Here is a 72,089-nt window from a genome sequence, read left to right on the forward strand (position 1 = left end):
CGGTCCGATAGGACACATTCCGACGGATTCTCCGATCGTGTGTACAAGGCTTTAGATGTGATGGCTGCACTCATTTTCTTTTTTAGGCTAACTTTCTTTCATTTTCACCAATGATCTAGACAGTATGTCTTCTAGATTGTAAGCTCTAACGAGCAGGGCCCTCTAGTCCCTCCTGTTTTGATTTGTATTGTAAGTGTACTGCCTGCCCTCATGTTGTAAAGCGCAGCGCAACTGTTTAGCGCTATATAAATCCTGTATAATAATAATAATAGTAGTTGTTTTATATGCTTACGTGCTTACAATGATCAGTTTTATTTATTTGTTTAAACATTTATCCCAAAAAGAAAACTCTTTGTTGTAACTGCTTATAAAATTTTAGCTGGAGTTTGGTTTCAATTTGTTAGTGTATTTTACCACTTGCCGACCGCTCACAGTAAACATACTGCAAATGAGTGGTAGGTACAGGCACGGTCACATACATGTACGTGATCGGCCTTCTTCCAGGTTTGAAGCGCGCATGCTCATGCCCCCTGCAGACCCCATTCTGTGATTGAACACACCGGTTTGACAACTGGTTTCAGCTGAAATCAGCTTCGTCCAATCACACACAGAGTTCTGTGTACAGGGAACAGTGACTTGGTTGTTTCTTCTACCTGCAAAGCAGGGAGAAAAAAACAGCCAGGTAGAAACCTAAAAGCAGCACACATTACACATTGTTAGACACACAATTAACACCTTGACTGCCCCTAGATGTTAACCCCTTCCCAGCCAGTGCCATTAGTACAGTCACAGTGTGTAGTATTATCACTGATCACTCTATTAGCGTCACTAGCATAATCAGTGTCAGTTAGTGACCCTCCCAGATTTTTATTTCTTATTGGCTATGAAGGTAACACATTTTTTTTTTTCAAAAATGTTTGGTCTTTTTTTCTTTTTTATAATAATAATTTTTTTTTTTAATAAATGTAATTTGCGGTAAAGCCTTTTGATGGTCAAGTGGTTAAATGTGCTAGTATACACTCTCTCCCCCTAAAAATGACAATGCTGATGTCCAAATGTGAGTCCCCCCCCCTGCTCCTTCATTCAGAGTGGGGACACTCTATACAGGAGGTGTGTAACTGGACAGATCAGCAGGGGAAAAAAAGAGAAAACTAATGCAGGGACCGCAGCTAATGACTGGTAGGCTGCAATATATTACAGTTTTGATTTTGGGTTTAATACCACTTTAAGAAAGCCAAGCCAAAAGCAGAAGCATAGTACACTACACAGAAGACCTTTGTGACTTTAGTACAATTACCATGTGTTCTAGAAAGCAATACTAGGTCACTACACAGCAATGCCTAGCATTGCTCATTATTAAATCTTAAATATTTGTATTAGTATAATATAACCTTAAATAAAAAGCTGTAATATAATAGACTTTATGAATGTGTATATGTATTTTTAGGTGATTGCTGTGACACTGTCCACTTTAAAGTATATATCGCATTACCCCCTATGTGTTCTGTATATGGTTCATTTGCTGAATGTTACTTTGAAAATGTCATTTCATAACATTGTACTGTTAACGATAAGACCTCCTGCATCTCCGAGTTCAGAATGGCTTTTTTTGTAGAAGAATGTTGTATTTTATGTGAAGAACAATGTCTTCTCTACCAGTATTCGTTAGTTCCAGGAATCAGCATTCCATTCTACTTTAATAGACCTGCATGGTGTTTCAACATCACCCTCACCATGAGAAACTCAAGCATTTTCAACATCTAAACTCTTTAAAAGAGATGTCAGAGCTTGTCAGACCTTAAATCAGTAACCAATCAGTCAATAAAAATATTCATCTTTTACAGTCCATGGCTCTTTTCAAACAATGACAATGTAGTATTGAGATTGTCAAAAATGTATCACAAAGGTCAAAAGGGACCTTACTCAGAGTGCACCTTATCATACACACAGAAACGTCCCCTCCTTCCTCCTCCTTCCTCCTCCTTCCTCCTCCTTCCTCCTCCTCCTCCTCCTCCTCCTCCTCCTCCATTGAGAAACGTTCCTTTATTGATTACGGTGCTTGTTAGACATGTGCAAGACAAAAAACTTTGTTTTGTTTCGATTTGTTATTTGCATAAATTCATTCAGTTTAATTTGTTTAATTTTTTTTTGATTTAAAATTCATTTCATTAATTTGAATTTGAATTGATTCAAATTTTGTGAATTGAAATCAATTTTGCCAAATTCAGAAAATTCCATTTGAATTTAATTATAAACTGAATTTATTCTATTTGAAATTTGAATTTGGTAAGATGGTTATATTCTTTCTATTCCATTCTATTCTATTGTTTTTTTTTCTATTCTTTTCTTTTCTATTCTATTGTTTTCCATTCTATTCAAATTCAAACTTATTCTATTTGACATTGCAAGCCAGCCAAGTTCCTGGTGTGCAGTCATGTTGGAAGAAAAAGGGGCCACCCACAAACTGTCGCCACAAAGTTGGGAGCATGAAATTATCCAAAATGTCTTGGTATGCTGACACCTTAAGAGTTCCCTTCACTGGAACTAAGGAGCCAAGCCCATCCCTGAAAAGCAACCGCACATTATAATTCCCCCTCCACCAAATGAGTTGGTTAGGTCTATATTGACATGGATGAGTGAGTTTGAGGTGGAGGAACTTGACTGGCCTGCCCTCAACCCGATAGAACACCTTTGGAATGAATTATAAAGAAGACTGCGAGCCAGGCCTTCTCATCCACATCAGTGCCTGACCTCGCAAATGTGCTTCTGGAAGAATGGCCAAACATTCCCATAGACACACTCTCAAACCTTGTGGACAGCCTTCCCAGAAGAGTTGAAGCTGTTATAGCTGCAAAGGGTGAGCCAACGCAATATTGAACCTATGGACTAAGACTGAAATGCCAATAAATTTCATGTGCATGTAAAGACAGGCGCCCCAATACTTTTGACAAGATAGTGTATGTAAATCAACATTTTTTTTTTTTAAACGAAAACAAGTTTAGATCATTAATCACTTGCCGCCCGCCCACCGTCAAATGGCGACTGGGCGGTGCAGCTCTTGTTCTGGGTGGCCCTGGCCCTGGTCATCAGTGCCCTGATTACAATTAAGTGCCCAGCAGTGCCAGCAATGATTGCCCACCGCTGCCAGCAATCAGTGCCAACCAGAGTGCACAATTTCCACCAATCTGTGCCCACAAGAGCCAGCAATCAGTGCCCACAAGTGCCAGAAATCAGTGGCCATTAGTGATGCCAATCAGTGCTGGCTATCAGTGATGCCCATCGATGCCCATCACTGCTGCTCATCGATGCTCATCCCTGCTCCATATCAGTGCCACCTATCAGTGCTCATCAGTGTCACATATCAGTGCCACCTATCTGTGCCCACCAGTGCTGCCTATCGGTGCCCACCAGTGCCACAAATCAGTGCCACTATCAGTGCTCATCAGTGCCACCTATCAGTGCCCATAATGCTGCATATTCGTGCCTTCCCATCAGTGCCACCTCATCAGTGCCCATAAGTGGCGTCTCATCAGTGCCCATCAGTGAAGGAGAAAAATAACTCATTTACAAAATTTACTGACAGAAACTAAGAAAAAAAAAAAAAAATTCTATATTTTTGGTATTATTTTTTTTCTTTTTTTTAGGAAAAAATCAAAAACCCAGCAGTGATTAAATGCCACCAAAAGAAATTTCTATTTGTGTGAAGAAAATGATAATGAAAAATGATAATAAAAATGAATTTCACATGGTTACAATTAGGGATGAGCTTCGTGTTCGAGTCGAACGCATGTTCGACTCGAACATCGGTCGTTCGTGCGTTCGCCGAATTCCGAACGTTTGGGCCGTTCGCGGCAAAATTCGTGTGGCCCACAATGCACTGCGATGGCGCAATGCATTGCTGTCTCACGATTGGCCAAGCATGCACTGTGACCCCGCATGCTTGGCCAATCGCAGCGCCAGTAGCGGGAAGAGCAATGGTTGGTCACAGGCATCCTGCCTGTGGCCAATCATAGCTCAGACAGTGTAGTGCACGCCCCACACTATATAAAGCTGCCTTTCAGGCGGCCTCGTGTAGTGTTTGTTAGCATCTGAAGCAGTGGGTGTTCTGTGTACCTTCAACACAGTTACACACCAATCGTTTTTGGCTGATTTACTATTTTGCTCTTGTGTAGTGGTTACTGTCTGTGCCCTGACCGCAGTATACACCACTATATTCACCTCACCTATATAGCTAGTGATCTAGCTTTAATAATAGAGCTTGCAGTCAGTAGTGTTAGTGCGTGCTGTCTGCGTGCTCTGTACCCAGTACATACCACTATATACACCTACATAGCTGTTCTCTATTTGAGCCCGATTGTCATTTGCTGGAGTTATTGGAAGTTGTGTGTGCCTCCAGCACAGCACAGTATACAGCTGTATATACCCCTTTAACTCTGCTGTTTTCTTGTTATTGTCTGCGTGCCCTGACCGCAGTATACACCGTGATATTCACCTCACCTATATAGCTAGTGGTCCATCTTTAACAATAGAGCTTGCAGTCAGCAGTGTCACTCAGGAGATAGTGCGTGCTGTGTGCCTGCTCTGTACCCAGTACATACCGCTATTATCCACCTACATAGCTGTTCTGTATTTGGGCCCAATTGACATCTGCTGGAGTTATTGGAAGTTGTGTGTGCCTCCAGCACAGCACAGTATACAGCTGTATATACCCCTTTAACTCTGCTGTTTTCTTGTTATTTTCTGCGTGCCCTGACCGCAGTATACACCGTGATATTCACCTCACCTATATAGCTAGTGGTCCATCTTTAACAATAGAGCTTGCAGTCAGCAGTGTCACTCAGGAGATAGTGCGTGCTGTGTGCCTGCTCTGTACCCAGTACATACCGCTATTATCCACCTACATAGCTGTTCTGTATTTGGGCCCGATTGGCATCTGCTGGAGTTATTGGAAGTTGTGTGTGCTTCCAGCACAGCACAGTATACATCTGTATATACCCCTTTAACTCTGCTGTTCTATAAAAAAGGCATCTGCAGGAGTTAGTGGGTGTTGTGTGCCTCCAGCACAATATAAACTACCCAACTACTGTTTTACCCAACTCCCTTCAGGCCATTACCATGTCTGGAAGGCCAGCAAGGAGAGGCAGACAGGCGCGAGCCGATAAAAGAGGGCAAGCAGGCTCTGTGTCTAGAGACAACAGTGCTGGTCGGGGACGCGGTGCATTGTCATCAGCACGTGGCCATGGGACATGCTTGTCCTTCTTTTCTGCAGCTGGACATGTTGAACCGCAACATGCCAACGACTTGGTAGAGTGGATGACCAAGCCCTCTTCATCCTCCTCATCCTCTCTCACCCAGTCTCAGGGTAGTAGAAAAGCAGCTGCCAACATATCGCCGTCCCTCCTCTCAATGTCATCATCAGTGACTCCTTCCCTAGACCCACCACGTCCTCCTGAGGAGTCTCCTGAACTCTTTGAGCACAGTGTTGGGTACATGCTCCAGGAGGATGCCCAGTGTTTGGTGGGCTCTGATGATGACACTCAGCTAGAGGAAGGCAGTAGCGTGAGCACAGAGAGAGGGGATGCTCAAGAAGGACAGCAATCTGGCAGTAATGTTCCACAAGCTGCAGCATACTGCCAGGTTTGCTACAGCGATGAAGAGGGAGGGGATGATGAGGGCACTGACTCCACGTGGGTGCCTGGAAGGAGGGAGGAGGAGGAGGAGGAGGAGGAGGAGGCACATGTCCAACGAGGCAGGATGCCCTCCGGGGGCCAGCTTAGGGGCAGCACACCGACTGAATCACACCGCAGAGCTCCGCCTGCGCAGAGCGCTTCCTCTGCGCAGAGCGCTTCCTCTGCGCGTTATTCTAAAAGTTCTTTGGTGTGGGCCTTTTTTGAGACGAGTGCATCAGATCGCACCGCTGCTATTTGCAACATATGTCTCAAGCGTATCTCACGTGGCCAAAACATCAGCCGCTTGGGCACCACATGCTTGACCAGACATATGTTGACCTGCCATGCAGCTCGTTGGCAAGCATACCTCAAAGACCCACACCAAAGAACAAAGCGGACCTCTCCTTGCTCCTCATCAGCTGGCATCTCCAACCCCACTAGACCTTCAGTCCTCTCTGAAACCTGCTCTGAGAGGAATGAAGGTGTAGAATTAGGTGTGTCACAGCCAAGTGCTTCCGGGAACTCTGCTAGTGGTACATCCACGTCCGATTATAGCAGACAAATGTCCCTGCCCCAGCTGCTGGACCGGCGGAAGAAATTTACTCCCAGCCATCCACATGCCCAGCGGTTGAATGCTAGCTTGGCTAAATTGCTAGCACTTCAACTGCTGCCTTTTCAGTTGGTAGATTCGGCCCCCTTCCGTGAGTTTGTACAATGTGCGGTTCCTCAGTGGCAGGTCCCCAAACGCCACTTTTTCTCACGGAAGGCAATTCCGGCTCTCTACCGGCATGTGGAAGGCAATGTCCTTGCCTCGCTGGACAGGGCGGTCAGCGGTAAGGTGCATATTACCGCTGACTCATGGTCCAGCAGGCATGGACAGGGACGTTACCTGTCTTTCACGGCCCATTGGGTCACTCTTCTGGCTGCTGGGAAGGATGCAGGACAAGGTGCAGTAGTATTGGAGGTTGTTCCGCCACCACGCCTCCAAAATGCTACTATTGGTTGTGACACACCTCTCTCCTCCACCCCCTCCTCTTCTTCTTCCTCCACGGCCTCTTCCAGTGCTCTGTCCTCAGAACCAGCGGTGCTCCGTAGGCGTTGCAGGGGCTACGCAAGTACGCAGGCAAAACGATGCCATGCCGTGCTTGCGCTGGTTTGTTTGGGGGACAGGAGCCACACTGGGGCGGATGTTTTGTCAGCTCTGCAGGGGCAGGCCAAGAGGTGGTTGACGCCACGCCAGCTTAAGCCAGGAATGGTGGTTTGCGACAATGGCACCAACCTCCTCTCCGCCCTCCGACAGGGACAACTGACCCATGTGCCCTGTGTAGCTCACGTCCTTAACCTGGTGGTGCAGCGGTTCTTGGGCAGGTACCCCGGCTTACAGGATGTCCTGAAACAGGCCAGGAGAGTCTGTGTGCATTTCCGCCGATCATTTAATGCCTGTGCTCGGCTGGCTGAGCTCCAAAAGGAGTTGAACCTGCCCAAGAACCGCCTTATATGTGACATGCCCACCAGATGGAACTCAACATTGGCCATGCTGCAGCGGCTGCACACGCAGCAGAGGGCCATCAATGAGTACCTGTGCGACTACGGCACCAGGACAGGGTCAGGAGAGCTTGGTTTTTTCTCACCACGCCAGTGGGGCATGATCAGGGATGCATGCACTGTCCTGTCACCGTTTGAGGAGGCCACAAGGATGGTGAGCAGTGACAGTGCATGCATCAGTGACACTATACCTCTTGTCCACCTCTTGGAGCATACGCTGCGTGGAATAATGGACAGGGCACTTGAGGCAGAACAGAGGCAGGAAGAGGAGGACTTCCTTGCCTCTCAAGGCCCCCTTTATCCAGACAGTGTTCCTGCTGTGCCACCCATCACACAGGAAGAGGGTGAGGAGGAGGAAGAGGAGGAGGAGGATGATTGTGTCAGCATGGAGGTGGAGGCTGGCACTCAGCATCAGCAGCAGCAGTCTTATAGGGATGATTTACAGTCCCAAGAAACACGTGGACTTGTACGTGGCTGGGAGGAGGTAGCTGCGGATCATGTTGTCCTTAGTGACCCAGAGGACTCCGGACCGAATGCCTCAGCTAACCTACGCTGCATGGCCTCCCTGATCCTGCAAAGCCTGCGGAAGGATCCTCGTATTCTTCGGATCAAGGAGAGGGACCATTACTGGCTGGCCACTCTCCTTGATCCACGGTACAAGGGTAAGGTTGCCGACCTTATCTTGCCATCGCAGAGGGAGCAGAGGATGAGACATCTCCGGGAGGCCTTGCAGAAAGCTCTGTGCAACGCGTTCCCAGAGACTGGGAGGTCACAAACTCCTGGTCCTGGACAACGTGTTGCTGAGGCATCAGTCAGAAGGAGCGGTGGAGAAGGTGGCCGTCTGACTGATGCGTTCAGACAATTTTTTAGTCCGCAGCCCCAAGGTATGATTGGTTCCAGCACCCATCGCCAGCGTCTAATTTACATGGTGCAGGAATACCTAGGGGCAAGGTCAGACTTGGACACCTTTCTCACTGAAAATCCTCTGGCTTACTGGGTCTTGAGGATGGATCACTGGCCAGAGCTTGCACAGTATGCAATTGAGCTCCTGGCCTGTCCTGCATCCAGCGTTCTTTCGGAACGCACCTTCAGTGCTGCTGGTGGCTTCGTTACCGATCACAGGGTGCGCCTGTCCACCGAATCAGTTGATCGACTGACCTTCATCAAGATGAATCAGTCTTGGATCACCCACAGCTACCAAGCACCTGAAGCTGATGTAACCGAATAATTTTTTTTGAAATACCACATCCCTTCAAGACTGCCTATGCTGATGCTGAGTGACTGTCCTGTTATGTTGATTGTCTATCCTCTTCCTCCTCCGCTGATATGTTGGAAGAACATTTTTGGTTCTGGGTGATGCCAGCAGCCCAATTTTTCTGCCCCTGTTTAACAGGGGTGTTTAAGTACAATTTTTGATGCAATGCTTTGCAGCAGGGCTAATTCCTGCAAAAAAACTAGAGTGTATGGCAGAGGTTGCAGTGTGATGGCACCAGTGCCTAAGGCCCAATTTTTCTGCCCCTGTTTAACAGGGGCGTTTAAGTACAATTTTTGATGCAATGCTTTGCAGCAGGGCTAATTCCTGCAAAAAAACTAGAGTGTATGGCAGAGGTTGCAGTGTGATGGCACCAGTGCCTAAGGCCCAATTTTTCTGCCCCTGTTTAACAGGGGCGTTTAAGTACAATTTTTGATGCAATGCTTTGCAGCAGGGCTAATTCCTGCAAAAAAACTAGAGTGTATGGCAGAGGTTGCAGTGTGATGGCACCAGTGCCTAAGGCCCAATTTTTCTGCCCCTGTTTAACAGGGGCGTTTAAGTACAATTTTTGATGCAATGCTTTGCAGCAGGGCTAATTCCTGCAATAAAACTAGAGTGTATGGCAGAGGTTGCAGTGTGATGGCACCAGTGCCTAAGGCCCAATTTTTCTGCCCCTGTTTAACAGGGGCGTTTAAGTACAATTTTTGATGCAATGCTTTGCAGCAGGGCTAATTCCTGCAATAAAACTAGAGTGTATGGCAGAGGTTGCAGTGTGATGGCACCAGTGCCTAAGGCCCAATTTTTCTGCCCCTGTTTAACAGGGGCGTTTAAGTACAATTTTTGATGCAATGCTTTGCAGCAGGGCTAATTCCTGCAATAAAACTAGAGTGTATGGCAGAGGTTGCAGTGTGATGGCACCAGTGCCTAAGGCCCAATTTTTCTGCCCCTGTTTAACAGGGGCGTTTAAGTACAATTTTTGATGCAATGCTTTGCAGCAGGGCTAATTCCTGCAAAAAAACTAGAGTGTATGGCAGAGGTTGCAGTGTGATGGCACCAGTGCCTAAGGCCCAATTTTTCTGCCCCTGTTTAACAGGGGCGTTTAAGTACAATTTTTGATGCAATGCTTTGCAGCAGGGCTAATTCCTGCAAAAAAACTAGAGTGTATGGCAGAGGTTGCAGTGTGATGGCACCAGTGCCTAAGGCCCAATTTTTCTGCCCCTGTTTAACAGGGGCGTTTAAGTACAATTTTTGATGCAATGCTTTGCAGCAGGGCTAATTCCTGCAATAAAACTAGAGTGTATGGCAGAGGTTGCAGTGTGATGGCACCAGTGCCTAAGGCCCAATTTTTCTGCCCCTGTTTAACAGGGGCGTTTAAGTACAATTTTTGATGCAATGCTTTGCAGCAGGGCTAATTCCTGCAATAAAACTAGAGTGTATGGCAGAGGTTGCAGTGTGATGGCACCAGTGCCTAAGGCCCAATTTTTCTGCCCCTGTTTAACAGGGGCGTTTAAGTACAATTTTTGATGCAATGCTTTGCAGCAGGGCTAATTCCTGCAATAAAACTAGAGTGTATGGCAGAGGTTGCAGTGTGATGGCACCAGTGCCTAAGGCCCAATTTTTCTGCCCCTGTTTAACCAGTTGCCGACCGCCGCACGCCGATGTACGTCGGTACAATGGCACGGGCAGGCATAAGGACATACATGTACGTCCCTTGCCTCCCGCGGGTCGGGGGCCCGATCGGGCCCCCGCCCGGTGCCTGCGGCGGTCGGTATTCGTTCGGGAGCGATCCCGGACGAGGGGACGGCCATTCATTCATGGCCACCCCCTCGCGATCGCTCCCGACGAATAGAAATCCCCGGTGACATCACTTCCTCTCCTGTAATGTAAACACAGGAGAGGAAGTGATGTATTCTCTCCTCCGTGTCGGTATTTTTCGTTCCGACACGGAGGAGAGCGGATCAGTAAGTTGCACCAACACTCACACACACAGTAGAACATGCCAGGCACACTCACACCCCCCCTTTACCCCCCGATCACCCCCCCAATTACCCCTGCCCCCCAGTCACAGTGACACCAATGTCATTTTTTTTTTTTTTTTTTTTTTTTTGCATTGGTGTCATTTGTGACTGTAATAACTGTTAGGGCAGTTAGAGTTAGCCCCCTTTAGTTCTAATGTACCCCCCTAACCCCCCCAATAAAGGTTTAACCCCGTGATCACCCCCCGTCGCCAGTGTCACTAAGGCTGGGTTCACATTGCAGCGGTTTATGAGAACGAATGTGATTCGCACCGCACTGCAGTGCAAATCACATCCGATCTCTGTGCGATTCGAGTTCTGCCATTCGCCGCACCCGCCGCACCCGCCACACCCGCCGCACACGCCGCAAATTCGCACGGGACCCTTTTTTTGGCCCGCAGCAGAATCGGATCGCATGGGTGTTCACACCATGCGATCCGAGTTTGCAGATCGCACTGCGATATGCGAACTGATCTGGGGGTGTCAGTAACATTTCACTGACACTCCCAGCAGTTCGCATAGGGCAGTGTGAACTGCCGCCGGGAGGCATGCGATGCGGGAACCCGCCGCGGATTCGCGGCGTTTCCGCATCGCTCCAGTGTGAACCCAGCCTAATAAGCGATCATTTTTCTGATCGCTGTATTAGTGTCACAGGTGACGCTAGTTAGGCAGGTAGGTATTTAGGTTCGCCGCAGCTTTTTATAGCGCCAGGGACCCCCATATACTACCGCATAAAGCCCCCTGATTGCCCCCTAGTTAACCCTTTCACCAGTGATCACCATATAACTGTTACAGGTGACGCTGGTTGGTTAGTTATTTTTTTATAGTTTCAGGGCACCCGCCATTTATTACCTAATAAAGGTTTAACCCCCTGATCACCCGGCGGGTGTCATTTGTGACTAATAACTGTTAGGGCAGTTAGGGTTAGCCCCCTTTAGTTCTAAGGTACCCCCCTAACCCCCCCAATAAAGGTTTAACCCCGTGATCACCCCCCGTCGCCAGTGTCACTAAGGCTGGGTTCACATTGCAGCGGTTTATGAGAACGGATGTGATTCGCACCGCACTGCAGTGCAAATCACATCCGATCTCTGTGCGATTCGAGTTCAGCCATTCGCCGCACCCGCCGCACCCGCCGCAAATTCGCACGGGACCCTTTTTTTGGCCCGCAGCAGAATCGGATCGCATGGGTGTTCACACCATGCGATCCGAGTTTGCAGATCGCACTGCGATATGCGAACTGATCTGGGGGTGTCAGTAACATTTCACTGACACTCCCAGCAGTTCGCATAGGGCAGTGTGAACTGCCGCCGGGAGGCATGCGATGCGGGAACCCGCCGCGCATTCGTGGCGTTCCCGCATCGCTCCAGTGTGAACCCAGCCTAATAAGCGATCGTTTTTCTGATCGCTGTATTAGTGTCACAGGTGACGCTAGTTAGGCAGGTAGGTATTTAGGTTCGCTGCAGCTTTTTATAGCGCCAGGGACCCCCATATACTACCGCATAAAGCCCCCTAATTGCCCCCTAGTTAACCCTTTCACCAGTGATCACCATATAACTGTTACAGGTGACGCTGGTTGGTTAGTTATTTTTTTATAGTTTCAGGGCACCCGCCATTTATTACCTAGTCTCACTAGTGTACCCCTAAATTTAGGGGTGTCTACTTTCCAAAATGGGGTCATTTGGGGGGGGTTTGTGCCATCTTGGCATTTTATGGCCTTCAAAACTGTAACGCCCTTAGAAAGCCTGAAGGCGGTGCTTGGTTTTCGGGGCCCCGTACGCGGCTAGGCTCCCAAAAAGTCCCACATATGTGGTATCCCCATACTCAGGAGAAGCAGCAGAATTTATTTTGGGGTGTCATTTCACATATGCCCATGGCATGCGTGAGCAATATATCATTTAGTGACAACTTTGTGAAAAAAAAAATAAAAAAAAAAAAGTTTGTAATTTTCCCGCAACTTGTGGAAAAATATAAAATATTCCATGGACTCAACATGCCTCTCAGCAAATAGCTTGGGGTGTCTACTTTCTAAAATGGGGTCATTTGTGGGGGTTTTGTGCCATCTTGGCATTTTATGGCCTTCAAAACTGTAATAGGTAGTGAGGAGTGAAATCAAAAAATTACGCCCTTAGAAAGCCTGAAGGCGGTGCTTGGTTTTCGGGGCCCCGTACGCGGCTAGGCTCCCAAAAAGTCCCACATATGTGGTATCCCCGTACTCAGGAGAAGCAGCAGAATTTATTTTGGGGTGTCATTTCACATATGCCCATGGCATGCATGAGCAATATATCATTTAGTGACAACTTTGTTAAAAAAAAAATAAAAAAAAAAAAGTTTGTAATTTTCCCGCAACTTGTGGCAAAATATAAAATATTCCATGAACTCAACATGCCTCTCAGCAAATAGCTTGGGGTGTCTACTTTCTAAAATGGGGTCATTTGTGGGGGTTTTGTGCCATCTTGGCACTTTATGGCCTTCAAAACTGTAATAGGTAGTGAGAAGTGAACTCAAAAATTTACGCCCTTAGAAAGCCTGAAGGCGGTGCTTGGTTTTCGGGGCCCCGTACGCGGCTAGGCTCCCAAAAAGTCCCACATATGTGGTATCCCCATACTCAGGAGAAGCAGCAGAATTTATTTTGGGGTGTCATTTCACATACGCCCATAGCATGTGTGAGCAATATATCATTTAGTGACAACTTTGTGTAAAAAAAAAAAAAAATTTTTTTTTTTGTCATTATTCAATCGCTTGAGGCAAAAAAATAAAATATTCAATGGGCTCAACATGCCTCTTATCAATTTCCTTAGGGGGTCTACTTTCCAAAATGGGGTCATTTGGGGGGGTTTTGTACTGCCCTGCCATTTTAGCACCTCAAGAAATGAGATAGGCAGTCGTAAACTAAAAGCTGCGTAAATTCCAGAAAACGTACCTTAGTTTGTAGATGTGACAACTTTTGCGCAAACCAATAAATATACAATTATTGACTTTTTTTTTACCAAAGACATGTGGCTGAATACATTTTGGCCTAAATGTATGACTAAAATTGAGTTTATTGGATTTTTCTAATAACAAAAAGTAGAAAATATCATTTTTTTTCAAAATTTGCGGTCTTTTTACGTTTATATCGCAAAAAATAAAAATCGCAGAGGCAATCAAATACCATCAAAAGAAAGCTCTATTTGTGGGAAGAAAAGGACGCAAATTTTGTTTGGGTACAACATTGCATGACCGCGCAATTACCAGTTAAAGCAGCGCAGTGCCAAAGTGTAAAAAGACCTCTGGTCATTTACCAGCAAAATGGTCCGGTCTGAAAGTGGTTAACAGGGACATGTAATTACAATTCTTGATATAATATTTCACAGGAGGGCCCCTTCCTGTGCCCACCCAGAGTAACTGTGAGGACTTATAGTGTTGTGGCACCAGCACCACAACCACCAAAGGTCAATTTTTCTACCACTGTTCAACAATGGCATGTAATTACAATTCTTGATATAATCGTTCACAGCAGGGCGCTCCAGCGGCCACCAAGAGTCACTTTGAGGGCTTACAATGTTGTTGCAAAACCAACACCTTGTTCCGCCATTTCTGCAGAGCATATAGGGCAGGCCCCTACTTTCAAACATCCAATTTACAAACATCTCCTACTTGCAAACGGAAGGAGACAACAGCAAGTGAGATGAAAAAAGATGGACGACAAAACAAATTATACAGGGGTGATAACCCTTCCCTATGTTTTCCAAAAAGCTTAAAGATATTTTTTTTGACTGGAGCTACACTTTAAAAATGTACCGCTTGAAAATGACAAACAGATTCAAGTTAACACAACAAACCTACACAGTCCCTGTCTTGTTTGCACCGCCTGTATACTGCTGTTCTGAGTATATAGGGCCTGGGGGCCACACGCATTTCCTTTTTTTAATATGGGTACGGGGTTCCCCTTAATATGCGTACAAGACCCAAATAGGCTGGTAATGGGCAGGGAGGGCTACCCATGCCATTTTTCTGAATGATTTTCAACCATATTACAGGAACCAGATATAACATTAAAACCGCAAGCAGTTTTAAATGGTGTTATTTCCGTTTAATGTCATTTTGTGCAGGGACTGTTCTAAACACGGGAAACACGTGGCACTTCACAGGCATACTATAGACACCCCCCAGGCACCATATTTAAAGGAATATTTCACTTTTTTTTTTTCACTTTAATCGTCATTAAAATCAGTGCTCCCGCCAAAACGGTAGTTTTTAAAACTTTTTTTTGCAGTGACCCATGTCCCCTGAGGCAGGAGGCAGATCGCCAAACCCTTTTTAGCACACTATCTTGCATATTAGCCGTTAAAATTAGCACTTTCCAATTCGAACGTTCGAGTCCCATAGACTTCAATGGGGTTCTAACGTTCGTGCCGAACGCGGGGGTCGTTCGCAAGTTCTGGTGCGAACCGAACCGGGGGGTGTTCGGCTCATCCCTAGTTACAATGTTGTATGACCGCGCAATTTTCATTCAAAGTGTGACAGTGCTGAAAGCTGAAAAATGGCCTGGGCAGTAAGGGGGTGAAAGTGCCCGGTATTGATGTGGTTAAAGCCCTATTATTAATTAATATGAATATCTACCTAATCATTATTTATCACTTAATTAATTATAAATATTGAAATCATTACTAAAGCATTACACTAAGGTTTATTCTGAAATCCTTGCTTGCATTACCTTTTTTTTGCACCGTGGTTGGCAAGGATCGATCTCTCAGCCTGAGAAATCATCAAAATGCCAAATTAGGTCAAACATCTCTGTGATGCCTCCTATTAGATGTCACGTCGGCTTCTTTTTTTGGGATGGGAAGGAATATACTATACATACAACTGAAGTATGCCGATGTAGACCCATCCATCACAATGCAGCATATAAGAAAAATGCTGTCAGTTCAAGCTTTTTTTGGCTTTGTGTGTGTTTGTGTTTCTCTGCCACACTGCAAAAAACGAAAAAAGGAATCCTTGGACTGTGTATGTTCTTTGATCTGCACACATCTAATGTTGCTCAAGCACTTGTAGTTTTATGGCCTGTGCATGTCTAAGTGACAAGATGACTTACCATAACAAATCAGCTCCTGAACGTGTACAGTGACAGTGACATGAGGAGACAACACTTCAAGCAGTAAATCACAATACTGCAGTGTCAGTGACAGACACCGAGATATGAGCAGAAAATAAAACTTTTTTTTTTTTTTTTTTTTTTTTTTAGATATTTTTTATTGAGAAGACAAGCAATACAATATACAGTTTAAAACAACCATAACAAGTATCAATGCACTAAGCAATATAATCATGTTGTGGCAAAACCAACAATAGGATTAGTTAAAATTGAGTTGTCAAAAAGAACTACAAAATAAAAGTGCCTGACCTCTCTCAGATAATTTTTGTATATAGAGATTATTCAATTCAGGTTGAGAAACCAAAAGATTGAGAAACAAATACAAGAGTCAGAATAACACAACTTAAACAATATTCCTGGTGCTGACCCAAGGTGCCCACTGAGAGTACAGTCTGTGGGATTTACATTCCGTGGAAGCAAGAATTTGTTCATATTTAAAAGTCTCATCTATTTTTTTAATAAGCTCGCTAATATTTGGAGAAGAAGGGTTTTTCCAGTGACATGCGATTAGGAGCCTAGCTGTTGCTAGAATCTGTATCGTTATCAATCTAAGAGGCGGAGGGTATAGGTCAATATTCAAATTCAGAATTGCCAGTTCTGGAGTGGCCTCTCTAATAACACCCGTGATTTTGGCAATCAGAGAAAACACACCCCTCCAAAAACTCCTTAGATGAGGGCATTCCCATATCATATGAATTAAAGTGCCCATCCCCCCACATCCTCTCCAACAATCAGGAGAGGAGTCCTTTTTGAATTTCGCCAAAATGTAGGGGGTATAGTGCCATCTAAGCAGCATTTTTTGGGTAGTCTCCCAATGGGAAATGGATCTAATGTAACGACTATTGCTATGTATCGCTACTTTCCATTGATTCGTAGAGAAAGATTGTTCCAGATCCCTTTCCCATTTCAGAATGGGGGATATTTTGCTAAAATGACCTTTTTGCTGTATAAGACTATAAAAGAGTGAAATCCCCCCCTTCTCATTCGTCCCAGTGGACCAAAATGACCATGCCTGATGAGGTATTTTAATGGAAAAACCCCTATGATGGGATAGAAAGGAGGATATTCTCAAATATGAGAAATAGGCTGAAGATGGTAACAAGAATTTGTCCACCAGAGTTTTGAAGGGAATTAATCTATCCTTTTCCCATAAGTCCGAAACCCGCGAAATTCCCACCTGTTCCCATATTTCTATGTTTAAATCTTCCAGTACTACACATAGAGAAGATATGGGAGCATGTATCTCTGTTAAGTTCTGGTGATCCTGTACGCTGCGTAAGAAATTGTTCCAAACTTCTAAAACTATTTGGATCGTTGGACATTTCGATGTTATTTTAATATCTGTAAAAGAGGAGGCCAGCAATGTATCATACAGGGAGTTGGTATTTACCCAAGATTGCTCAATCGCTACCCATTTTTTCTCTACTTTATTGGGGAACCAGAACTGCAATTGATCTAGTAAAGATGCCATGTAGTAATCTCTCAGCACAGGTAAACCCATTCCACCCACCTCCTTCTTCTTACAAAGAATATTTTTAGGACATCTGGGCTTTCTCCCTTGCCATACAAAATTTGACAGTTGGGTTTGGGCTGCATTAAAGAAAGATACAGGGATTTTTATAGGTAAGGCTCTGAACATGTATAAGAATTTTGGAAGAATTATCATTTTATATATTGCTAGTCTACCCATCCATGAGAGGTAATATTTCTTTAACCTTTCCAAATCCTGATGTATGGAAGACAATAACGGCAATAAATTTACCTTAAATAACCCAGAACTAGGAGACATAATTTTCACTCCTAAATATTGTATTGGTTGGGTAGTCCACGGGTACGGAAAATGTGAAGCTAAGTATTTACTATCAGATTCCTTGATATTGATCCCAAGAACGTTAGACTTAGATGCATTAACTTTGTAATAAGAGATACTGTTAAACTGTTCTAAAATGTCATGCACTGCTGGAAGCGAGGTATTCGGATGAGATAGGGATAGAATTACATCGTCTGCAAATAAAGTAACAGGGTGGGATTGCGTCATAATCGGAATACCTGATATTGTAGGATGGGTGCGGATTGCCTCGGCCAAGGGTTCCATTACAAGCGCAAATATTAGTGGGGACAATGGGCACCCCTGCCTGGTCCCATTGGTTATTTCAAAACTATCGGAAAACATACCTTCCGTAAACACCATCGCCGAAGGAAAGGTATATAGGGCCGAGATAGCAGATTTTATAGTTCCCTTAATGCCAAACCTATCCAAGACTTGACTTAGGTAGCCCCAATGGACCCTATCGAAGGCCTTCTCTGCATCCAGGGTTAGAAGCAGAGAAGGCCCCCCCCGAGATTTCAGCCGCATGGATTAGATTGACAATCCTCCTAGTCGCGTCCGGGGCCTGTCTGCCTTTAATAAAACCGACTTGGTCATTTTTTACTAAATTTGGTAATATTTTCGCCAATCTGTTGGCCAGGATTTTTGCAAATACTTTCACATCTACATTTAGCAAGGAGATGGGCCTAAAATTCTGAGGGAAATTTGTTGATTTACCTGGTTTAGGTAGAGTTATTATCGTAGCAGCTAACATTTCTGGGGGAAACGACGAGATTGTGGAAGCTTTCTCAAAAGTATTTAGCAAGTGTTTACCCAAAACAGGATAAAAACTACGATAATACTCAGATGAAAACCCATCTGGGCCTGGAGATTTATTCAATGGTAGTGTCATAATTGTTTTTTGTAGCTCTGTAAGGGAGATTGGTTCATTTAAACTCTGCTGATGGATGTGGTCTAATGAAGGTATTGCTATTTTATCCAGAAAGCTATCAATCAATTCTACAGTCGGCTGTGGGGTGGAATCGTCGTTTTTCAAATTGTATAAAGCTTCGTAATAATCTCTGAAGGCGTTGGCTATTTCTTTTGGGTTGGATAATCTAGTTCCACTAATCGGATGAAAAATATATGGAATTTTTTGTTTGATGATTTTTTCTTTTGTTTGATTGGCTAAGAGTTTCCCTGCTCGATTCCCTTGCTGGTAAAATCGGGCTTTCCACTTCTTCAACGAATTGTTATAATTGGAGATCAGTAATAATCTCAATTCATGTCTAAGGCCTTCTATACATGAGCTACTATCCCTGGTTGGGGTCTGCTTGTTAGTAGCCTCCAGAGTTTCAATTTGGGCAAGAAGACCATCAATTTTTTGATTCTTTTGTTTTTTGAGCATGCTACCCATTTTTATGAGAATACCTCTCATGTAAGCCTTGTGCGAGTTCCATACTACAAAAGGGTCTGAAACCGACTCGGCATTACGCACGAAGAACTCCCGTAACTCAGAGTTGATTTCCTTTGCAAATTTCGGATGAGAGAAAAGAGACGTGTCGTTTCTCCATCGGTTAGCTCTAGTCTCCACCTGTGGGCCCTCCACTATTACCGACACCGGAGCATGATCTGACCATGTAATATTGTGGATAAATGACATATTTATTCTTTGCAAGAGAAATGTGTCTACTAAAAACAAGTCTATTCTAGAATATGAATTATGCACACTAGAAAAATATGAATAATCCCTTTCTGTAGAGTGTTGGCATCGCCATACATCAAATAATGCTTCTGATGCCAAGAAACGTGCAAGGGTGACCCTACCCCCACTCCTGCCAGGGCGAGCGGAGACATCTAAGACTGGGTTTGGAATTGTGTTAAAGTCACCACAGAATAAAAGGTAACCCTTGCGCATTCCAGCCACCTTTTTTTTTACTTTATTAAGGAAAGACAGTTGCTTAGTGTTTGGGGCATATACATTTACTATAGTATATAGGGTACCATCAATCTCGCCTACCAAAATAATATAACGGCCTGCATTGTCCAGTTCCACCTGAGTGCATTTGAATTGTAGAGTGTCCCTAAGCAAGATTGCTACACCTCTATGTTTTTTTTGAGCATTAGAGAAAAAAGTAGTTGGAAAATGTCGATTGTTCAGTAAGGGATGTTTAGAGTCCATAAAATGGGTTTCCTGTAAGCATAAAATGTCACTGTGAAGTTTCGCAGCTTCTCTCCAAAGTTGGCTCCGCTTATGCGGACTATTAAGGCCTCTTACATTAAAAGATGTTACCTTAAAACCCATTACTTGTTGTGTATAGATCCTCGGATCAGAACCAGGTGATATTCAACAGCTATTATAGTAGAAACAGGAAAAACAATATAACAGCCTAGAAATCTTGACTTTCAGTTTAACAGAACCAGTGACCAGAAAGTCGCTGTGCGATATATATTTGCTGTATTGAAAACAAAACAAAACAAAAACCTTTTAGGCGCTTACACACCAAAACAATAAAAAAGATGATTCAATAGAATCAGTAGGGGCAAAAAAACCCTTAAACAATAGAGGGCAAGAGAGAACTTAACATATGTCCGCCCAGTACCGGAGCTGCTTGAAATGCAGAGAGTATGATTACCTAAGTGGTCAGTCGGATGTTCGTTTCGGCCAGGCAGGTGATCCCAACCGGGGAGAAGGTGTACCTGAGTGAGAACATTCGTCTGGGTCCAAGATGTTCCATTCGCGTAGACGATGAAGTCCTTCTTCCACTGTTTTGATAGGGATGGTCACACCATCTTTGGAAACAAGAAGTTTCGCCGGGTATGCCCATTTGTATGGGATGCGATGATTTCTCAGTGGTTTTGTGATTGTCGCCATGTTCCTGCGCCTCTGCATCGTAAATGCCGACAAATCTGGAAAGAAGGAAAGGCCCGACGCTGAAGGAGGCATGTTATCAGGGTTGCGGATACAGAGAAGGAACTGTTCCTTTGCTTGATAGAAGTGAATTCTCGCTATCGTATCCCTCGGCAAATGTTCCGGGATGTGTTTTGGTTTCGGGAGCCTGTGGATCCTATCGATAGTGAGATCTGTCAAGGATGCTTCCGGTAGAGCCTCTTGCAGGATTTTTTGAAAGTATGGGAGTAGATCTGGCGATTTGACCGATTCCGGTATGCCTCTAATTTTAATATTGTTTCTCCTCGAGCGATCCTCGAGGTCGGCCATCTTTTCTTTCATAGAAATCAGATCATCTTCCCTGTCATTATGTGCATCAATGACTTTGTTGATGGTACCTGCGAATTCTCCCATTTTATGTTCAATATGGTTCACTCTCGAGTTCACCGCTTGTACTTCTGCTTTAAAATGATTTGTGAGAGAAAGGATATCAGCATGGATCGTGCTACGAAGGGAAACTAGCATATCCTTGAGTGTTGTATCAATAACCGGTTGGTTACTAGTGGGGAATTCTACAATGGAGTCCTGCAGTTCTCTTGTGTCATTCAGAGATGAGTTGCTTAGGCCCTCCTCCCCCTCCCCTTGTACATATGGCAGCTTGGCTTTTACAGGGCTGGAAGTGGATGAAGCTGATGGGGAATGTAGATTACCTCTGGGAGAGTGATCCGCCAGGGATTGTGAAAGGGAACGCCGCAGGGAGTCATCAGCAGCCTGTCTATCTCCGCTTCTGCCTTCCAGCCGACCGGCGCCATCTTGGGCCTGCACATCGCGGGGCTGGCGGTAAAAGTCCGTCATTCGGCTGAGTCTCTTAGCCTCCTTTCTCCGTTTGGACATGATCCCTAGAGCTGCCCGACCTACGTGGGACAAAAATCGCCGCGGATAACCACTCTGGTACGCTGTAATTCGCTCCGGTACACAGGCTACGGACGGAGCTCTCTCACGCTGCGACCATACTCCTCGGCAGCCGGCCACGCCCCCGAAAATAAAACTTTTTGACCTAAAGCACAATATATGATTTATCGCTGGTTGAGCGACTGTCTCTGCACAGTTAGTGTTGCATCACTGAAAACAAAACAACTTTAGGAGGAACAAGTTCTAAGTGCTCTGGGCTGCATGCAAGAAGTTGCCTTCATTTTAGCAGGACAAAGGAATAATATGTATTGCCACTAACCAAGCAGCTTTTTCACTTAGAACTATAAATAAATGTATAGACGGCTTATATATATTTTATCCTTCTTTCTTTTAAAAAAGTTTAAAGCGGAACTTCCTTCTCTCAATCAACATTAACTATTTTGAAACCTTATGCTGCTAGCATTAGTAAATAGATAGGAAAGTATATCATATTTACTTGTTTTAAACTGTTTTTTTTTTTTTTTACATTTTTTTTATAGTTACTTCCTAGTTTCCAGGCATAGGCAAATGATGTCCTCAGGAGGGGAGGAGGGGTTTTGTCAGCTAAGCACACCCTCCTGTCTGCATGCCCGAGCTAAGGGCCGATGGATTCCAGGAAGTAAATGCTACATAAATCATCTGCCCTTACTCAAGATGGCCACAGCCAGAAATGCTAGGGGATGTTTTTTTTTGTAAGTGTTTTGTCAGTAAAATAAAGCATGGAGACATGGATGGAAGGGTGAGTCTGCTTTGAACATTAGAAATGAATTAAATAGTGCTTTTGATTTGTGGTGCTCAGATACAGTGTATTTCTGCTTTAAAGTGGAAGTAAACCCCTCTATCGTTTTCAGTCAAGGAAGCTGCCATCTTGGCCTCTAATGATTCTTCAACTGCCATAATGCTGCACATGTGATCAGTTATGAAACCAGCCATTGGATGGTTTGAAAGTTTGGTTGAGAGCACAACCAATGTGAAAGTTAGCATTTCCGGCATGCCGGGAATGTAAGTGTTTTTTGAAACTGGTTTTACTCCCGCTTTAAGGTTCCTTGCACATGGTACTGATGTATGAACGCTGGTTCTTCCTGGCAGAAAATTCCTGCACAAAAAAACACAAGTATGATCTGTATAGTGCACATGTTTACACACATACAGTGTATCCAGGGGCGGACTGACCATTCGGCCACTCGGGCACTGCCCGAGGGCCCCGGGCCAATAGGGGGCCCCATCAGTTTTGCCAGCCTCAGTAAAACCAGGGACAGTATGTAAAAATCTTTGTTTTTTCTACATCTGTCTCTGAAATGTCCCTTTTGGTCTAAAAATTCTGAGATTATAGCTGCCCCACCTCTCCAGTACCTTCTCAGCCTAAAGAAACATGTCTGTGTATACTGTGTGTACATGTATGTGTATACTGTGTGATTGTATACTGTGTGTGTTTGTGTATACTGTGTGGCCCCATAATCTCTGATTGCTGGGGGCCCATAATCTCCTATTGCCCGGGGGGCTCCATGAGTTGTCAGTCTGCCCCTGAGTGTATCCAAATAAACTTCTTCTAGCCATACTATAATTCATAGCTCCCAACTGTCCATGATTTCAAGGGACTCTCCCTGATTTGGAGCAGTGTCCCTCTGTCCCTGTTTCTTCCTCATTTGTCCCTTGTTTTGGTCTGATTTACAGTGCCTTGCAAAAGTATTCACCCACTTGGCATTTTTCGTGTTTTGTTGCCTCACAACCTGGAATTAATATGGATTGTTTGAGGACTTACATCATTTAATTTACAGAACATGCCCACAACTTTGAAGATTTTTTTTTTTAATTGTGAAGCAAACAACAAATAGGACAAAATAACAGAAAAAGTAAATGCGCATAACTATTCACCCCCCTAAAGTCAATACTTTGTAGAGCCACCTTTTGCGGCTACCACAGCTCCAAGTCGCTTTGGATAAGTCTCTATGGAGCTTGCCACATCTTACCACTTGGATCTTTGCCAATTCCTTCTTGTAAAACTGCTCCAGCTCCTTCAAGTTGGATAGTTGAACAGAAATCTTTAAGTCTGACAACAGATTTTCTATTGGATTGAAGTCTGGGCTTTGACTAAGCCATTCCAACACATTTACATGTTTCCCCTTAAACCACTCAAGTGTTGCTTTAGCAGTGTGTTTGGGGTCATTGTTCTGTTGGAAGGTGAACCTCCGTCCTAGCTTCAATTCGGACACAGAGTGGTACAGATTTTGCTCAAGAATATCCCTGTATTTAGCACCATCCATCTTTCCCTTAACTCTGACCAGTTTCCCAGTCCCGACTGCTGAAAAACACCCCCACAGCATGATGCTGCCACCACCATATTTCATTGTGGCGATGGTGTTCTTTGGGTGATGTGATGTGTTGGGTTTGCGCCAGACATAGGGGCTGATTTACAAAGGGTTTGCGCCATGAGTTGCGGAACGGCTGTTTTCGTAATCACAAAGCATTTGCTCCTGTAACACAGTGCAATTCCCCATTTACTATTAGCATGCCGGCGCACAAGTGGCCGCAATCTGTGCGCCGCTATAGACCTGGCGCACAGATAACGGATAAGGGTCTGGTATGGATTTTGAGGGGGACCCTCACGCCATTTTTTTTGCCATGGGGCTCCCCTTAAAATCCATGCCAGAGCTGAAGGGCCTGGTCTGGATTTTGAGGGGGATCCCCACGCCATTTTTTGTGGGTTCCCCTTAGACCCCCCTTTTGTGGGGTTCCCCTTAGACCTGAAGAGCCTGGTGTGGAATTTTGAGAGACCCCCACGCATTTTTTTTTCTGGGGGATAAGGCCCTTGTTCTGATCAACATGGGGACAAGGTGCTTTGGGGGGACCCCAGATTCTGATAAGCCCCCTGCCCGCAGACCCCCACAACCACCGGCCAGGGTTGTGGGGATGAGGCCCTTGTCCTCATCAACATGGGGACAAGGTGCTTTGGGGGACCCCCAATAATAGCGGCTGACGGTGGCTGGTCGGCAAGTGGTTAATTAAATTCACCTTTCAAATACAGTTGTGCATAAATTAGATTGATAAACAGTACTGTGCAAAGATTTTAGGCGTAAAGAAATGCTGTAAAGTAAGAATGCTTTCAAAAATATGATTTTTTATTGTTTATGTTTATTAGTTTTAAAAAATGCAGAGTGCGAGAACAAAATAAAAATCTGAAACAAATCAATATTTGGTGTGACCAACCTTTGGCTTGAAACCAGCATCAGATCTTACACTTACAAACTTTGTACACTTGCACAAAGTCAGGCATTTTGTAGGATTAATGGCAGGTGTATGAGTAACCATTTATATCAATTAGGTGCTAATGATCATCAGTTTCATATGTAGGTTGAAACACTCATTTTCTGAAACAGAAAAGGCTGCGTGGGAGGCTTAAAACTGGGGGAGGAACAGCCAAACTCTGCTACTAAGACAGTTTTATGTCACAGGTCATACACCATGGCAAGACTGAGCACAACAACAAAGTAGTTATAATGCATCAGTAAGATCTCTCCCAGGCAAAGATTTCAAAGCAGACTGGGGTTTCAAAATGTGCTATTTAAGCTCTTTTTTGAAGAAGCACAAAGAAATGGACAACATTGAAGAGCGTAGATGCAGTGGTCGGCCAAGGAAACCTAATGCAGCAGATGAAAGGCACATCATCCTTACTTCCCTTCAACATCAGAAGATATTCAGTAGTGCCATCACTGCAGATTTGGTGGAAACCAGTGGAACCCAGGTACCCCCATCTACTGTCCAGAGAAGACTGGTCAGAAGTGGTCTTCATGGAACAATTGCCTCCAAAAAGCCATACCTCCAATGTGGAAACGAGGCTAAGAGACTCAACTATGTATGAAAACATAGGAACTGGGGGGGGCAAAAAAATGGCAGCAGGTGCTCTGGACTGACAAGTCAAAATTTGAAATATTTGGCCGTAGAAGGAGGCAGTTTGTTCTTAATGGACTGGAAGGTGGTGCAGCACTGAGTGTCTGCAGGCAACAGTGAAGCATGGTGAAGGTTCCGTGCAAGCTTGGGGTTGCATTTCTACAAATGATGTTGGAGACTTGGTCAGGATCAATGATGTCATCAATACTAAGATAATAAGGCAGCTACTTATCCATCATGCCATACCATAAGGGAAACATATTATTGGCTCCAAATGTATTTAACAGCATGACAACAACCCCAAACATACATCCAATTTCATTAAGAACTATTTTCAGTTTGGCCCCCACAGAGCCCTCAACGTCATGGAGTCTGTCTGGGATTAGACAAAGAGGTAGAAGGATCTGAGGCAGCCTACATCCACAGAAGATCTGCTGTTAGTTCTCCAAGATGTTTGGAACAACCTACCTGCTCAGTTCTTTCAAAAATTGTGTTTAAGTGGACCTAAAAAAATTGATACTGCTTTGAAGGCAAATTTTATTTTCTTATTTTCATTTACTTTCTTTTGTTAATTAAACTTACATTTCTGAAAGCATTATTAAATTGTAAATTTCTTCACACCTGCCTAAAACTTTTGCACAGTAATGTATATTCAATTGTTCCTATATCTACATCTGTGTGTGTATATTTAAAGTTAGTTCTAAAGGTAAAACATTTTGCTACCTTAATGCATTCCCTAGCTTAAGGTAAAAAAAAAAAACGGTTCTACAACTTTACAACCACGAAATAAACTTTACAACCACTTCATTTTTTCTGTTAGGTATTAAATGCTTTGCACTTGAATGCAGTTTGGCCTTGCCAGACAGCTTTAGGAATTCAAAAGGCCCCAGAAAAGGGTTTATAGGACTCCAAATGGCACCAGAAAAGAGCAGTAAATGTTAATCTGCATTTTTTTCCTAACCACCCACCTAAGCTCTAAAATTGCAGCTGGGCAGGGTGGTACACATGCCAAATGGTACATATGACAAATTTACCTTGGTTTGCTGAGTTGACAGGTGGCACTGCCATGATCATGAGCCAAATACTTTACTCACATCTTCAGCAAGGTATTTTAATAAAGAGAATAAAAAAAAATGCATTCAGTAGGTAACAGAATCACCTCCTGAATGCCTGGAAACCACGGCTCTACCACCATCTGAAAAGTGATCCACCAAGGATTGTTTTTCAGAAGGTGGTAGAGGCTGTCACCCATGAAAAGGGCCCCATAAAAGCTGTGAAGGTAGCCTAGCAAAAGCAAAAGTATTTTTGGGATGGATAAGGGTTGTGGTCACTAGATAATTTAGCTCTATGGTATGGCCTGGATGCCCTAAGCCCTGGTTCACACCAGTGCGTTTTTTTTTTTGTTTCATAAAGTGCGGTTTTGAAATAGCACTACTTCAGTGTGATTTTGAAGCTGCCAAACAGTACGATTTGAATCTCCAATTTCATTGCAGCTTGTGACTTTATTTAACAGAAGTCAATGCAAGTTGCAATGAAATTGCAGAAAAGAACCTTTTTTCAAAGTCGCTGAGACTTGAGCGGTCCCATTGCCTAATATAGGGTGTGAGTTGTCCTGCGATTTTGAACTGTCAAATCACAAGATAATCGCATTGGTGTGAACGAGGGTTAAAAGTAAAAGAGTAGCAGTTGCTCAAGCTGCAAGGAGCTTGGGGTGGGAGGCCTAGTAAGAATCTTTGTTGCTCTCACGCTATTCATACCCATTGAAATCTTATTGTACATTCTCCATTAAGATTTATCAAAACTATGTAATACAAGGGCCTTTCTAAACAGTCCAATCAATGTCCAGTCAGGCAGGTCTTTGCAATATATGATTATTAGTAGATTGAAAGTAAATCCCTTTGCGATGTCTATATCTACCTTTAGTCTTCTGTCAGGAAGCAGAGACCCTGCTTACAGTAAAGTGGAGGTAATGCTCTTAGAAGAGTAAGTGTGATGTGCTGACTTGTATTGCTGACAGAACTTGTGATAAATATTGATTGTCCATAAGAACCATGGTAACTGAGATATGAAGTAACAAAGCTATCTTCAGCATTGAAAAGAGGTGCAATTGGAATTGCCACTGTCTTAACTTACAAGTTAACTATGACTATGCGAAGATCTTCATTGTCCTTCTTTCTTTCAATCATCCACAGAGCTGCTACAAGGTTACACACCTTTGAAAATAAAGGTTTACCCTTCTCTATGTATTTGAAGTTAGCTACATTTCCAATACTTTTTCAATACTTTTGTCTGCAGTGCATATAGAAAAGAATCACCCCCTTTAAAATAATCACATTTTGTTGCTTTGCAGCCTAAAATGAAGGCAGGCACAGTTTTTGTTGTATGTAGCTGTTTTTACACAGTGCAACTTATAACATTCAAGTGAAAGATATAACATCAGACGGGCCGTCCCCTAATTCATTAGTAATGCTCATTCGTTTTCGTCCCAATGCATTTTCATCCGAATTTCAGGTATTTTCGTTATCGTTTTAACAAATGATAACGAAAGTGCAGAATCCGAAAAAAACGAAAGATCCGACATAAACAAATGCTTTCTTTTCGTTTTCGTTGTGACAACAGTACGATAAAGATAGGAGATTCGACATGACGCTGGCAATAACAATCTGTGTCTATCGAACCTGTGGTCGAATGTGCCTAACCTTAACTCTATTAGTCCAAGATTATGCGACATAGAGAGAAGAGTTGACATAGAGAGAAAAGATTCGACATAGAGAGAAAAGAATTGACTTAGAGTGAAAAAATCGCTGCTGGAATTGGGTGGGGGAAGTAAAATAAAAATAATGATGATGATGAATGTTATTGGCTGATTGTAACCAAAGAGGAGGAGCAGTAAAATAGCTAGAACTAAGTACACACGTACAGCCAACTTACTTTCACTTACGATTGCTAACAGAGAGAGACACACACACACTGAATCATTTCAGAAGACAGTCAATCTTATCTGGTCCGTTTGTCAGAGAACCTAAATTATTTAGCAATTTAGCATAAACACAGCAGCAGAACAATAGTGACGCAAGACACAGTTCAACTTAACTTTTTCATAATAATCTGCTGCTATTGTGTTAGTGTTGTGAACTTGATAGTGATACTAGTGTTGCTAGTGTTGTGATAGCCTCAGAGGCTGCCCGTGTTGTGGGGGGGAGGGGGATTTATTATTATAGATTCTATATTATAGATTGGATTCTATATAGATTCTATATACTCTATCTTGTTACCTGTCTGATCAGTGATCACTATCACCAGTCTATTTTCTGTTTGAACTATATACATTCAACATGAACGACAAAGATTCGACAAAGCAGCGAAAAACATACAAGTGTCGAATCTTTGGCTTTATGGTGTCTGTCGAAAGTTCTAAGAAGATTCGACAGAGCAGCTAAACTATACGCAGCCATCTGAGTCTCATCTGACCTTAACATCTTTTTCCATGTGGCCTCAGAATCTTCAAGGTGCATTTAAGGTGGTCAGATGAGACTAAAATTTAATTACTTGGATAGAGAAACCCAGAAAAAAAAAGAACAAAAAAGTTAAAATATTGCAAAATATTTACTAGGGCTTCATTTTGTAAACTACCAGTCCGCCTATGTAATGGACATTACCAATGGTAGAAATGTTTAAAGCCCAGCCTGGGTGACAGCCATGACGGCCTCCATATATACAGTGCAGTTAGTGGGCGTAGTCAGCCAGGAACAGGACGTGTGTTTTTTTTTCAATATTACCCAGTAAAAGCAAAGAATAAAATAGAGAAAACACAACCATCTCATCTAATGACTGGTAAACTGACATTACATTTTTGGGTTTAGATATGTTTTAAAAATGTAAATAAAGAGACTCTGTTGCTTTAAGAATACTGAAGGCTTAAAAAAAGAGATAAGAACTATGTACGGGTACCCAAAGATGCTTACACATACCTGCACTGTCCTCTGGTTCATTCTATATCTGGGCAGGTCTGATCTTCTGTACTTTTTGTACATATTGGAGGTATTTGGTTAGCTATAAACCAGCCTTTATGCATATTTGAATATTGTCAGGCTGAATATGGGGTCAGATTTTGAGTCTCATTACTGTCTATATTCTTACTTACTATTAAGCCAGCCAAACATGGATTGAAAGTCAGCTGGTTTAGCAGGGGCCATACAGAATTTCGATCCATGTATAGGCAGGCTGGTTGTACGGTAGTTGATCTACTGACAGTCTTCTGTACAACCAGCCTCTTTGAAAATGGCCATAAGATCAACGCCGTTGGCTATATCCTACAGTGCTGATCGATGTAGTCTGATGGCAGAGAATACTCCTTGATGTCAGAATACATTACCTCAGCAGGAATGATTCCCCCATCCACATTGAGTGTGTGGATGGGGTAATTAAGTCAAGTGGGTTGAACAACAACGAAAAATTGTTAATGTATGGGCTGCCTTAATTGTTTAGCTGAGGCCTCTGTATAGTTTTGTTTTAAGCTCTTTGTACAATTAAAATGTTTTTAAATGATTAAAGATGATGTTTTTATTCCATCAGATTTCCTTCTGATGATTATAACTCTTACTACAATAATTAAAGGTTACAGATACGGTACTTATAGACAGTTTTTATAACATTTTGTTTGCTAAAGAAACTAAGGCAAAAAAAATGAGCAAAATAGGATTAGCTGCCCATAGAAACCATTTAGGGCCCTTTCACACAGGCGCCCCTGCTAAGTGGGAATCCGCTTGCTCAGAGGAGGATCTCTAAGACGATGCTTGCTGACAAGGCGTATGACAGGTACGTGTCTATTCCACTATGCACAGCGTACATGGACACAGTATCGCTCTGTTCTATGGGGCAATCGGAGAGAAACGGACAACCTGTCTGTTTCAATCTGATGCCATCTGATCTGCCGGACGGATAAGGAATAGGACCACCATTCGTCTGTTTTTTTCAGACAGGATTGGATCGGATGGCGGCAGGTGTCAGCTGACATTCGCTGCTTCAAAACTGGAGGGTCCGATCAGGTACACCTGAAAAACTGACAGGTGGACATGATCAGACAGCCTGTGTGAAAGGGGCCTAAGGTTTTATTTTACAAAAAAAAAACACCCTGAGTACAATTTGCTTTATTAAATACAAGTACCTTCCTTCCCACTCTCCTGTGACCCAGCGCCACAATTCTTCTAAAAATTTCCCCGTTCCTCATCTTAGTGCGCAAGCATGCTGTGGCCCACTCATTCCTATGAGGGAGCCATATTGCAGCCTTCCTACAGAATATGGCTCATATATTGGAATTGGTGGGGCCATGACCCCTGTGAGCAAGAGAAGCCAGCGGAGACCTTTTTGGAAGAAAGGTGCCAGACAAGGTTGTGCAGTAAATGTTGCTGGAATGTAGAGGAAGGTAAATATCTAAAAAGTCAGGCTGCCTGCAAGGGAATGAGCATTTTTTTAAAAGCCCCAGAAGATTTTACCCCCTTCCTGACCAGAGCACTTTTTGCGATTCGACACTGCATCACATTAACTGTCAATTGCGCGGTCGTGCGACGTTGCACCCAAACAAAATTGACGCCCTTTTTTTCCCACTTTCTTTTGGTGGTATTTGATCAACTCTGAGGTTTTTATTTTTTTGCACTATAAAGAAAAAAAGAGCATCAATTTTGAAAAAAACACATTATTTTTTACTTTTTTGCTATAATAAATATCCCCCAAAAATATATAAAAAGACAATTTTTTTCCTCAGTTTAGGCCGATATATATTCTTCTACTTATTTTTGGTAAAAAAAAACGCTTATATTCATTGGTTTGCGCAAAAGTTATAACGTCTACAAAATAGGAGTCAGATTTATAGCATATTTGTTATTATTTTCTTTTTTCACTAGTAATGGCAGCAATTTGTGATTTTTATTGTGACTGCGATATTATGGCAGACACAGCGAACAATTTTGACACATTTTTGGGACCATTGACATTAATACAGCGATCAGTGCTATAAAAATGCATTGATTACTGTAAAAATGTTACTGGCAGGGAAGGGGTGAACACTAGGGGGTGATCAAAGGGGTTAATTGTGTTCCCTAGTGTGTGTGTTCTAACTGAAGGGGGGAGGGGACTGACTTTGGGAGATGACAGATCACTGTTCATACTTTGTATGAACAGACGATCTGTTACTTTTCCCCTCCTAGAATCGGGATCTCTGTGTTTAAACACAGAGATTCCGGTTCTCGCCTTGTTATGAGCGTTCGCAGGAGCCCGGGCCCTCGCATCGGCTCCGGGGGCGAGCTACGGGGCACGCGCCCCTAGTGACCTCCAGGGGGAGCAACATAACATAATAGTGATTGGCGCAGCTGAGCCATGTTTCTGCAGTACAACTGTGGCGGCTGGTCAGCAAGCGGTTAATAAAAAAAAATAAACTTGTTCTTTCAAGTAGAATTACAAGAAAAATGGGTTAAAACCTCTGTTGCCAACATTGTAAAAAAAAATGTGGGACACTTTTTTGGCAGTGGGCGGAGTCATGGTATAATTAGGGGGCGGGGCATACGTTTATAGGTGTGGCGTAGGACAAGAAAAAAATGTGGCGCGCAGTGCGCCGCGACGAAAAATGGGTGTGGTTTACGTAAAATAGTGGGCGTGGCTTACATGGGGCGTGGCTCAAAGGGGTGTGGTTAGAGTCTGAGATGAATGTGGGATGGAGAGGGAAAGGAGGGGGATGGAGAGAGGGAAGGGGGGGAGAGGGAAGGGGGGAGAGGGAAAGGAGGGACAGCAGCCCCCCGATCCTAAACCACAATAGCAATATGTGTTTTACAAAGTTTGACAATCAGCAGATAAAGATACTCCAAATACCTGGTGTTGGCGCTTCAATCATCCCGGCGGAGCCCCTCCTTACATCTGGTGCCCCACTGACATCCACAGACCGCCCCCCCACATCCTGCACAGACCTGCCCCCACATACTCCACGGACCGGCCCCCACATCTCCAGACTGGCCCCCGACATACCACTGGCCCCCAACATCCACAGACTGGCCCCCCACATCCACAGACTGGCCACCCACATCCACAGACTGGCCCCCGACATACCACTGGCCAACACATTCACAGACTGGCCCCCCACATTCACAGACTGGCCCCCACATTCACAGACTGGCCCCGACATCCACATACCATGACTGTCACTGGCCCCCGACATCCGACTGGCCCCCGCCCCGACATCCACATTGACAGACTGGCCCCCGACATGCCGCCGTTGCCGCGCGCAGACATTTAACTGTGGCGCCGCCCACTGCCCTTTACACAAACACACACTAGCAGCGGGGGTGGGCGGCACCACAGGTGTAGACCAACTTCTGGTCTTCTTAAAAATGGCGGCCGGCGGAGACATAGTCTCTGCCGGCCGCCGACCTTTAGCGGCCGGCGGCAAAAAAATGGGAAATTCAATTTCCCGGGACAAACTGAATTTCGCGGGACAGTTGGCAACTATGCGTTAACATTGGGTTGCTGTGGACAGCTATCAAACATCAGTGCTGGTTATTTGTATTCAACATCTTCATATGATCTCCACTCTTGAAGTTTTAGGCAGGTTTTGCTAACAACGAGACACATTTTAATGTTTTCCCAATCAGTCACATAACTCTTTTTAACCACTTCAGCCCCCGGAAGAATTTGCCCGCTTCCTGACCAGAGCATTTTTTGCGATACGGCAGTGCGACGCTTTAACTGACAATTGCGCCACCATGCAAAGTTGTAACCAAACAAAATGTATGTCTTTTTTTTCCCACAAGTAGAGCTTTCTTTTGGTGGTTTTTGATCACCTCTGCGGTTTTTAGCTTTTGTGCTATAAAGAAAAAAAGGGCGAGAATTTTGAACTATATTGTTTTACTTTTTGCTATAATACATATCCAAAACAAAAATGTAAAAAAAAAAAGAATTTCTTCATAAATTTAGGGCAATATGTATTCTTCTACATATTTTTGGTAAACAAAAAAATGCAAAAAACATATATTGATTGGTTTGCACAAAAGTTATCATGTCTACAAACTACAGGATAGATTTATGAACTTTTATTTATTTACTTGTTTTTTTTTTACTAGTAATGGTGGCGATCTGTTTTTTTTTTAGCGGGACTGCGACATTGTAGCAGACAAATCTGACCCCAAATTACATTTTTTTGGGGAGCAGTGACATTATTGCTTTGATCAGTGCTATAAAAACATTAACATCGGTTCACGCAGGAGAGCCGACCTGCCGCAGTAAATGTACATGAGCTGGTCGGCAAGGGGTTTTAAAGTGTGGAATGAATAACAATCGTTAAATCCAAAACACTGTTTGCTTTTCTATTTGAGCCTTTCAACAGAAGAAAAACAAATTAGGATTTTTTAGATGGTGAGTGCACTGCCCATTTATCCAGTAAAAACCACAAAGCAGTAGGTTTCAGATAAGGGGCCATGCACACGCAATGTATACTGTTGTTAGTTTAGGATGTGATAATTTATTACAGCCTGGGGCATCGATGAACCTTTCAGTAGGGTCATATCTATCTAAAAGTTCTCCAAGCCAGTTTCACAAAGAAAAGGCCACCATTCAAAGTTTTTTTTTAGGGAAACCTGTAATGCCCTGTACACACAATAGAATTTTCCGACAACAAATATTAGATGTGAGCTTGTTGTCGTAAAGTCAGACCGTGTGTATGCTCCATAGAACATTTGTTGTCAGAATTTCACCAACAAATGTTTGAGAGCAGGTTCTCAAATTTTCCCACAACAAAACTTGTTGTCGAAACTTCCGAGCGTGTGTAGATAAGTCCGATGAACAAAAGTCCACTAATGCTTGGAATCAAGCAGAAGAGCCACACTGGCTATTGAGCTTCAGTTTTCTTTGATTGTAGTACGTATTGTACATCACCGCGTTCTTGATGTTTGGAATTTCTGACAAAATTTATGCGACCATGTGTTTACAGGACAAGCTTGAGCCAACATCCTTTGGAACAAAGACCATGGATTTGTTGTTGGAAAATCCTATCGTGTGTACAGGGCATTAGAATGTAATTAAGGGAGTAGTGACTGCTGACTTGTTATTAAAATGTAAGTTCACCTTTACAGAAAATTTGTAAGGTGAATAAACTTACATGGGACCCCCAACTCACCCCCCCCCCGGTCCCGCTGACCTGGACCGCGGCAATCTCCCGTTCCGTATATCCACGTTAGGAGTCTGGGGCTTCTGAGAACTGTGTAAAAGTAGTCCCTGACCCTTTTTCAAAATTGCACTGTGGCAGCACCTTTCAGTTTGGCACACACAAAAATATGTGCATTAGTAGACACGTCAGAGTGCCATTAACAATTATTGGCACCTCTGCATGTCTGTTAAATTGCAGCACAATACTGTGTATGTAGAGAAAGTACATCATTTTTTGTGCATGCCCAATACCCGCAAGGTGTGAACATAGACCAACAAAGGTAGCTTTGGAATATTCACTTACAAGAAAAGTCTAGGGGGGCAGGGGTTCTGTCACCCCCACCCACACTGGGAAGCATTGCTCCAAGGGTGTCATTGCCGCCCGCTGCATAGTTTGCCAAACACCGGAGAACCAAATAGCAGGGAGACTTCCCAGGCGCATTAGCACTGAATCACTCTGCTACTCCTGCCTTCCAGCACTCTAGAAAAGCATTCCAGATCAACTCTTCAGCATGGGAGATCCTTTGTGGAACTGGAAGGCATTTATTAGGACAAGGAGAGGGGTTTGTGTGCAGAAGGCCCTGGACTAGGAAGTTGGAGTTGGTATGGCAAAGGATTGAGGGCCCTGGGGGGGTTGCAGAAAAGATCCTGGACTGGGGGGATGCAGAAGAGGCTCTGCGCTGGGGGGTTTTAGAGGAGGCTATGGGCTGGGGGGTGCAGTGGGGGCCTTGAGCTGATGGGGGTGCGGAGGAGACACTGGGCTGGGGAAGTGTAGAGGAGCACATGGACTGAGGGGGGTACAGAGGAGGCTCTGGACTTGGGGTGGTTAAGAGGAGGCCCTAGACTGAGAAGGTGTAGGAGAGGCGCTGGAGTAGGGAGGTGCAGAGGAGGCCCTGGACTAGAAAAGATTTGGTGTGGCAAAAATCCTTGATTAAGACAGGAGGCCCTGGACTAGAAGGGGAGTACACAGGAGGTCCTGGACTAAGGGTGTAGAGGAGGCCCTGGACTTGAAAAGTAGGGTTGGTGTGGCAAAGTACCTGGATTCGGAAGGGTGCAGAGGAGGCTTTGAACTTTGGGGGGCTGTAGAGAGGGTCTTGGTCTAGGAGGGGAGTGTAGAGGAAGCCCTGGACAGGGGTCGGGGTTGCAGAAGAGGCCCTTGACTAGGAAATGGGGGTTGGTGTGGCAAAGGTCCCTGTATGGGGGGTACAAGGGAGATACTGAACTAGGTGAGGGGGTGCCTGGAGGTCTCAGATTAGGAGAGGGGTTGTCTGGAGGCCCTGGACTAGGACAGCAGGTGTCTGCAGGCCCTGGACTATGAGGGGGGAAGTGGAAGCCCTCTGGACTAGGAAAGAGGGTGCCTGCCAGCTTCAGGGAGAAAGAGCCCAAATCTAAAGACTGGGCTGAGGAAGAGCCTACCTGGGCCCTGGAGGGTGAGTTTACATCATAAATGTAAAGTAAAAGTAATGCCACACAGGAGCAGAGAGACAGGTTGTGTGATAGATGTATTGCTTGTTTGGCTGTAATTCTCCTGTGGATCACAGCAGTGCAGATTGTTTTGCACTCCTGTGACCTGCTTTTAGCTCACAGCGGACTGTCGGCTGATGTCACAGAGCCGGTCCAGGCTGGGGAAAGATAGCAATCTTATGGCTGGTATCCGCTTACATGCCTTAACTGGCACCCAGCTCAGCCTCAGCTGGCCGCTCCCACCCCCTCCACAGCCCAGTGTTTCAGTGAGCACAGGGGGGCAGAGTGGAGAGCCAGAGACTGACAGTCACCAGCTCTCTGCTCAGAGACCACTGAGAACTGAGTGATCAGCGGTGTTTGATTACTCAGTTCTCAGCCTTAGAGCTGGCAGGGGAACAGATGCAGCATCCACCTATGTAATTATGATTAAAAAAAATATTCCCATACCCAACATCTCCTCTTTCCTGCTATCTGGCCCACATGATAATGAAAAAGTGTCTCAGCATAGATGACCTGTCTTAGTGCCTGTCTGAATGAGCTCTTAAGGTAAAAAAACTTCAGTTGCAGTTGTCAAAGCCACTACTGACCAAAAAGAACACAAAGGCTCATCTCACATTTACCAAAAAAAATCTTGATTATCCCAAAACTTTTAGGCAAATATTCTGTGGACTGATGAGACAAAAATTTTACTTTCTGGAAAGTTCTCATTACATCTGGCATAAAACGAATACCGCATTTCATAACAAGAACATCATACAAACAGTCAGACATGGTGGTGGTAGTGTGATGGTCTGGGGCTGCTTCAGGACCTGGACGACTTACCATAATTGATGGAACCATGAATTTGGAGAGCAACAGAAAATCCTAAAGGAGAATCTCCGCCCATCAGTTTGTAACCTCAAGCTCAAGTGCACTTGGGTTATGCAGCAGGGCAATGATCCAAAACACAACAGCAAGTCCTCCTCCAAATGGTTCAAACAAAGCAAAATTTAGTTTTTTTAGGTTTTGAAGATGCTGTATCATGACCTTACACATGCCACTCATGCTGAGAAACTGTCCAATGTGGCTGAATTAAAACAATTCTGCAAAGAAGAGTGGGCCAAAATTGCTCCACAGTAATGTGAAAGACTCATTGCCATTTATCCTAAACGCTTGATTGCAGTTGTTACCGCAAGGGTGGCACAACCAGTTATTAGGTTTAGGGGGCATTTACTTTTTCACATAAAGCCAGGCAGGTTTGGACAGCTTTTTTGCCTTAATAAATAAAACCAAACCATCATTTAAAAATGAAATTTTGTATTTACTCGGGTTATCTTTGTGCAATAATAAAATTAGTTTGATGATCTAAGTAATTTAAGTGTGACAAATATGCAAAAAATTAAAAAAAAAATCAGAAAGGGGGAAAATACTTTTTCACAGCATTGTACATAGTGTGGTATGCCAGGCTCTAATAGAGTGGCTGGCAGTGATTTAAAATTTAGACTTTACAAACACTTTAAAGATAAAAAGGCTTGAAAAAAAAGAAAACAAATGCAGTTGCTACATCTAAAGACTGGTAATCTGCAATACATACAATTTTAGTTTTTATGTTTAGATATGCATTAATTTCTCCTTCCCTGCTGACTTCAAAGCATTTCTCCAAAGTGGCTGACAACTTAGTAAAATTCGCCAAATTTTTCAGAACATTTTGGGGAAATGAAAACCCTGATTATTTTCCTGGAGTTGCTGTAAAATTGGAAGTCATAGATTGTTCCTTTCTTATGAAGCTCAGTTCATGTCCGTGGAAATCCAAGCCATTGTTCCCTTGTCATTAATTTGCTGCTTTGCACTTTATGTAGAGGCTTAACAAGGTTTCACCACAATTAGTAACTGTAACCTAACCCCAAGGCATGCAGATCTGTGTGTCTCTTTAACAATGACATTGTAATGCAAATAATAATGTGTACATTCTCTAAAAGCTTTGAAAGGTGGCAAATGTTCAGCTATTGGCCTTTTGTTAATGCATACACTAGGACTGATTACAATCTATCATTGGGAAGCTTAAAGGGCATATGCTGGATCTCATCTTAGCCATAGGTCGAACATTGTTTCATGTATGTATTGTATAGGCTTTATAAAAGGACAAGGCTGTCATTTACAGTGGGCCTAAGAGAAAGAATGCGTGTGTCCTGGGGATTCGGAGCATTTGTAAGACATGTTAACCTGGCAATTATACACAAGAAGAGCTGTAGTTATGTAGTTGATATGAATATTTAACAACTTTTATTCAGATATTATTATTTTATAGTCTAGCTTAAAAAGGAATAGTAGGAAAATATAAAGGGCTCTGTTTTGTTCACGTAGATAAATAAATAGATGGATAGATCGATAGATTGATAGATAGATATAGATAGATAGAGTAGCTCTACTGTATATATAAATATATATATATATATATATATATATACTGTAAATACATTATCTCACAAAGTGAGTACACCCCTCACATTTTTGTAAATATTTTATTATACTTTCCATGTGACAACACTGAAGAAATGACACTTTGCTACAATGTAAAGTAGTGAGCGTACATCTTGTATAGCAGTGTAAATTTGCTGTCCCTTCAAAATAACTCCACACACAGCCATTAATGTCTAAACCACTGACAACAAAAGTGAGTACACCCTTAAGTGAAAATGCCCAAATTGGGCCCATTTAGCAATTTTCCCTCCCCGGTGTGATGTGACTCGTTAGTGTTGCATGGTCTCAGATGTGAATGAGGAGCAGGTGTGTTAAATTTGGTGTTATCTCTCTGACTCTCTCATACTGGTCACTGGAAGTTCAACGTGGCACCTTAATGGCAAAGAACTCTCTGAGGACCTGAAAAAAAGAATTGTTGCTCTACATAAAGATGGCCTAGGCTATAAGAAGATTGCCAAGACCCTGAAACTGAGCTGCAGCACGGTGGCCAAGACCATACAGTGGTTTAACAGGACAGGTTCCACTCAGAACAGGCCTCACCATGGTCGATCAAAGAAGTTGAGTGCACATGCTCAGCGTCATATCCAGAGTTGTCTTTGGGAAATAGATGTATGAGTGCTGCCAGCATTGCTGCAGAGGTTGAAGGGTTGGGGGGTTAGCCTGTCAGTGCTCAGACCATACGCTGCACACTGCATGAAATTGGTCTGCATGGCTGTCGTCCCAGAAGGAAGCCTCTTCTAAAGGTGATGCACAAGAAAGCCCGCAAATTGTTTGCTGAAGACAAGCAGGCTAAGGTCATGGATTACTGGAACCATGTCCTCTGGTCTGATGAGACCAAGATAAACTTATTTGGTTCAGATGGTGTCAAGCGTGTGGGGTGGCAACCAGGTGAGGAGTACAAAGACAAGTGTGTCTTGCTACAGTCAAGCATGGTGGTGGGAGTGTCATGGTCTGGGGCTGCATGAGTGCTGACGGCACTGGTGAGCTACAGTTCATTGACGGAACCATGAATGCTGTACTGTGACATACTGAAGCAGAGCATGATCTCCCCCCTCGGAGACTGGGCCGCAGGGCAGTATTCCAACAACCCCAAACACACCTCCAAGCTAACCACTACCTTGCTAAAGAAGCTGAGAGTAAAGGTGATGGACTGGCCAAGCATTCCCCAGACCTAAACCTTATTGAGCATCTGTGAGACATCCTCAAATGGAAGGTGAAGGGGCGCAAAGTCTCTAACATCCACCAGCTTTGTGATGTCTTTATGGATGAGTGGAAGAGGACTTCAGTGACAACCTATGAAGCTGGTCCATGCCCAAGTGGGTGAAGGCAGTGCTGGAAAATAAGGATGGCCACACAAAATATTGACACTTTGGGCCCAATTTGGACATTTTCCATTAGGGGTGTACTCACTTTTGTTGCCAGTGGTTTAGACATTAATGGCTGTGTGTTGAGTTATTTTGAGGGGGACAGACAATTTACACTGTTATACAGGCTGTACACTCACTACTTTACATTGTAGCAAAGTGTAATTTCTTCAGTGTTGTCACATAAAAAGATATTATAAAATATTTACAAAAAATGTGAGGGGTGTGCTCACTTTTGTGAGATACTGTATATATATATATATATATATATATATATATATATATATATATATATATATATATATAGATTCGGTAAAGCTTGATTGAACAAGCTGAAGTTTGAAGCTGATTGGCTACCATTCACACCTGCACCAGATTTTGCACTCTCACGTTTTAATAAATATTCCTCTGTAAATATTTAGAAAGAACTCCAGACAATGAGAAAAACAGTTTTAGACCCCATTCACACTTGTGCAACTTGCCATGCGACTTTGGACATCAAAGTCGCATTAAAGTCATACACCTTGTTTTCCAATGATAACCATTCTTATATGTGCAACTTAAAGTGGTTGTAGAGGCTGCAGGTTTTTACCATCCTGCATTCTAAGTGTCCGTGACTCTTCTCTGGTAATTGTTATGATCCATTTCTTTTTATGATTAGTGTTGAACATAATCTTGCCATGTAAAGCAAATAAAATGACCCACTCCAGGTGTCAACTTCTTTAGTTACTTATTTATTTTAAGTACTTATACAGAACCCACAATTTACACAGCACTTTACATATAAATATATATATATATATATATATATATATATATATATATATATATATATATTGTACGTCCCTGCCCTCAAGGAGCTTACAATCTAAGGTCCCTATAGCCTAGTACACCCGGGCCAAATGTCGGGTGTACTGCAGTCGGTCCGGCAGGAGCCGGGCTTTCAGCTTCTGTTGAAGGGGCATGACTGAAAAAGGTCTGCTGATCAGCTCCCGATCAGTACTCACAACCAATGGCTGAGAGCGCTGGCCTGAGTGTTTTGGCAGGGGGGGCAGCGGCTGTGCCCTCCTGGTAAAACACAATAGAATAGCAGGGGGGCTGTACTAACATTGGGTAGTTAGTACAGTGGCTTCTCCTGAGCCCTACTAGGTTGAATGAAAAAAAAAAAAAACTACTAGTGTGTACCAGGCTTAACCCACATTCATACATACATGGGCCAACTTAAGCCAGGTACACACTATTCATTTTTTTTTCATTAAACCCCGCAGTGTTGAACAAAAAAAACTGTCGGTCATGGAAGGTTAGTTCAGCGATCTCCCCCTGCTGAGCTGTTCTAACAGGGGGACACCCCTCCCCCCCCCCCATCATTGGCTGGGAGCTCTGATCGGGAATCGGTCAGCTGCTGGTTTTCCACCATGTACGACCGGCTTCTGTCAGACAAACCGAATATACACACGTGTTGAATGTGTTTTTTTTTAAGCAGCTGTTGTCTCCCAACATTCGATCCATGTGTACGAGGTTTTAGACAGCAGCCGATTAACCTACCAGCATGTCCTGAATCTAGAGTGTGTTAGGAAATCCACAGAGACAACCCTAGTGCTTCTAGGCTGAATTGCCAACCATTTAGCCAACAGGAGTTACAGCACATTCTTTATTATTTAGTTTATTCCTGTAGCTACAATTTACTGATCACACTAATTTACCATGAACTGTAGGTATGAGTTTTAGCCAAGGTTCTAGAGGAGCTGAATGTTATTTCAAAGGCTCCTCCAGGGTAAAAAAGTTGAGAAAGCCTAGCTTAGACAGATGTCAGGGAGAAGGACTGAGTAATAATAGTAGAATCATAAAATGGGAGTCTCAGTTTTCATGCTACAGCAGGTGTATTATAGGTGGAACATTGAGAGATTGGACCAGTTGAAGTACGTAATGGTGGTCATACCTGATTGTAATGATATTTTTGTTTTTCTCTAGAGTCTTCTTCTCTTGCTTTACTACGAAGCACACTTCTTATGATTGTGCATTGTTAATCTGCTCAGGTAACATTGTGGAGCTAACGCAGGCTGGAACTCTCGTAAAACCTGTATTTTTCACCAGCCATTTTGCTCCCTTCTCTCATCCAAGACATCTTATTTTGCACATCAAGCTGCTCTTAAGCCATTTAGCCTGCAGCCAGTCTGATGGATACCTTTGTGGGCTCAGGCACTGACCACATTGATGCCAGTCACTGACCAAGCATATCTCTCATTTTCGAGCCGTCAGATCCATTTTCTTTGGCTGATTTAGAATAAAGGTGAAAGACCTTGTTTAGTACACAAGGCTGCTCTCAGGCAAATGGTCATGGATTATAAAAACAATATATAGTTTAGGCAGTAAAGAGAACATAAATGAAAAGAAGGAACAATCAATGTTGATACATTGCTATTATAGTCCTCGGGGGAACTTTTAACTTCTTTAGTTGTTTACAAATCTCACTTGATAAGATTGTAAAGCTGCCCTTAATGGGACAATAACCACAGACATGTCTTTTGCTTAAAGGGGCATTATAATGATTTTAGATCTATTTTGTTTCAGTTATTTATTTTAAGAAGTTTAAAACTGATGTTTAATATCTGTTGCTTAAAATGTGTATAAAGTATTTGTTTTATAATTAAAAATGTTACTCACGGTGCACACAAGACACACGTCACTTAACATTATGGGTTATGATTCTGTACAGACATCACAAAAGAGGTCGTTTGCTTTCAGACTGTCTCTCTCTAATGGAACCTTCTTACAAAACCATGGTAATTGAGAGACAGGAAAGAGTATAAGTAACTTCTCTAACTTGTGTCATTTCCAGCTTGTGCTACTAAGCAATTTATTTTATTTTGTTATGAGAATAGCCTAGATAGATTTACATAGCTGTCACTGGCAGCCAATGTCAGTAAGGCATAGACAGGCGATAGGATGAACTCCCAATATTCGACAACTTTGATGACAACAGAAACTCCAGAAACCTCACACGAGATCACTATTTTTTACATGAAGTATCAACTGAGCTGCTCAGTGTGTTGGTTTGAAGAGAATGTATATTAGTTTCATATGTAATTTTTTTTCTTTGTTTAACCACTGCAGTCCCGGAAGACTTACCCCCCCCCCCCCCCCCCCATGACCAGGTAATTTTTTGTGATAATTTTTACTGAAAATTGAGTGTCCATGCGAAGCCTTCTTTTGGTGGTATTTGATCACCTCTGCTGTATTTATTTGAATGGGACACAGGACCCGCGGGCATGCTCCCATGGCAAGTGGCGGGCGGGCGTGTGCCCTATAGCCTGAAAAATTCAAAGGGACGTACAGGTACGCCAATTTGCCTGCCTGTGCCATTCTGCTGACGTACATCTGTGTGCGGCGGTCGACAAGTGTTTAATAGACAATGTTGTCTTAGTTTTAATCTTATTCAGGTGTTGGTGATGAGACCCAGTTTCTGTAATCTGTAAATATTTTTTGTGCAATAAAGCATTTTCTCTATTCAAGCTGCTTGGTCCACCCATGACTCCCTTTCTCAGTGGGACCTCAACCACTGATTTTTTATCTTTATGTACAATTTTTGGGTCACGTAGACTGCACCTAACTGGTCAGCAATACTTGGGACACTGCACTCACATCTCCACAGACTATCTGTGGTACAATGAATACACCTTAATGAGCAGTTGATTTATGCATATATTTTTTTTTTTACAGTAGGAAACTAGCTGTGAAGCCTGAAGACTTCACTGCCGATTTCCCTTAGTTGCAAAGGTGCCTGCACCTGAGCCGAATTTGCTTCGGGGGCCGACATCGCAGGATCCTTGGATGGGTACAGTATTTGTAGCTGCTGACTATACATTTTTTTTTTTTGGAGGCTGAAACTCCGCTTTAAAGTGGAGTTCCACCCAAAAGGAAAAAAAAAAAAAAACACTACTGTGCATGAAATAATATATAAACAAAACATTTGGACATTTTTTTTTTTTACTCACCTCTTAATGCCTGTTGCTATGTGGTCCCTTGAAATCTCTTCCTCCTTCCTCTCCTAGGCTCCTTATGTCACTTCCTTCGGGTTCTTCGCTCGCTACTGCTCCCGGGAGATGTGTGTCATCATTTCCCAGGAGTCAGTGGACAGTGCCGAGGGCTTTGTTGCCATCACAACAGAGTAGGCACTTCCACCGCTGCCGCCCATTGTGATGTCCACCTAGTAGTTGATGGAGCTGCGAGAATGACTCAATGTGCATGCACGAGATTGGGGAGAGAACGGGTCGGTGAATGCTGGTCGCTCAGCAGCACCATTTTCCAGGACAGGATGCTTGTGGGCTTCATATGCCCACAAGTAAAATGAAAATGGCCACCACTGCATTATAAAGGTTCTTTTAACTGATAAAACCAGACATTGGGGGACAAATTATACAGAAGACGTGAGTGTTACAATGCCATTGTAAACGCTTGTGAAAGGTTTAAAAAAAATGTATTGATTGTAGTTGGAACTCCACTTTAAGCAGCCCATTTAAATGAATGTGTGCCAATGTACCTCATGGGCCCTTAAAAATATTAAAAGGATTATACATTTCCCATAAGACACCAAAGGACTGATATATGAAATATGTGATATAGAAAGATTTTCTTTTTGCTAATATTGTTGTTAAATAGAAAGAATTTAGCTTTCAACAAATCCAGATTTAAAAATGAAACAAGGATTTATTTATTTTTGGTTACCAGGAGCAACAAGAATATTCCTCTAGTTCAGGGATATGCAATTAGCGGACCTCCAGCTGTTGAAAAACTACAAGTCCCATCATGCCTCTGCCTCTGGGTGTCATGCTTATGGCTGTCAGAGTCTTGCTATGCCTCATGGGACTTGTAGTTCTGCTGGAGGTCCGCTAATTGCATATCCCTGCTCTAGTTGTATTTTCTTTCAAAAGATTTTATTTTATGATAAAGGCACTTACAAAAATACACCAGAATAATAAACGATCTTCAGCAGGGAGGGCCCGCTGACACAATGTAAGTATTGAAAACAGGAGACAGTAGTGAAAGACAAACAAAATCAAAAGGGTACAGTCATCATGCCCCGCCTCAGCGAGGGGCTAAACAAATAAAGAGAAAAACACGGGGTAACCCCCCGTGGGGAGCCCATCCAATAGAACCGTAAGGGGTAGCAACCAGGAGCCCCCACCCCGACACCCCTAATAGGGAACTTGCTGTGCCAGGATGGGGGGGTATCCTCCCGGGACCCCCCCTCTCAGAGGGAAAAAGAATTTGATGGGCCGTCCACAGTGGGCACCGCAACATTCAATTGGACTGTACGGTGAACCTGTCAATTATAGCTCTGTTGAGCAAACCACAAACATAGAACGTCTAGAGGGACAGAGGAGAGAAGAGAGGAGGAAAAGAGAAGGACAGAGGGGTAAAGGGAGGTAAGCTATGTCCTAAAAGGGTGGAGGGGTACAGTGGAAGAATGTTTAGCACTCGATGTAAGAGGGGGCGCTTTAGGGGTGAGGTCTGGTCACTAAAGTAGAGTCTGGGGGCACCCCAGGCAGCAGAGATATTCCCATGTAACGGGCCCAAGGGTCCCACACCTTTCTGAATTTAGGCGTGGTATCTGACAGAATACCTGACAGTTTTTCTTGGGACATTATCCAAGATATCTTCCTCTTAACTGCGAGGAAGGAGGGTCTGGGTTGCTTCCAGGCGGAGGCAATCGCAATTTTGGCTCCTAAGAGTATAAAATAAGTTAGTTTCTGAGTGTTACCAGGCAACAAAGGAACAGGGGCATTGAGTAACGCAACCTCTGGAGTTCTTGGAACCCGGCAGCCTGTGACTATGTAAATCAAGTTAAAGATTTTAGTCCAGAACGATCGAAGCCTAGGGCATTCCCACCAGATGTGGATCATGGAGCCACGAAGTTGGCACCCCCTAAAACATAAGGGGTTAGCCGTGGGGTATATTTTGGCTAGCCTGGCTGGAGTGAGGTACCACCTGGTTATCAATTTGATGCTAGCCTCCATTAGTGAGGTGTTTTGGATCCCACGAAAGGATCTGGCTAGGGCCAGCTGCCAGGTTTCAAGACTGCCAGAGGTCTGGAGATCAGATTCCCATGCCGTCATATAAGGGGATTTGCCCGTTGGGGTAGTGAGAGCCGCATAGATTACTGAAATACCACCCCTCTGCTCCTCGATCTTACCACACCAGGCTTCGTATTCAGTAAAGGGAGGAGGAAGGGGTTTGATCTTCCAAAGCGAGTTTAAAAAGTGAGATATTTGTTGGAAGCGGAACCTCTCTGAGTCTGGTAGCTCTAAGTGTTCAATACAATGAGCCAGGGAAATCGGACCCCTTGAATTGAAAAAGTGACCTATCCGGTATAATCCCTTGTCCAACCACCATCTGAAGGCCTCAATGTCCAGGCCAGGGGGAAAGTCATGATTACGGAACATGTGAGCAAGGGGTCTTAAAGTGGAGACTAGGGAAGGCTCTTTGCGAAGACGGTCCCATAGGGCGCAGGAGTGAGAGAGGGATGGGGACATAATGGGCGGCCTGGCTTTGGGCGGGCACCACAATAGAAAATCTAGTGTAAAAGAGGGTACGGAGCAGCGTTCAATGGACTGCCAATCCGGTTTCTCGTATTTGGAGTAGATCGTGGAGAGTTGGGCTAGGCGAGCTGCAAGGTAGTATTTGTGAAGGTTAGGCAAGCCCAACCCCCCCCTGCGTCTGTGCAGGAAGAGCGTGTTTTGCGAGAGACGTTACCCCTTATTGCTCCAAATATATTTCAGTATTTTGCTTTGCAGAGAGCAGAGGTGGTCCTTCCGGACTGGTATTGGAAGGGCTCGGAAATAGTATAGGATTTTGGGAAGAAGGGTCATTTTTATGGAGTTAATCCGGCCAAGCCAGGAGAGTTCGTGTTTAGACCATGAGGAGAGATCAGTTTCCAGCTGTCTGTATAATTTGGGGTAATTGTGGGCATACAACATCTCCATTTTAGGTGTAAGGGAGATACCCAAGTATTGGATGGCGGTGTCACTCCATTGGAACGGAAAGGATTGTTTGAGTGAGAGAACTTGGTGGGTGGGGAGAGAAATATTCAAAGCCACAGACTTGGAGTAATTAACCCGCAAGCCTGAGACCTTGGCAAAGTCGTCTAGTACTCAGGATAAGTTGGGCAGGGTTGTGAGGGGGGAAGTAAGGAATAACAGTATGTCGTCCGCGAAGAGTCCGCATTTGTGCGTTTGACTACCGCACTGGACACCTCCAATGTCTATGTTGTGGCGGACTGCTATCGCTAGTGTTTCAATGGCTATTGCAAATATGAGGGGAGATAGGGGGCACCCTTGTCTGGTCCCCCTGGTAATGGGAATTGGAGTGGAAAGGTATCCCTGAATTCGAATTTGGGCCCTCGGCTGGGAGTATAAGGCCCGTAATAAGCCAAGGAAGTGAGCCCCAAATCCCCACCTGTCAAAGAGCTGGAAGATGTACTGCCAGGAGACCGAGTCGAAAGCCTTCTGAATATCTAAGGAAAGGAGGAAGCCAGATTGTTTGGGTCCCCCTTCCCAATTAGACTGCAGAATGGAGATAATATCGATCGCCCTCCGAATTTGATCAGGTCCCTGTCTGCCAGGGATAAAACCAACTTGGTCCTTGTGGACGTAGCGTCCGATAAAGGAGGCCAGCCTATTGGCCATAACTTTCGTGAGAATTTTGAGGTCATTATTAATGAGGGAAATCGGTCTGTAGTTGCTGACATCCTCCAAGTTCTTGCCAGGTTTGGGGATGACCGTGATATACGCCGTGTTAAGGTGGGGATCTAGGGGGCTTCCATTAGCTGTATGATTACCGAGATTGGCCAGGTGGGGGGCAAGCTTGTTGGCAAAGGCTTTATAGTAAGGGATCGAAAGACCGTCGGGGCCTGGGGCGGAGCTTTTTTTGAGTTCCTTTATGACTCCCAATATCTCCTCCACCTGGAAGGGGCATTCCATGACTTGTTTGTGAACGTCCGATAAGACAGGGATGGGGAGTCCCTCCAAAAACTTTGGAAGGAGGTTAGCTTTGGGAGATGGGGGGCTACTGTAAAGAGAGGTGTAAAAGTCCTGAAAGGCATTCAGAACTGTGACCGGATTAGACGTGGGCGGGTGTCCTGCACTTCTGATCCGAGGGAGGGTGCTTAGCTTGGTTCTAGGGGAGAGTCTATTAGCCAGGAGTGTGCCTATTTTATCCGCCTGTGAGTAAAACTTGTGGCCAGACCACCTAACCGATTTTTCTGCTTTCGTGGTGAGGGCGAGATTAAGTTCTAAGCGAATCTTGTCAAGCAGGGAGGTGGGGGTGCGGAGGGGGTCCTTTTTGTGAAGAGCCCTGAGTTTAGAGTATTCCTCTTCTAGCTTCAGGATGGTTGATTGCCTTTCCCGTTTTATTTGAGTTCCTAATTGAATGAGTTTTCCCCTAATAAACGCTTTGTGCGCCGCCCACAGGGTTTCGGGGGAGACATCAGGAGTCGCATTAATAGAGAAATATTCCTGCAGTGCTTTGTCGAGATCCATAACTCGTGATGGCTCTGATAGGAGAGATTTATTTAACCTCCAATGCCTGGGGTGTCTCCCACTCGAACCCCCGAGGGCCGTCACAATTACCAGCGAGTGATCCGAGATCACTGTGTCAGTGATGGAGGCTTTGAGCACCCTGGGTAGGAGCGAGGAGGGGACAAGTATGTGGTCAATCCGTGCATATGAATGGTGAGGTGCTGAGTACTGAGTGTAGTCTCTCTTTGTGGGGTTTAATTTCCGCCAAGCATCGGATAACCCATAAGCGTGAAGCAATTTGGCGATCCGCAGGCTTGCCTTCGTGGGCCTGGTTAAACGGGCATGTGAGGAGGAGGATTTGTCAAGGCCTTGATCAAAGGCGACGTTGGAGTCCCCTCCGACAATAACCGTCCCCTCTAAAAGAGGCGCAAGGGTGCGCAGCAGGGATTCAAAGAATTTGACCTGTCCTGTGTTCGGGGCATAGTAGGAGACCAAGGAATAAAGGTGGTCCCCCACAGTGCCCTTTACAAGTATAAACCTGCCCTCCGGATCCGCCTTTTCAAAACTTTTATTGAATTTGCATGTTTTGGCAATCAAAATGGCCACCCCCTTGGTTTTGGATTCCGCATTGGCTAAGTAGAACTGAGGGAAGTGGGCATGTAGGAACTTGGGACTATACCGGATAGGAAGGTGCGTTTCCTGAAGTAGAATTATATCTAGTTTCAGAGATTTATAGTAATCAAGGGCTTTTCTCCGTTTGATGGGGGAATTAAGGCCCTGGATGTTGTGGGTGGCTATCTTAAGCCTAGCAGCTTGTGGATCAGCCATGGAGCAGAGGGGGAGCCCAGCATCTGAAAGCGACCTCACTTACCCAGTCCATAGCGGGGTTCTTGGCAAGAGCATTGGGATCGGCGGCCCGTGGTTTTCTCCCAGAATACATTGCCGACTGGGTTAGCTCAGCCAGACCTGAGGAGAAAAAAAATAGTGTCATGTAAACATTCAACAGGAGTAGCTTACCACCTAGTGGGGAGAGAGAAGGAGAAAGGGCAAGGAAAGAAAGCGTTCCTGGGAAGAGAAAGAGGAGATCAGGGCAGGAGACACCCCCCGAAATCCCAAGAAAGAACAATGTAAACAACCGACCCATAAGGTCAGATGTCCCGACCCTCAGGCGCCCGGGAGAGACCGAGGGAGGGGGAGTTGCACATGTGGTCCCTCGCGGAACTGGGGACCCCTAGTCGGGTAACAACCCGATCTGTTGATTCAACATTATATAACAATAGAAGATAAGCAACAATAAAAAACTTAAGGCACGGCTAAACATAATGATTAGGAGACACTGGGGCTAATCAGTGAATGCTGGTCATTAAGCAGAAAGTGAGATGGTATATCCAGGGAGGGTGCTGGGGACTGCAGCCCCCTAAAGAGTCCTTCAAGCAGCCCTTAGGGCCCATTTCGAGGGGGCGCAAATAATGTGAGGGGTTACGGGCAGTCCAGTAGATGGACGAAGTACTGCATAGCGTCCCGGGATATTGAAGGCGATGGGGAAGAGGGTAGCACAAGTCCTAGGCAAGGGGAGGGCAAAAAAAAGGGTGGAGGGCCAAACTTCCAATGTTTGGGGAGAAGTCCTCCAGCCCTCTCCAGGACCTCGGACAGTCAGACACAGAATGGAGAGTCTGAAAAGGGGTCTGAATGTTGCTCAGGTGGGTGCATTATCCTTGACCTTCTTCCGGAGGTCCACAACGGGGATTGTGGGCTGTTAGGAGTGGGCCGTTTGTTTGAGCTCTGGCCAGGGTTAGAAGTGTCCATATCAGCTTCTTGAGAAATGATTTTCAGCCTGGTAAGGAGCTTTTCCCCCTCGGGAAAAGTGGAGAAAGCAAAAGACTTCCCTTTGTCGGTGAACCTGACCGCAAATGGGAATGCCCATTTGTATTTTATGTCTTTTTGTGACATTGCAAGCAAGAGGGGTTTCAGAGCTCTCCGTCTCTGTATGGTGGAGGGGGAGAGGTCCGCAAAGATCTGAACCTGGTGGCCCTGGTATATGACGTGTTGCAGGGATCTGGCTCTCTTCATAACTTCTTCTTTCACCGAAAAGTGATGTGGCTTGGCCAGAACATCACGCGGAGTGCCATCCTTCCTAGGGGGGCCGAGGGTTCTATGGACCCGGTCAAGTTCAAGCTTAGGAGCTGGGATGTCAGGGATTAGCTGTGTAATGAGGTCTTGCACCGCCCTGGACACATCAGTTATTGATTCTGGAAGCCCGCGAATTCTGATGTTATATCTGCGTGACCTATTTTCGAGGTCATCAATACGGGCCATGGCTAGGTCTAATTGCTCCTGTACTGAATAAATGTGCCTGGAGTTTTGGATGGATCTGGCAATGGTATCCTCCATTTTATGTTCGATCGTTTCGATCCGGGAGCCTAGGTTAATAAAGTCAGCTTTCAATTCCCCCGTGATTTGCAAGGCAGTTTGGGAGAGGCCCCTTTCCAACAGTTCAGAGAATTTGCCAAACAGGGCATCCATGTGGGAGACTGGGTCTGTATGAGCAGCCTCATGGGAGGCCATGGTGGCCTGGGCAGCCCTGTATGTCCCCGCTGGGGAGGGGGAGAACTCCTGGAGGGTGCGTTCCAGCAGGGAGACCGTGGAGGCCGGGGACGGTGTGGCTTCCTTGGGAGGACCCCTGAGGTTGCCTGGGGTGGCGTGGAGAGGAGGAAAGTCTGTATCTGACCTGAAATCCACTGTGCCTGCGGATCTGTGGTCCTGAGATAGGAGCTGTGCTGCGGTGGCCATCTTGGATTTCTCCCACACGTCCAATGAAGCGAACTCTAGTTGTATTTTCATGCATTCTAAGTCCTAAAGTAAAATATTTGTTAGTACAGTAAATGGGGCTTTTTATCTTTAGAATAGAACAATTATATTTTATGTAGAGAGAACAAAAGCTATACGCTATAGAGAAATGTTTTTTTTTTTTTTTAACAAGGATATCTGCTTAAAACCAGTTTTTCTTTTTATCTGCAACATCCTTTTAATAACAGATACATATTTACATACACTTTCCTATCCCTTATCAGTGTGAGAGATAGTTGAGATAAAGCTATTGCACAAAGCCTACTTAAGTAATTGACATACGATGGGGGTATGGCATACAGGCATGATCCAGTCACTGAACATTTTTTTTTCTTTTGTTATAAGCAGTGTATGAATGTGCCTTCTTATATTGCTTAAAGTGTAGGTTCACCTTTACAGAAAAACCTGTAAGGTGATTTTACACAGGACCCCACCCCGCCCCCCCCCCCCCGTCCCGCTGACCTACATGGCAGCAATCGCCCATTCTGAGCCCCAGTACATCCGCCTCACAGCGCTTAGAAATCCTCTCAGCATTCTCTCTTCTTCCCCCCTGAGAGGACAGGGTACGTTTAGGAGATTAAGGGAAGGGGATTTCCACGCTTCAGAGCCATGAGGCGGCTATACCGGGGCTCAGAATGTGTGATTACCACCTTGCAGATCAGTGGGACTGGGGGGGGGGGTGAGGTGGGGGTCCTGTGTAAGTTCACCTTACAGATTTTTCCTTTAAACATATATGTGTTATGTGTATGCAGTATGCAGGTACAGGTGACAGCCATATACTCCTAGACTTGGGAAAAAGGGGAATTATCGCACAAAAAAAACAAAAAAAAGCCAACTAGTCTCCAGTGAACAGTTATCCATGAGTGTATACCTATCCTGCCCATTAATCCTGATCAGATGACAATCATCTTATGTCTATAATTCAGCCAGTGGAGTCCATGCTGTCAACCGATGCTGGGTGGCTTTATAGGATATTGCTCTTCTTTTGCTGCAGTTATCTACCATACAGCTCTATACATATATTTTGTGGCCTCTTACTCTTCCATTAGTGAAGGCAAGCAAGCCGCCTATGTTGCCTTCTGCTTGACAATCATTGATCTTCTGTGGTGCTTGAGGTCTAGGTTGGGCCATGTGGTCTGTACCACTGTGCCATTATCTGTCAGTCTGGACATCCACTCATGTTCATTCAATGGGCTACGCAAGCAGTCAGGCTAAAAGATGCCATGCAGTGCTTGAGTTGGTCTGCCTAGGGAACAGAAGCCCCACTGGGGAAGAGATTCTGTCAGCTCTGCAGAGGCAGGCTCAGAGGTGGTTGACGCCAGGCCAGCTTCAGCCACAAATGGTTGTATGCGACAATGGCACCAACCTTCTCTCCACCCTCCGTCCCAGAATTTGGTGGTGTAGCAGTTCTTGAGCAGGTACCCAGGCTTACAGGATCTCTTGAGGCAGGCCAGAAATGTTTGTGGTCATTTCTGCTGGTCATACAATGCCAGTGCTCGGCTGGCTGACGTTCAAAAGGAATGTAACCTGCCCACCAACCGCCTCATTTGTGACATACCCACCAGGTAGAACTCAACGGTGGCAATTCTGCAGTGGCTGCACACACAGCAGAGGGCCATCAATGAATACTTGTGCGAGTTTGGCACCAGGACCGGGTCAGGGGAGCACTCTAGTCCCTCTAGTGTTCCTGCCGGAGCACACGCTTCATGGGATCATGGACAGGGCACTTGAGGCAGAACAGCGGGAGGAAGAGGGGAACTTCCTTTCCTCTTTAGCCAGATAGCATTCTTGTGGGCCTGCCAAACACACAGGAAGAATAGGAGGAGAAGGAGGATTTTGTCAGCATGAATGTAGAGGATAACACTCAACAGCAGTCTTCAAGGGATGGTTTTCAGTCCCCAGAAACAAAAGGAGTTGTACGTGGCTGGGAGGAGGTAGTTATGGATAATGTAATTCTTAGTGACCCAAAGGACTCAGAATCGAATGCCTCTGCAAACTTACACTGCATGGCCTGCAAAAGGACCCTAGGATTCATGGTATCAATGAGAGGGATCATTACTGGCTGGCAACCCTTCTTGATCCACGTTACAAAGTTAAGGTTGCAGAACTTCTCCTGCCTTCACAGAGGGAGCAGAGGATGAAATATCTTCAGGAGGCCATGAAGAAATGTTTGTGCAATGCATTTCCAGACCATGGAAGTTACAATTTCCTGGCGCTGGACAACTTGTTGCTGAGGCTTAGTTCAGTCAGAGGAAGAGCGGTGGAGAAGGTGGCCGGCTGACCGATGCCTTTAAACAATTTTTCAGTCCTCAGCGCCAAGGTCTGATCGGTTCAAGCAACCATCATCAGTGCAACCATGCATTACATGGTGCAGGAATATCTAGGGGCAAGAGCAGACTTGGAGACCTTTCCAACAGAGCATCTACTGGGTTACTGGGTCTTGAGGGTGGACCACTGGGCAGAACTTGCTCAATATGCAATTGAGCTACTAGCCTGTCCTGCATCCAGTGTGATTGCCACTGGAGGGTTTGTAATGGATCAAAGAGTGCGCCTGTCCACAGACTCCATTGATAGGCTCACATTGATAAAAATTAATCAGTCTTGGATCAGCAGCTATCAAGCACCTGATGCTGATGTAACTGATTGAATTTGCTATGGATGTGGGATTCCTTGAAGACTGCCTATGCTGACTATACTATCCCTTCTCAATCTTGATGATGCTAGCTTCCAACAATAATTTTGGTTTAGGGCACCACCACCACCCAATGCCCAATTTTTATGCCCCTGTCTAACAGGGGCATGTAATTACAATTTTTGATCTAGTATTTCACAGCAGGGCCCGTACCTGAGCCCAGCAAGCATATCTGTGAGGGGTTACAGTGTTGTGGCACCACCACCACCACCCAAGGCCCAATTGTTTTGCCCCTGTTTAACAGGGAAATGTAATTACAATTTTTGATCTAATATTTCACAGCAAGGGCCGTTCCTGCACCCAACAAGAGTGTCATAAACCAGGTGTGACCAGACTGAGTGGATTGCAAAGAGGAAACCAAAACGCATGTACGTGAATATAAACGTTTATTATAAATACACAAACACCTCCAATAAGTAACAATAAACCAAACAGTGACCCACAAATAACAAACAACTATACACAGTAGATGGGGAATACTGTAATTGAGAATGTAAGCCAGGCCAGGGTCATAGACAGAGGATGAGCAGATAAACAAGGGCAGTTCCAGAATCACAAACGTAAGCCAATCCAAGGTCATACACAGGGAATCAGAAGATGGGGAAAGGTGAATGGGAATCAGGGCACAAAGCAAGGAGGAAAGGGAACTGGAACACAGGAGGGGCATGATCAGGACAGGATCGGGATGGGGATCAGTACAGGATCGGGTACAGGTTCAGGTCACAGGCTAGCAGGTCAGGGTGCAGGGACGATACCAAAGCAATCATGTGAGTGCTTGCCAGGTATTTATATGCCTGTGATTAGCTTCAACTGACACCTGAACGCAGGAGGTGCTGTCTGCTCCACACTGCTGGGAAACACCCGCTGGCGGACACCGGTACTACAGCCCAAGGATCCAACAGTGCCACCAACAGGTGAATTCCTCCACTACAGATCCTGAGTGTTGGAAGACACCCTCTGGTAGACACTGTTACAGCGATCCAAGAGACCGACATTGGAACTTTCCTGACAAAGAGTATCTATGAAGGGCACCACTACCACACAAGGCCCAATTTTTCTGCCCCTATTTAACAGGGGCATGTAATTACAATTCTTGATATAATATTTCACAGCAGGGCCCATTCCTGCACCCAAAAAGAGTAACTGTGAGGGCTTACATTGTTTTGGTACCACCAACACCTAAGGCCCAACTGCAGAGGATATATGGCAGGCCGTATAGTATATATACTGCTGTTCAGCATATATAGTGCCCGGGGACCTGGGGGACCTGGGGGACCTCCTCTCCATTTTTGTTTAAATTTGGGTGCGGGGTTTCCCTTAAAATCCATACCAGACCTGAAGGGCCTGGTATGGATTTTGAGGGGACATCCACGCCATTTTTTTTTAATCTATATTGCCGGGATCTGACAATACATTACAGCCGCGAGCCGCGATTACATTTTTTCCTTTAGAAATGTCATTTTGCTGTGGCACTGTTATAAACATGGGAAAGATGCACTTCTTTACAGGCATACTAAGGACACTTTAACCACTTCAGCCCGGAAGAATTTACCCCCTTCATGACTAGAGCACTTTTTGCGATTCGGTACTGCCTCGCTTTAACTGACAATTGCGCAGTCGTACGACATGGCTCCCAAAGAAAATTGACATCCTTTTTTCCACAAATATAACTTTCTTTTGGTGGTATTTGATCACCCCTGCAGTTTTTATTTTTTGCGCTATAAACCAAAAATTTTGAATAAAATGCATTATTTTTTACATGTTGCTATAATAAATATCCCCCAAAAATATATTAAAAAAAAAAAATGTCCTCAGTTTAGGCCAATACGTATTCTTCTACATATTTTTGGCAAAAAAAAAAAATATATCAATAAGTGTTTATTGATTGGTTTGCGCAAAAGTATTAGCGTCTACAAAATAGGGGATCGTTTTATGGCATTTTTATTAATTTTTTTTTTTAGTTATAGCGATCACAAAATAGGCATTTTTTATGGAATTTTTATTCATTTTAGTTTTATGGCATTTTTATTCATTTTATTCATTTTGTTTTTGTTTTACTAGTAATGGCAGCGATCAGTGATTTTTATCATGACTGCGACATTATGGTGGACACATCGTACATTTTTGAGACATTTTTGGGACCACTGTCATTTATACAGCAATCAGTGCTATAAAAATGCACTGATTCCTGTGTAAATGACACTGGCAGTGAAGGGGTTAACCACTAGGGGCCAGTGTAGGGGTTAAGTGTGTCCTGGGGCATGTTTCTAACTGTGGGGGGCGTGTGACACATGTGACATGTCACTGATCTCTGCTCCCGATTACAGGGAGCAGAGATCAGTGACACTGTCACTAGGCAGAGCGGGGGGTGCTTGTTTACATTAGCATCGCCCCGTTCTTCCTCCCCATGAGGCGATCTTGGGTATCCCCACACCGGTCGAGTCCGCGGGACCTGCGACCCAACTCTTACAGCTTGCCGTGGGCGCACACGCTGCCTCTTAAAGGGCCACGTACAAGCCCTTCTGCCGATGTATATCAGCGTGAGGCCGTCAGCAAGCGGTTAAGTATTATTAAAATCACTGCTCCCGAAAAAACGGACACTTTTTACTTTGCATTGATACATGTCCCCTAGGGCAGGTCCCAGGCCCCCAAACACTTTTCCTGGCAATAACTTGCATATAAGTCTTTGCACAAATTTTTTGCCTGTTCATATGTTCTGCTGCAAACTGAACCGGGGGGGGGGGGGGGGGGGTGTCCGGCTCAGACATACTAGCCTATATATACAAGAGAAAATCAATCAATTCCCCCAGTTATACTAACAGCATAGATAGAGGTATCCCCACTGCCAGCTATTGTATTTGGGGAGCCGTTGCATCCTGAGAAGATGCAGTGGTACTATAGTTGATCATTTTCCACCCATCTCTCTAAATTTTTGTATTGATTTTTGTTGAGCATGGTAGTGATTGTAGAGCCACCCACTGCTTAAATTTCAGCTGAATAAGAAGGAGACAATCTTTAAGCTGTCCATGGGGGACTTTACAGCCTAAAATAAATTATTAAAAAATCTGAGCTAAGTTTAATATTTTTGGTTTTATAGTCAACACTAAAGGTAAAAGGCACCGACATTCCTTTTTAATGTTGACTGTACAAGGAGTCACTTGAGAGTTTGGCTGAGAGTGCATTAATTTGAGTTATATCATCCTTTAATATGGGTTGCATTATAGTATCCCTTTCCTTATGAATAGGCAGGCAATGCACCTCAACAGACCAATTTTTGGCACTTCTTTTCTGACATTGCAATGCACTAAAATGTGGTTGTGACCTGTTCTATGTTGGCAGCAACTTTACAGTGTGTTGGAGTGCCATTTACAATGCTTTGGGGCAAATAAGGATTTAAAGTGCATCTAAAGCCTTAAACAGTAACTCCACTCGTTTTGAGAAAAAAAACATTCCCCTCTGGGTGATCTATGCATATTGCAAGGATTGTAACAACGCTATTGCAGATTCCTGCCTTTTGTTATTCTGGAGAAATAGCTGTTTGCTTCTGTGTCCATGTGCAAAGCGAACCTGTATGGTTTTGTAATTATCATTTAGTTGCTGCACCTGCAGGGCTCTAATGAGGAAAGTTGCAGGGTCTGCATTTCTTTAGACATGATTTCCTTTGGAGTATCTCACAAAAAAATGCAATTTTTGTTGCAGGGGATGCACAAAGTCAAATTTGTATCTTAGTGCAGACTTCTGGGAAAATCAGTAAGCCATTCACTCAAGCAGGAAATTACATACCTGGGGGGGCGTTCTATACACCATTCTGAGTACAGAACTCCAGGTAGCCATATTGCATTACAATCTACAGAGAATTACAGTGTTGCGGTTTGAAAATGAAAGGTAATTTCTAATAACGTTCAATTACAACATGACTTGTGTCGCAATTGTGTACGTAATCTTATCATTTTTTTATTTGCTATTTTTTTCCCATAAGTGGAGTTACCCTTTAAGGTTTTTCACCGTATTGCATTCTATGCATTCATTTGAAAAACCTTCTGTGCTGCAGCTCCCTCCCAGCCCCCCCCCCCTTTTTTTTTACCTGAGCCCAATCTAATCCAGTGAAGTGCATGACAGCAGCGGCTCCCGCCGCTGTCTCTCTCCTCATTGATCAGTTTGATAGCAGCGGGGGGCATTGGCTTCCGCTGCTGTCAATCAAATGCTCTGAAATGGGAGTGGGGGGGGCAGGGCTGAGTCCCGCTGTCTGTGTCAATGGATGCAGTAGCAGGACTTGGGAGCGTTCATGCATGGGTGCCCCCATGGAAACCAGCTTTCCATGGGGGCACCCGCCAAAGAGGATGGGCCTGGAACACCAGCAGGGGACCACAGAAGAAGAGGATCAGGGCTGCTCTTTGCAAAAGGACTGCACTAGGCAGGTAAATATGACACATCTGTTATTTTAATTATTATTATACAGGATTTAATTAGCGCCAACAGTTTACACAGCGATTTACAATGTTAGGGCAGACAGTACTGTTACAGTACAATTCAATACAGGAGGAATCAGAGGGCCCTACTCGTTAAAGCTTACAATATAGAAGGGAAGGGAATTAAAAAAAAAGTGAAGGTTTAGAACCACCCAACTGAACCTTTAGTTATTATCTGCTAAATCCATTCTAGGTGCAAGAAGAGGTCTTCAGTATCTTACTGTTCATCTTTTTTCTTAGGCCCCTTTCACCCTGGGGTGGTAAGCGCGCTGTTATTTTTATTTGATACCGCCAATTTCACGGCGCTATTCGGCCACTAGCAGGGCACTTTTACCCCTGCTATTGGCCGAGAAAGGGTTAAAACCACCGCAATGCTGGTGGTATAGTCACACTGCCCCATTGATTTCAATGGGCAGGAGCGGTGAAGGAGTGGTGTAAACACTGCTCCTTCACTGCTCCAAAGATGCTGCTAGCAGGACTTTTTTTAGTGTCCTGCCAGCGCACCGCTCCAGTGTGAAAGCCCTCGGGGCTTTCCCATTGGAGACACAGCAGCGGCTCTTTCAAGGCGCTTTGCAGCCGCTATTTTTAGCTCTGTGCACCTGCAAAGCGCCCCAATGTGAAAGGGGTCTAAGCAACCAAAGCCTGAGTAGAAACTTCTGTCTCTTGGGAGCAGCTGAGTGGTCTCTTGCTCTGCCTATAGAAGGAGTGGACTCATTGCAGAGGTCTGACACACATCCTGTTGAGTCAGACCTATAACTGCAATTAGCAAGCGTCATGCTCCCTGCTAGTTGGTGAGATATGGCTAAAAAAACAGCCGGGGACATGTTGGACCTTTTCAAAGATATTACCATTTCCCCACAGAGAGCAAGGATTCCAGTTTACAGCATGCCAAAAGAACTCAGGCTTTTCTACTTATGGCAAACTGTAAGATTCTTGTTTGATGAACCTGGAATGTTTTTAGTTATTTTTAAACTGGAAGTTCAACTGGTCATTTAATTTTTTATTGCATTCTAATGAATAGATTATCTAGAATGTGTCTTGGGTTTTCCAGCCCTTTAAGAAATCACCCTTTAGGGCACACTGGCGGCAAAGCTATTATGAATTATATGTGGATACAAACTGGTTGGACTCCTTCCCATTTTTGCAGCAGTTTGGCCACCTTGGTTGGTTGAAAAGTGACAACTTTATTGCATTTTACAAACTCGCTTTTCCTATTGTCAGTGAAAGTTTTCCTGCAGGGCACATATGCCTAAAGGCTTCCAAACAAGCAAGCGAAAGTAATCAGCAGCTCATTTGGAGCTAAATCCAAACAATGTTATCATACAGTTTAGGAATCCACAAGACTGGCACCACGGTAAAAAATTGAGTTTGCAACACATATCCATAATCATAAAATTGCCTTCATTGTGACCCAATCAGTAATTAAGAGGTTAAGCATTTTGCTACTTACAATCTAGAACTTAAACAAGAAGTGATTATGAAAGGAGAGTCGATTTTCAGCTATTCCAAGTGCTTTTGACTGGTTTCCCAGTGGGGCCAATTTGCTAATATTAAGCATTTTTGAGCTAAATAGAATTCAATGAAGACTGAGAAGTGCAGCTTAAAAAGTTTAGAACTGAATTTGAAATTAGTAATGGTAGCAGAAGAATCCCCTAACAGAGAGAATTTGTCCCAAAGAGCTAATTAATAGGAAATTATTGCTGCAGAATGTACTGCTATTATCTAAGCAAGGGAAGAGAACAATATTTGGTATTACAGATCTCAGTAGAATTCCCGACAACTCTGCAGTGTTTGAAAAGCACTGTGTTTGTGTTGAGCGTGCTGTATTAACGGTTTAGTAATTGCATTTCATGTTTATGTCTACTCAACATCAACTATTCATTACTTATGTCATCATTTTCTGAAGCTAGTAATGTTATTTTACTTACTTGAAATGCAGGGTGAAAATGAGCACACGTGCCGTATGGAACAAGTGCCAGGCACCAGTTATGCTGAATATTTTTAAAACCAAACTACATCCTGCATACCTACCAATTTTATGACATGGGAACATGAGACACCCTTTAGTACAAATGAAAAAGCACACAATCCTGCCATGTCCTCAGTTAGGAGGACCATAAGAATTATTATGCAAAAAATGATTGGTTAAATTCACAAATGCTCAATTCACCACTCATTTTCTTTTAGGCAGACTTATCAAATTAACAAATTCAATCATTTAAAGTGGCCTTTCTCAACCCAGGTTCTTACAGAGGTTGCTAGGGATTCCTTGAGCATTGATGGTTTCATCTCCTTCCTCCAATGACCATCACTGTACAAGAGCACTTCCCCCCTGACCTGTGATGTAAGCCCTTGTACACACGGTCGGAGATTCAGACGGAATGTGTCCAATCGGACCGTTTTGTCAGATATTCCAACTGTGTGTGGTCTCCGTTGGACTGTTTCCGTTGGAATATCCGACGGACCAACTTTTCCAACTTGCCGGTAAAATTTTCCGACAAAATTCTCCGATCGGACATACTCCGATCATGTGTAGCCTACTCCGACGGACAAAGCGCCACGCATGCTCAGATCAAATTCCTAGACCAAAGCTATTGGCTACTAGCCTGAACGTAGTCCCGTCGTAACGAAATAACGTCATCACGTTATGTACAATCGGATTTTCCGACAACTTTGTCCGACCGTGTGTATGCAACAGTTTCGGACAAAATCCGTCGGACAAAATCCAATAGATTTGGTTGTCAGAATGTCTGACCATGTGTACAAGGGCTAAGGGGCTCTTTTTTCCACTGACCCACAATGCAAGAAGTTTTTACCCCTATTGGCCACCAATGCAAGAGGGTCTGAATATTTTTGCTTATTTATTTATTTTTATATGAATTCATCTTTATTTTAACATTTTCATTTATTACAATTAATATCTACATTCCATATTTTATAAAAAAAAAAATAGAAATAGGCAACAAAAAAGAAAGCCCCACTGAATATTAATGCAGGTGTCCCTTCTTCACCAACCACCGATGTAAAAAAGGCCCTTGCCCTATTGACCACATCTAAAGAGGAATGAAGTTCCTCCACTTATCAAAATAACAAGTAACAATAATTTAAAGCAGCCTTTCTCAACCTGGGTTCCTACAGAGGTTGCTAGGGATTCCTTGAGCATTGATGGTTTGATCTCCTTCCTACAATGATTATCGATGTAAAAGGGCATTTCCCTACTGACCTCCAATGTAAGGGGTCCCTTTTTCCACTGACCTTCAGTGCAAGGTTTTACCCCACTGGCCACCAATGTAAAAGTGTCTTTATCCCACTAACCACAAACGTAAAAAGACCCTTGCACCATTGAATATTATGGCAGAGGTGACTTCTCCACCAACCACCAATGTAAAAAAGACCCTTGACCCACTGACCACAACTAAAGAGGAATGAAAAACAGAGGACTTTGTTTTTCAAAGATGGACACTCCCTCCAAATCATGGACACTTGAGAACGTTGTATCCTAGTCATTTTTACTGTCCAGATCAACTTACAACCTTTGTAATTCGATATAATACCTGAAAACACATAAACTATTGTAGCGCCGGATCCCAAAGAGTGTACGCTATCTATTTTTGGCATTTAATATTCCTGGAACCGCGGGTGTTCTGCTTGGCCATAGGTGGTGCTGTCATCTCTGGCAAGTGCTAGAACGCAGTCCAGTTAGGTACATTGAGTGCCAGTTCTCTCTCAGAACTAGCCCAGCGTGAGTGTCACTCTTGCTGTGCATTCTGGGAGGGGGTACTTAAGGTGCTGACATCACATGTTTCAGGGTTCCAGTCCAGAAGTGCTTTCTGACTGTTTGGTCCTGGTCCTCCTGACCAGCCCCCAGGGCTCTCATGGCCTGGGGTGCAGATCTACCCGACTCCAAGTCTCGGGCTGGCTGGCCCGAGGCACAGTAGCTGAAAGAAGAATTCGAGGGTGGTTCGGTGCCGTCTCGGGAATGTTTAACCATTCTTCTAAAAGTACATTTGTGAAGTCAGGCACTGATGTTGGACGAGAAGGCCTGGCTTTTAGTCTCGACTCAAATTCATCCCAAAGGTGTTCTATCGGGTTGAGGTCAGGATTGTGCAGGCCAGTCAAGCCACCCTAAACTCGCTCATCCATGTCTTTATGGACCTTGCTTTGTGCATTGGTCCAAATCATTTACTGGAGGGGAGATTATGGTGTGGGGTTATTTTTCAGAGGTTGGGCTTGACCTCTTAGTTCCAGTGAAGGGAACTCTTATAGCATCAGCACACCAAGACATTTTGGAAAATGTCATGCTCCCAACTTTGTGGGAACCGTTTGGGAACAGTTTAGGGATGATCCCTTACTGTTTCAATGTGACTGCACACCAGAGCACTAAGCAAGGTCCATAAAGACATGGATTTGGGGTGGAGGAACTTGCTGGCCTACACAGAGTCCTGACTTCAACCCGATAAAGCACCTTTGGGATGAATTAGAGCCGCGACTGCGAACCAAGGCTTCTCATCCAACATCAGTGCCTAACCTCCCAAATGCTCTTCTGGAAGAATTGTCAAGCATTCCCATAGACACACTCCTAAAACATAGTGTACATTACATAGGTACATAGTTGGTAAGGTTGAATAAAGACACCTGTTTATCCAGGTGTTTAAACCTGTGTGGTTGAGTGTTTATGTATTCATGTCAATACGTTTTCCCATATTCCTGTATATTACATTTGCTAAAATGCTCATCTAAGAGTATTTGTAAACTATCAACACTTTCCATTGACACCACTGATTGTAATAGGGAGTTCCACATCCTTACCACTCTGACTGTAAAGAACCCACTACACAGTTTAAAGCATTGCATACTAGCCAATTATGAAGGACTTACCCTGAAACAAAGCCCTCCAGCCCTCTCAAGGATCTCTTGTCTACTGAGAATAAGTCTAATTCTTGTAGTCTTTCCTTATACTTGAGGTCCTGAAGGCCCCTTATTAGCTTTGAAAGCCCACTCCTGACTCTGGGCGTTAAAAACCCATTAATGTGCCAGCGCATCAAGGGGCTTAAGCTTTGCCCTTTTTTAAAGGGATGTTTAGGACAGATGTAATGCCCTTATATACTTCTGCACTTGTAATATGAAGCACTGTATTTAACCGCTTAAGGACCGCCTCACGCCGATGTACGTCGGCAGAATGGCATGGCTGGGCACAAGCAAGTACAGGTACATTGCCCTTTAAGTGCCCACCGTGGGTCGCGAGCGCGCCGCTGGCGGCGCGCTCGTGACCCGGTCCTGAGCTCCGTGACCGTGGCCGCAGGACCTGTGGACCTGATCACCGCCGGTGTCCCGCGAATGGGTCACAGAGCTGAAGAACGAGGAGAGGTAAGTGTAAACAAACCTCTCCTCGTGCTTCCTACTGAGGCTGTCACTGATCGTCTGTTCCCTGTTGTAGGAAAAGACAATCAGTAACGTCAGACACCAAGCCACGCCCCCTACAGTTAAAAAAACACACACACTTAACCCCTACACTGCCCCCTAGTGGTTAACCCCTTCACCGCAAGTGACATTTTTACAGTATTCAGTGCATTTTTAATTGCACTGATTGCTGTATTAATGCCAATGGTCCCAAAAATGTGTCAAAATTGTCCGACGTGTCCACCATAATGTCGCAGTCACAATAAAAATCGCTGATCGTCGCCATTACTAGTAAAAAAAAATTTAATAAAAATGCCATAAAACGATCCCCTATTTTGTAGACGCTAATACTTTTGCGCAAACCAATCAAAAATCGCTTATTGCGATTTTTTTTTACCAAAAATATGTAGAAGAATACGTATTGGCCTAAACTGAGGAAAACAATTTTTTTTATATATTTTTGGGGGATATTTATTATAGCAAAATGTAAAAAAGAATGAGTTTTTTCAAAATTGTCGCTCTTTTTTTGTTTATAGCGCAAAAAATAAAAACCGCAGGGGTGATCAAATACCACCAAAAGAAAGCTCTATTTGTGGGAAAAAAGGATGTCAATTTTGTTTCGGAACCACATCGCATGACCGCGCAATTGTCAGTTAAAGCGACGCAGTGCCGAATCGCAAAAAGGGGCTTGGTCCTTTAGCTGGAAAATGGTCCGGGGCTTAAGTGGTTAACAGACACCAACAAATGTTAAAAAAAGGAAAATTAAAAGTATACATAGCACATAGTGCATAGTTGGTGAGGTTGAAAAAAAGGCACCAGTCTTCTAGTTCAACGTATTATGCGTGTGTGTGTGTGTGTGTGTATGTTTTTATGTCAATAATACATTGTATATGCCTGTATGTTGTGGTCGTTGAGGTGCCCATCTAATAGTTTTTTTAAACTATCATTGCTCCCTGCTGATACCACTGATTGTGGCAGAGAATTCCACATCCTTACCGCTCTGACAGTAAAGAATCCTCTGCCCAGTTTAAGGTTAGACCGCCGCTCCTCTTCCAAATTTAGTGAATGGCTGCGTGTCTTTTTAAATCCCCTTTCACTAAATAGTTTTTTCCCTATGCAAGGGTTACCAGTACGGTATATGTACATTGATATCATATCCCCTCGCAAACGTCTCCTCTCCAGAGAGAATAAGTTTAATGTTTATAGACTTTCTCCATAGCTGAGGTCCTCCATTCCCTTAATTAGCTTTGTTGCCCTTCTCTGGACTCTCTCCAGTTCCAGCACATCCTTCCTGAGGACTGGTGTCCAGGACTGGACGGCATACTCAAGATGCGGCCAGACCAGAGTCTTGTAGAGTGTCAGAATTATTTTTTCTCTGGAGTGAATCCCCCTTTTAATGTATGCCAATATTCTGTTGGTTTTGCATGCAGCAGCCTGGCATTGCATGCCATTGCTGAGCCTGTCATCTACAAGGTCCTTTTCCATCCTAGATTCCCCCAGAGGTTCTCCGCCTAGCCAGTAACTTGCATTCCTATTTTTGGCACCTAAATGGCACCTAAACCTTACATTTTTCAATGTTAAACCTCATTTGCCATGTAGTTGCCCACCCCATTATGTTGTTTAGGTCTTCTTGCAAAGTTTCGACATCCTGTATAGAAGTTATTGCCCTGCTTAACATGGTAGCGTCCGCAAATACTGAGATTGAGCTGTTTATCCCATCCTCTAGATCATTGTTTCTCAACTCCAGTCCTCAAGGTGCCCCAACAGGTCATGTGTTCAGGATTTCCATTATTTTGTACAGGTGATTTGATCAGGTTCACTGCCTTAGTAATTACCACAGCCATTTCATCTGAGGGAAATCCTGAAAACATGACCTGTTGGGGCGCCTTGAGGACTGGATTTGAAAAACACTGCTCTAGATCTTTTATGAATAAATTAAACAGGACTGGTCCCAGGACAGATCTTTGGGGGACCCCACTTTCCACTCCAGACCATTCCAAGTACTCTCCATTTATCACCACCCTTTGGAATCGCCCCTGTAGCCAGTTTTCAATACAGGTACTTACCCTATGGTCCATCCCGAAAGACCTGTTTGTACAGTAAACACTTGCAGTGAAATATTTCAAATGCCTTTGCAAAATCCAGATAAACCACATCCACGGGCCTTCCTCTATCTAGATGGCAGCGCACTTCTTCATAGAAGGTTAATAGATTGGTCTGGCAAGAACGATTCTTGAATCTGTGCTGATTACTACTAATGATACAGTTTTCATTACTAAAATCTTGTATATAGTCCCTTATCATTCCCTCCAATAACTTGCAGACTATTGATGTTAGGCTAACTGGCCTGTAGTTCCCAGAGGTCTTGGCCCTTTTTTAAATCTTGCTGCCCCGTTGGCTTTTCTCCAATCAGCTGGTACCATTCCAGTCAGTAAACTGTCCATAAAAAAAAAAAAAAAAAAACAATGGTCTGGCTGAGCTTCTTAAGGACCCCCCAAGTATATACCAAACGTATATCAAAGCATATAAATAAAATAAAACAAAAGCTAAAAAGGAAAAAAAAAATTGTGTCCAAATATTTTTACATTTCCATTTCCTTTCACTTTTTTGTTAATCACGAGCACTGAATCCAAAGTTTACCAGTAACTGTGACAGAAGTAAATAAGTGGCCGGGGTTTTTTTTCTGTGACAGACTGGCTCAGAGACAGATGCTGATATGTCCGGTAATGAACTGAGTATTTACAAGGGATTTTCATTCACTTCTCAGAATTGCCATGATTCTCTTCTAGATGATCAGAAATGGATGGCATCGTAGACAAATCGTTGCATGCACAGATGTGGGTTTAAGGTAAAACTGGAAAAGATTTGCATATTTAGTTCTGCCTTGCGGCCTTCATTTAAAAGTGGAATTAATGATCTGGTAAATTATTGCCGTTCTGAGTCTATGGTGCCGAGGTATATACAGTATTTGCACTCTGCTCTCCGAATCTAAGCCAAAGTTCAGCTGAAGGTCAATTTATAACTAGCATAGAAAGTCATGTGCCTCTTAAGTTGGGTAGTAGTATGTCACTTTGAACAGCCCTTATCTGATACTATTATGACCTACCCAGTGCTGACAGCACAGAACAGGCTACAAAAGCCATGTGATGATTATTTAAGGCATCGCTGAGTACGACATGCAGCTGATATTAATCCAGTCTTTCAGGAATATCAGTCGTTCTATCAAAGTTTAACAGTTGAAGGGGAGGGCACATGTGGGGTGGAGAGAGAAGGAGTGGAGGCATGACATTTAAAGGCCAAATTGCATTTTGTTTTCCACCGATACACTTTCACGTTAAACTTATTAAAATCCTGTGTGCCCACTTTAGAAGCATTGCACAATGTGAACTTTTAGACAAGGTAAAATGCATGCTAGGTTCAATGAAGGTATAAAGCACTACCAAAACATTTTCATTTGTTTGGGAAAGTTACTATTATTGAAGGTTTTTATTTTATTTTATTTTTTTATTACTGAGGCAAGTACAAATACAGAGCCAAGCAACCCAAGGAACCAACTATAATTTCTTCCTAATTGCTTTAGGTTACCTTTACATTTTTATCGTATTGAATATCTCTATTATTCTATTATTATTATTATTATTATTATTATTATTATTATTAGTAGTAGTATTATTATTCTATTATTATTATTATTATTATTATTATTATTATTATTATTAATATTATTATATATTATTGTTATTATTATTACTATTAATATTACTATATATTATTATTATTATTATTATTATATTATTATTATTATTATTATTATTATTATTATAGCTCCTGCCCTGTCCACCTTTAGAAGATCCCTGAAAACTCATTTATTCAGGGAATCCCACACCCACCTAACAACTGTCCCCGAGCCACCCCCATCAAATCATTCTCTGCAACTATTACCTTTTGTACCACCACCCCCTCCCTTTAGAATGTAAGCTCTACGAGCAGGGCCCTTCTGTACCTTTTGTATTGTACTGTACTGTAATTGTGTTGTCCCCACCTATACATTGTAAAGCGTTGTGTAAACTGTTGGCGCTATATAAATCGTGTATAATAATAATAATTCCAAAGCAATATATGGTAAACCCTTTAAAGAATGATTCCACTTTTGCTGTGAAGAAAAACATTCCCCTCTGGGTGATGCACATTGCAAGGATTTTAGCAAACTTAGTTGCAGCGCCCTACCTTTTGTTCTTCTGAAGAAATAGATGTTTGTCTGTGCCCATGTGGAAAATTAATGTTAAGAAGTGATATCATAATTATGAACTTGATGCTGCACTTGCAGGGTTCTGATGAGGAAAGTGGCAGTGTCTGTGTCCCTTTAGACATGATTTCCCTTTGGGCATATTTCAACCAATCACACAAGCAGGAAAGGACTTTTTTTGGGGGGGGCTGTATGCACCACCATTGTAATAAATGCCTCCATGTTGCCATATTGCATTGCATTTTACGGACAATTACAGCACCGCAGATTGAAAAGGAAAGGTCATTTTTAAAAATTTGCAATTACAATATGACATGTCTTGCAATTGTATATGTTATGCTATTTTTTTATTTGCTACATTTTCACCGCAAAAATGGAATTACCCTTTAAGCGAATCCCTATTAGTCAAGTATTTGGTTAGCAGTCCATTCATCAGTTTAATCAGTATCATAGAGGGGAAAAGGATTGCAGATCAGAAGGAAACATTTTATTTGTTTAAGGTTTTTTTTTTTGCTTGCTGATTAAGGTCCCTTGGGTCCGGTAAAGTAGTATAAAACCCTCCTTTTTCTTCCTACGAAAGTACAGGTCTATCCCGGACATATCAGCATGATTTGTTTTAAAACTTGTTTTCAGTCACTTACTTTTTGAAACTTCAAAAGGCCCTTTCTGCTCATGTCCCAGCACTCCTTCCCCAAACTTTTGGAAGAAAGTGTGCACACTGTAAAGATCACCATCACACGACTGCCCACAGCACTGTAATGGGATGCCAATTATCATCACTCTCTGCCCACTAATGTGCCAATCAGTCCCTGAATCCAATCTTCCCATACATGTCACATCAGCACATGTGGTTGCTTTTCCAGGCCAGAGCACGTGAATAAGGGACACTCCAAGGGGCCAGGCAAGTGAATGAAGCCTCCCTAAAAATGGAAGCAGAGGTTACTGACTTTTTCACAATAACTGGGAGAGAGATGAAAGAAGTTAAAAAAAGAAGGAAATCATAAAAAAGCGTAAGTGTAGATGTTTGATGCTGTAGCTATTGATTTAACTGGAGGGTTTAACAGGGCTGACAGCTGATCACATGATGCAAACAGAAGATCAGTAATCGTCTTTTTTTTCTCACGCTTACCGCTGAGGAGAAAAAATGCTGATCAACGGCTTCTGTTTGAAGGGACATTGGTCCCAAAGAGGAAGAGCCTCATATGTGCCCACCAGTACCACCTGCCAGTGCCACAAATCAGTGCCCACAGTGCCACAAATAAGTGCCCACCAGTGGTGTCAATCAGTGCCTCATCAGTGCCACCTAGCAGTGCTGCCTATCAGTGTCACCTACCAGTGGAGATCAGTGCCCATCACTGCCACCCATCAGTGCCAGCTATCAGTGCCACCTATTTGTGCCCTTCAGTGCCACCTATCAGTGCCATCCATCATTGCCACCTTTCAGTGCCCACCAATGCCACATATCAGTGCCACCTCATCAGTGCCCAATAGTGCCGTCTTTTAGTGCCCATCTGTGCCGCCTTATCAATGCCCATCAGTATCCCCTTATCAGTGCCAATCAATGCAGCCTATCAGTGCCCATCAGTGCAGCCTATCAGTGCCCATCAGTGTAGACTCATCAGCGTACATCAATGAAGGAGAAAAACTACCCGTTTCAAAATGTATTAACAAAATATAAAACTGTTTTGTATTTTTTTTTTAAGATTTGGTCTTTTTTTATTTTTTGAACAAAAAAAAAAAAAAAAAACCCAGAGGTGATCAAATACCACCAAAAGGAAGCTCTATTTGTAGAAAAAAAATTATAAAAATTGAATTTGGGTACAGTGTTGTATGACTGCGCAATTGTCATTCAAAGAGTGACAGTGCTAAAAGCCGAAAATTGGTCTGGGCAGGAGGGGGAAGTGGTTAATAACCAGTGGCGGCTGGTGCTGCATTTTTTTGAGGAGGAGGCAAACAACCCCCCCTCGCCTGCCCCCCCCCCCCCCGACAGCAAGCAGCCAAAGCTCCCTGTGTCCATTCAGACACAGAGCCGCCACGCAACCCCTCCCCCTTTCTCTCTTCATTGGGTCACTGACTTTGATTGACAGCAGCAGAAGCCAATGGAGGAGTGAGAGTCCTGGACAGCCAAGTCTCTAGTGCAATATCACTGGAACAAGATGTGGTTCAGTTAAATATTAGGGGGGCTGAGGGGGGAGCTGCTGCACACAGAAGGCTTTTGCTATGCATTAAGATAAAATACCTTCTGCCTTTAGAACCGCTTTAATGATGTGGCATTCTTCCACTGTATGCAAACCTAAATTCTAGCTTTGAATCAGGAAGGATTTTGGCTGGCTGATACTTCCCTTGACCAGGGGATCACATGACGAAATACTCAGGTTTTTGGTCATGTGACAAGCACTTGAACGAGCCAAGAGCAGAATTTTCTCTAGGAAAAGTAAATATTTTAGCCCTTCTATTACACTTTATCAATTCCAAAAAGACTGTTAACATCACATTGTGTTAACATTTGCCAGAATAGAGATAAGCCAGTCAAGTTTGACTGACTTATCTCGGTTACTTTGAGGTTCTGATGCTCAACGATGATCGACTTGTGATTTTCATTCCATACACTTATCAGATTGTCACATGATTTACTCAGAATCCCTCATTCAGAAAGAATAAACTTCTACAGATGGAAAGAACATCTGGTTAAATGTCATTCAACATGGCAGACCTGTATGTTAAAGTAGACTTGGGCCTTTAAAAGGACTGTTGAGTGGTTTTGTATAGATCTTATTTATTCATTTCATGAATCAAAAAAAATTTTTCAAAATAATTTTATGAATATAAAATAATTTTATGAAACATCAGTGTAAAAACTTAAAAATAAAATAGATTTGACACCCCATTGTCTTCATTTGAGGTATCATCACAGAGTTCAGACTTTACTGAACCAAAACACTGGCCTGTGGACAATGCCATTTTAGTCTACTAGACCTTACCAACACATGGTTCATGGTTCTTCTGGTAAGCAAGTGAAATGGTAAAAGCATTTGCTTTTTAAAAGGTGTAATTGCACACCATATCCAAGGAGGATTTGCTAAAGTCTCTCTGCTGCAGGGAAGTCCCCCAGTAAATGTTTTGCAATAGCGCCCTATTGACGGAGTCTCATTAACTTGTAAATTTTTGTTGGAATGTGCCATCTCTCAGTACACAATCCATTGTTTCATTTCAACATTACATTTTCATACCTGAATGATACAGTCAGCCAGTATTCATCTAGAGGCATCTTGCATAATAATCCCGAGCATAGAAATGTCTATACATCATCACAAAATTTTGTTCTTATTATTGGCTCCCACAGTATGGTTAAAACTTGTTCAGCTGCAAAAATATACCTTACCACAGTACACAGCTCTTTGCTAACAGATGTGATGACAGCACAATCCTAGTGCAAGCTTAAAAAGTGACAGCTCTCTTCTGTATATACCAAACAAAGAAAATTTGTGGCACATCAATTATCCTGTGTATGAGTGTGAATGACTGAAAACTTCAATAAAGCTCGTTGTTTATGTTTCTAAAATTCCTAGGTAAAAGGACACTCACTACCTGAAAGTACTTCTTATGTTATGACACCACCAAAATATTTTAGACGGTGGAAGGAGACTTTTTTTGACAAGGCAAAAACATATAAACACTGTAAGAATATGTCTATAAAGTATAGCACTGTGCTTTATCAATGTGCAGTGTTTTCCAAAAGCGGCCCCGTAGTGATTACATCTTTCAGTGCCTCCATATACTCTTTCTGGCTTCAGCATCAGGGGGTTTTGTTGTACTCATACATGCAGGGCCAAAAAGGGGACATATTTCACTACAGTTGCCACAGGCAACCCCTTTACATTGCAGTCCTCCATAAAATGAGCTGAGATCAAAATCAGGCAAAGATATGATTGGTTATTGGTTGGGGGAAAAACAGATGCTATAATATCAAAGACACTTTGTGGGGTTAATTTACTAAAACTGGAATGTGCAAAATCTGGTGCAGCTCTGTACAGAAACCAATCTTCCAGATTTGATAAAGTCACATGACAAAACATGTAAGGGCAGATGAAAGTTGAGAAAGTCACATGACAAAACATGTCAGGGCGGATCCAATGACATCATCAACGATCCCAGAAGTGTATGATAATGTTTTATGCTCCTTAAGAGTCCAGAGTCCACCTGCATATGCTTTTATCTGCGTGTAACATTTTGTGCACACTTAAATGTGAGTGTATTTAAAGAAGCTTTTAATAAATCGTTTTAACGT

Source organism: Lithobates pipiens, unplaced genomic scaffold (assembly GCF_037356315.1).
Source record: "Lithobates pipiens isolate NorthernLeopardFrog02 unplaced genomic scaffold, aLitPip1_a1.2 Scaffold_13, whole genome shotgun sequence".
NCBI classification, from domain to species: Eukaryota; Metazoa; Chordata; class Amphibia; order Anura; family Ranidae; genus Lithobates; species Lithobates pipiens.